A 72,089-nucleotide genomic window follows, 5' to 3' on the forward strand; every position below is an offset into this window, starting at 1 on the left:
CATATGATAATAAAAGACCTGTTTGGTAATAGATTTTTTATCACAAACTTATAGCTTATTTTTCAAACACTACTTTAAATAGTGTTTTAGCTTATAGTTTGTCATTTTTTCTTCTATTAATATCTTCATAAATTTTAATTATTTTAACTGTGCATTTAATTATTAATTAAGAAATATCTTTTTTATAATATTTTACATTTATCAGCTAATTAAATCGCTAATTTTATCAAACACTTTAATTAGCTTATCAGCTATCAATCATTAACCATCAACTACAAGATATAAGCTATCAGTCATCAGTCATAAACTATAAGTTAACTTATAACACAACCGTTAATTTTACCAAACACAACAATAATTTTTTAAATAATGGTCGGTGAAAAAATAATTTTAAACATAAATTCATTTTAAAAATTGAAAAATTAACTCTAGCAATATTCAACTTTGAAAAAAATGTTACTAACATTCAACTTTGAGAAAAATACAATGTTTTTGGCCTATTAAAAAAATAAAGGCTAAATTACAGTTTTTGTCCCCCTATTTTGGTCAATTCACGAAATCAGTCCCCCTATTTATTTTTTAAACAATTTTGGTCCCTCAAGTCCATTTTTCGTCCAAAAAATATTGATTTTTCAGTTTTTTGTATTCGTGGGATACTTTCTGAACGAGAGAGAACGTAGAGAGCATTTTTTTGGAGAATGAAAGAGATGAACGAACAAGTTGGAAGAAAAAGACGACGATCAGGGAAGACGATTAAACATAGAAAACGTCGCCAATAATTAATATTTCTTATTCCAAGTCAATAAAAGTATGCTGCATATCCAAAACATAGTACACAACAGTGTTTTTTTGAATGAAAAATGGATATGGGGGACCAAAACTGTTTAAAAAATAAATAGGGGGACTGATTTCATGAGTTCGCCAAAATAGGGGGATCAAAACTGTAATTTAGCCAAAAATAAAATATAATCTACATTTATTATTAAAAAAAAGAAATTTAATTTTTATAATATTTTAATTAATAAATAAAAGTGTATTTATTAGACTTGACTGAATACACTTTTATTTATTAGACTTTTATAAAAAAAAAATACACTTTTATAAAACTGTTAAAAAAATACTTAAAAGTCTAATAAATAAAAGTGTATTCAGTCAAGTCAGACTTTCTTCATTCTTTTTAAATGGTCTATTTATTTTTAAGAAATGTGAAATTATTATTTATTATAAATTAAAAATGATAAAATAAGAAGGAAAAAAGAATAACATGTAGCTACCATTCAAAAAAGGTAAACAAAACATAAAAATAAACTAAAGTAGTAATATATTATATGTTAAAAAAATTAATAAATATAAAAAATGAAAAGAATTAATCTCTCTTGTTTCTTTCCATTCTCTTTAGTATTATAATAATAATAATAATAATAATAATAATAATAATAATAATAATAATTATTATTATTATTATTATTATTATTATTATTATTATTATTATTATTTAATAAAGATAATTTATTAAATAAAAAATAAAAAAACAAAAATGATGAAGGGACGTAAAATCTAACCTATAAAAAAGTTAGAAAAAAAAATAGTTGGACATGTCCAATTTATGTCTAAAAAACTTTCAAAAACCCAAATGAAAAATAAAGAGCATCAAATGTCATAATTAACAAAGAAAAAAAATCAATATTGGATAATTTATCTCCACATGCATTTCGCTATATAAAAATGTGAAATATTTTAAATCTAAAGAAGTGAATAATGTATAAAACATTCTTCTATTTAATTAAAAGATATTATTATTATTATTATTATTATTATTATTATTATTATTATTATTATTATTAAGGTAATGCTAACATGTGTCCTAAGGGCACATGTTAAAGAACTAAATGTAGAAACTTTTTATTGAAAATTGTGTAATATTTTTATTAAAAGTTTATAATTAATGTTTTCATTGTTTTGTTTCAATACAAACTTTCTATTAATGTGTTTCTTAACATGTGCTCTTAGGGCACATGTTAGTTTTACCCTTATTATTATTATTATTATTATTATTATTATTATTATTATTATTATTATTATTATTATTATTATTATTATTATTATTATTATTTATCACCACCTGTATAGTCTGGTTCGAGAGATCACCTCTAGCATTAAATGGGTCAAACCCCCTTCTGATCACAGTTGTGGAGATCGAATTGTGGTCATCCCTATCAAATCCAGCGCCAATCAAAATTGGACTAATTAATAATTGGGTACTATTTCTTTATTTTATTTTATTTTATTTTTCTCAAGGATGTCACTAAGATTAATCATTCAATAATTTTCATATCTCATTCAATAATTCCAATTTAACTCCTCGTAATTAGAATTGGTCAAAATACTATTATTATTATATTATTATTATTATTATTATTATTATTATTATTATTATTATTATTATATTTATCAAATTTTTATTAAAAGGACTAAAGGTAAATCAATATATATAAATTATAAATAGTTATAGATTTTAAAAAGTCAATCATTTGACTGGATTGAGAAATTGAAAATATAAATTGAAAATTTTATTAAAAAATTAAAATTTAAAAGAAAAAAAAAACTACAGCAAAAAATGGTATTGGCCTTATATAATCGTATAAAATAAGTAATGGAATTGATTATGAAAAAATATAAATATATATTGTGTAATTAAAATTTGTCATAATAATATACTTAATTGATAAAATACTATTAATATTAACTATTAAAATATATTTTTGTCTTTTACTATTTCTTTATTTTATCTTTTTGTTTTTTTTTTCTTGAGGATGGCACTAAGATTAATCATTCAATAACTTTTATATTTAATTCTAAACTTTATGAGAAGTGCCGATGATCACACTCTCTTTTTAATACACTCTCAAATATTCATTCTCTTATTAGATAAAACACACATGGGATCCCTTCTTTTAGAAATAGATCTTATATAAAATAGTATGACTTACATGTATTCTACCTAATAAAATAGTGAATGTTACAAAAATGATAAAAAGAAAATATTTCTAGCATTCCTCCTTATAACAATTAGTCAAAATACTATTATTATTATTATTTGGTAATCAAAATATATTAAAAAGGACTAAAGGTAAATCAATATATATATAGAAATAGATAGAGAAATAGTCAATATATATATATAGTTATAGATTTAAAAATGTCAATTATTTGACTAGATAGAGAAATTGAAAATTATAAATAGAAAATTTTAATAAAAAATAAAATTTAAAAGAAAAAAAATGCAACAAAAAATAGTATTGACCTTGTATAATCGTATAAAATAAGTAATTAAAATTTGTCATAATAATATATTTAATTGATAAAATACTATTAATATTAACAATTAAAATATATTTTGAGTCAAATAAAATTCATTTTTCTAGAACATAGTTATATTATTATTTTTTACTTAAGCTTACAGCCCTTAAAAAGTTAATATATAACATCAATGGCTAGTTAAGTTCTTTGAGAAAAAAAAAAAAGATAAACTAGAATGACAGAAGAATGGAAAAATTAAAACTAAGAAAAATGAGATCTATAAAAGAAGAGGAAGATCTTATCAGCAAGCTTCCTGATGTAATTTTATCTTCTATCATTTCTTTGCTTCCCGTCATGGAAGGAGTGAGAACTGGTGTGCTTTCAAAACGGTGGGAAACAATGTGGAAATACTCATCTCACCTTAACTTTGACCAAAGAAAAATGTTGAAGCCTTTGATCGAAGAATATATTCAAACTTCTGAACCAACTACACGCCTTAAAATGGCTATGTGTCGTAAGGTACAATTTTAGAGATGCTATGTAGAAGTACTCATGTGATATTGCTTATAATTGTTAAGTTTTGTTGTTGTTGGTTCATGTAATGTCTTCTAACTTTTTACGATGAAAAAAAACATTATAATTTTAAATTATTTTTAATTTTTAATTTTGTTGATTTTTCCATCCCCTCTAAAAGTAGTTAGATTAGTTAACTGATAGAGTATTGACATCTTAAGTTAGATTAATCAAACTATCTAGATTTTGTTAAAGATTTAACTCAAAGGAATTTTAAGGAATCAATTATATATTTTTTGCTAACTTTATTATAAAACAAGTGAAATTCAATCAAAAAGAATATTGGTATGATATCATCAATCTTTGGCTAATATTTCAAGTTTATCAATTTTTTGTATGACAGATATCTCCCGAAGATGAGCAATATTTTGATACAATTGCTCAAACAGCCATGTTGATTACATCAATTATGGACAATCACATTGGTCCTTTGAAAAGTTGTAGTATTCGACATTTAGTTGGATGGACCCTTTGATTATTATCACCAAATATATGATAGAGTCTTAATTGAAGTTGGATGGACCCTCAATATTCCTTTTGAAATTTTATCTAGTTTTAAAGTTCTCAAGTTGAAGAACTATAAATTTACAACTACACATTTCTCAAACTCTTCTCAAGTTTTACAGACTTTTACTCTTAACAATCTGGATATTAAATCAAACAATTTTCAAGAAATCCTCTCTCATTGCTCTTGTCTTGAAAACCTGGTCATTGATCATTGTGATTCATTAGGAGTCAATGTTAAGATTGATAGTTCGAGTCTTAAATATTTCAAAATCCATGATATGATCGTGCAAAATCTTTTGGTTTCTGCCGTTAACGTTGAAATTGTAGAGATTGACTCCATTATTTGTAATATTGGAGAAATAATTTTTGAGACCCCAAAACTTCAGGTTCTCCGTGCATATAGTGATTTGAAAAAGCCTGGACATTTTTTGTCTCTTTACGAAAAATAAGCTTTTAGGAACAAGGGATATCAATAAAAGATATCGTTCATTGGCGAGTCTTTCTTTTCTACTTTACTTAATTTTCTGGGTCAATTGGTTAATATGAATCATATATAGTGAATGCATGAATACATTGCATTTCTTTAGTATTTACAAAGGTATAGTCCAATATTTTTAATTTTAGTTGCATTAGTATTAACAAAGGTATAGTTTTTTTAAATATTTAATGTGAGTATCTATTATTTATAATGACAAGTCACTCTAATAAATAGCCAGCTACAGTAACAACCAAAGAATCTATCTAAATTATTTATGTTTTATCTATGATTCATAAAATTAACATTATTACATATCTTAATATATGTTTATATTATTTTTTATAACTATTAATTATTGTACTAGGGTTCTCAAGGTTCAAGCATGGAAAGTATATTTCACAATTTGGTTACCCTTTCCCTCGATTTAGATTTGGAAAATAGTATTAATTTAATAGCTCTTTATTCTGCCCTGAAGTCCTGCCACAAGTTGATGAATCTTCAAATTAATAACAAGGTGAGTTGAGAATTGATTCACTCATAAGTTCATAACTACTTTTATTTAATGATACATGCTTAATCATATTGTTTTTGAAAAAACAACAATGTTGATTGTAGTCATGTTGCTAAGATTTTAGACATTACTGTGATCACAATTGCATTGAATGTCACATGACCATAATGTCATTTTGATTTAAAGTCGGCTCAATTATGTTCCATGACATGAATTATCTCTTCTCTTTTAGGTAATTTTGGGCAAAGAAAATGGGATATATGATCAGAATACCAATGATTGTATGTCGTATGGAGAATATATGTTTTGGCAAAAAGTGGAGTCATGTAAGTGTATTAATCATCAACTGAAGTCTGTTTGTATAAAGGGATACAGAGGTGGAAAAATTGAACATGAATTTGTTAAGTACTTAATAACAAATAGCCAAGTTATAGAGAATATTATCATTTGGTTTGTGGATGACTCTTCATGGGTTGAAGTCGTTGCAACTATATGTTTATTATCATATCCAAGAATTTCTTCTAAATTATCCATTGATCTCAAGCCTAGAGTGGAGTATAAGAAAAAATATGGGGATAACTTTGAAAAGTGGGTTACAACTCTAAAATAAATTTGAAGATATAGAATAAAAGAGAATTTTTTAGTTTGGAAATAAAATCTTGGTAGGTCAATCAACTCTTGTAACTTCTTGAGTTGAATAAAGAACTATATCCCATGTCTGAATCAATAATGGTTTAAGAGTTTGTAGTCTTGTTCATGTGGTGGAGTGTATTTGGTGCTTCTTTTGGAGGACTATGTTTTATTTTATGGTGATTCAATAATTTTGAGGTCTAGCATTTGCCTTTTTATAACTGATGTATTGTTATTGTTGGTTTTTCAAATAGTTTTTTGGGAATTTTTCTTTATGTTTATTTTACTATTTTGTTCCTTTGGTTGCTTGGATGTTGTTATCTTTCTTGTCTAAGTCTCATTAACACATTACTTCTTGTGCTATGTAATAACAATGTTCTTTGTATTTTGTGGACTGTTATTGCTCCTTTCTTTTTTATATACTATATTTGCTATTAAAAAAATATGTGTTAGTAAAATCAAAATTTTCTAATATAATAGACGGGGATTAGTTTTTTGAGTTTTTATTTGATTTATTTTTATCAAATTACAAATTAATGGTGTTTTTTATTTACAAAATTTAAATTACATTTTTGTTAAACGTTATACTTATTTTATATAAATTTATCGTGTGTTCAAAATGGACACTAATTGATACACTAAGATGACAAGTCTATCATTAATAATAATAATAATAATAATCACTACTGTGTGTGTCAGACATCATTCTGCGTCTTTCCTCTGCCTCTGGCCCCGCCTCCGCCTCTACGTCCACCACGCCGTCTGCTGGCTACTCTGTCTCTATCGTCAAGTGTCCACCAATTCTGGAACGATGTCGATGGTACAGAAATGCCTCCTTTGCCAACCTAATCATACCATCCACTACATGCCTGACATCGAACCCCTTAGGGAATAAACCATATGCACTGCTTGTCCATCCCATGTCAGCTATTTGACAACACCGAGGAAGAACATCCTGAGTGTGGTCCAACTGAGCCTGATGAGTCCGCAAAATATCCTCGTGGGCTGGTCTGGTCAGTGATCCGGGTCCGATGGGAATCATGTATGGGTGTGACACTCTGTAGTACCAAGTGATGTACTCGTCGACGCAACTCCAGTATACCTCTAATCTGGTCTCCCGAGCCTCGTCAGGAACTATGTCATGCTCCAAATCTGCGAAGACATCATCTAGTTGTCGAGGGGTCATGGAGATAAGAGCGGAGTCAGAAGGGTGGCGGGGGTATCGTCAGTTGGTTGCCAAACTGACGCAAGACGCGTTCCAGAAAGATAACGAACAATGATGGTCAAACTGACAGCCAACCATCCAGAATATAGAGCGATCTCATCAAATGAAACCGTCTCACGGTGATCATCATAGCAGTCATAACAGATATCTTTAGCAGCTATGCGGTCAAGACAGCGCCTGTAAGGATCCGACACATGGTTCCCTCTGAGGGGGTCGAAGGCTCTAGCATGCGGGATGGCCTCAATGTAACCCGACACCTCTCCCCAGCCAATAATATCAGGGAAGTGATGTAGTATCCAACCCTAAGAAAAAACGGTGATCAAACATACTATCACAAATATATAATAGACTTTGAGAAAATGTAGAAGGATATAAGATTGTTATCACTAAGAGGGTAAACTGCCAGCCACAGTCCTTGTCTTCCACAGGCATCCCTCTCCGAGTCTGTGGTAGGTGTACACTAGTGTAGCCGCTCCCTAGTTATACTCATGGACACGTGCGCTATCAGATAAGTACGTCAGATAAACGACATCTGTGTACGTCGAGCTCGTGTCCACAAAGAGCTGAGTGCCTATCAAATATAGGAAGTAACATCTCAACACTCTTTCTGTGTGTATATATCCGCCTTTGCCTCGTCACCAACAATCTCATGTGCCGCAAGAAGCTCGACATCATATATTCGCTACAAGGAATGAAATCTCACGTGCGCCCCGTGGGTCCTCTCCACCTCCTCAAGCGCGTCAGCAGGATTAGCCCACAGCTCCTCAATCAGCATCTTCACCGCTTCCTTCTTTGTCAGCCTACTATGAACAAGGAGGATACCCCTAATAGGTAGATGCAGGAGGCATGCAATGTTGTCAAGAGTGATAGTAATCTCACCATGAGAAAGATGATATGACGAAGTCTCTGGATGTCACCTCTCTACAAATGCCATCAGCATCCTATTATGGATCATCTAAAAGCCGATATGACAGAGGTCCCTCAGCATAAAAGCTGTGAGTGCATCTTGGAACCACGGCCCGTTAGACTACGCGAGAGCGAAAATCTTCCAGTCGTGGTTGTAGAACCTCTAGGGATCCATATCCTGAAATTTTCCAAAAAAAAAACATTATTATTAATAAGCAAATTCATAAACTGAAGAAAAAATGTAATAAGTAATAACCAAAGAAAATTTACATCCCTCTCTCATATATGCCTGGCTGAATGGTTTGCATACCCTGTCAACAGGGATGTATATATAGGACCCCCCGGGTACCAGGCAAGCTCCGGCACCGGATTATCCTCGTGGAGCTCAAAAGGTGGCACCGAAGATCCTGCATCCGCTGTCACTGGCACATGCACAAAAGTAGAAGAACTTCCCCGTCAACGTCTGCAGGCGGAGGACATTTGTGAGGAACCCTCAGCATCATCCCGAGGCCTCTGTGATGATGTAGTAGATGGAGAAGGCCTATCAGCTGAAATGAGTGGAGAAAGCCCCTCATCTGGAACAAATGGAGAAGGCCCGACTGGAACGGGTTTAGCAGGTACATCAGCTGGAATGACAGCTCCCTCAGTCACCTTTGATACTACATGCATCCGTTCACGCCGCACGGATGCATACTGTGTAATCCTCCCATTTATAATACAGTCTGAATGGTCGGCCATAATGACTGCATTGTGATACAAATAAAATCGAGTTATGTACTATGTAGTTATAGCAAGAAAAGAAAAAAAATATTTGCTCTTTCGTAGATGCATCTACGAAAGTACCTAACATTTCAAAAAACTGGGTTTCTTCCATAGGTGCATCTAAGGAATGACCCAACGTTCCATTCTTCCGTAGATGCCTTTACGGAAGGTTTTAAAACCTTCAAATTGCAACAATGACGTCTGGTCACTGTTGCATAGGGTTAAAAACCTCATTTTTGTGGCTTGATCGTCCATTTTACACATCAAACACTACATACATTGTCTCTAAATTATATTTATAAAACTACCCAATCATTTCTACACCTAAAAATCGAATTCAAACTCTATTACTAAAAACTCTAAAATAACTCGAAAAGTCGAATACTTACCGATTAAATTAAGTTTTGAAGTTGTTGAATGTGATGATAGTTGATGTTGACGTTATCGACCGAACTCGAGAGAAAGAAAACAAGTTTTGTGAAAGTTTGATATTTGAGATTTGGAGAGTTTGAGTGTTTGAAAATGTGAAAACTGAAGAATGGGGAGAGGAAGAGTCTGACGCGAATATAAAATCAAATGTTTCTGTAGATGCATCTATGAAAGCTTTCGTATGTACATCTACGGAACAAAACAACATTAAACAAAAAAAACGTGATTCTGGAGATACATCTACGAAAGCATGAGACATTTTAGGCAACTCGCATGATATGTGAGAGAACAAAAAATAGGGTAAATATTTTTTTTATGGTAAGGGCATTTGTAACTCAGTGGGAGAACTGACTTTTTTGAAATGTCGCGGTTAAGCAAGAGTCGCCACCGACTTTTATTTTATCCAATATATAGAAAGGCTAAAAGAACAGAAAAGACCTTTTAAAAAGACTTTGAGTTCGGGGGGTAGGTTATACAAAGGGAAGGTGTAAGCACCCTTTGTATCCATGGTTATCCATGGGCTCTTAATTGCTTAGCTCACTTTGTTTTCAAAAATGTTTGAAGTGTAGTGTGTGATTAGAAAAAGACAAGGACTTTACCTTGTAAATAAGCGTAGCCTCGTTTTGAAAATATTTGAAAATAAGTGGGAAAAAGAGATTGGAATTTTGAATTTGAATTTGAATAGAGCAAGCAATCAGGAGCACCTACCCTAAGTTAAAAAAATTGTTCTTTTAGCTTTTCAGTTTTGAAAGGGGCTATCCATACCATGGAAGGGTAGGAAGTCCTTTCATTGGATGTAAAGGGTCATCGAGAAATTATCGTTCGCCATAAAACTGTCCCTACCATATAGAGGGTAGGTAGTCTTTAGGGAAGGGTAGAATAGTCATTATTCTTTAGGCAACCAGCGAGGATACCTAGGCAATAGGGACAATCATCATATTACCGAGGCAACATCGAGGGACTAGATCATTTTTCTGTTAGGCAACTTCGAATGGACTATGATCTTATGATGATTTATGAATTGAGAGCGACATCTTCTTTAGGTATCCTCGTATTTGAGGGACTTGACTATTTTAGAATCGTAATTAAAAGGCAACAGGCATCATAAGAAGGGTTACCCTAAAGGTGTGTGTGTGGCACAATCATGTGATTGAATTCAGATATTTATCTTGTAGATAAGTGGGCTAATTCATTTTAACAAGGCTTGCACTCCTTAAGATTACTAACCACACAATTAAAATAAAGGCAGAATTAAAAGTTCCTACGCTATTACAATAAACACCTGTAGGGCAGAAAAATAAAGACAGGAAATAAAACCTACAACTATTACAAGAAAACTTATTGCGACCTATACATATTTTCTAATATTTAAAAGACAAAAAATTAAATAATTAAAATAAAGGCAGATAATAAAATAAAAAGGCAGAAATAAAAGGCAAAATTAAAAGGGCAAAATATTTAACAGAAGGCATTCGACAATCACAGAGTATGGGGTGAGGAAAGAATTCGCGCATAAAAAACCTCAACAACTCAACAATTATAAGGTAACAGATCAAAAATTAAAAGGGTTAGGGAAAACAGTGATTAATAGTCATGATGAAAAATAGTTAGCCAAAAAATAAAATCAGGGTTAGAAAACCTAAAAATAAGTTAGCCTAAAAATCATAATTTGATTAACCTATGTCTAAAAATGTTATTCTTGAATTAACCTAAATTTAAAAAATTAATTATTTAAACCTAAAAATAAATATTACTCTAAATTATTAATTTAAATTAAAAAAACAAATTAATTTTGTAAAAAAAAATTTTAGATTTATGAAAATAACATGAATTTTATGGTTTGAGAAAAAAGATTAAGGTTTTAGTGAAAATTTAAATAATAAAACAATAAACTAATAATTAAAAAAATGAATTAAAGAAAAATCAGGATTTGATGTGATATGGTGTGGCTGGAGGTCCATGGGATGCCAATGGGATTTCAAAGAGGCAAAAGCTTTATGCCCTAACAATAGTAAACTCATATTCCCGCACCACTTCTCTTTAGTAAAAGGAAGTTACTTTTAACCTCAAATCCTTACCAACTGTGATATGTCAATTATTCGAAATAAAATAACATTTACAAATATATGAGGACAAATTTTGGGATATGACAGCATTCGAAATTAAAAGATTGAAATGTATTTGTACAAAAGTTACAGTAAAAATAATAGTTTTCTCTTCAATAACAAATGAAAAACAATAAAAATCATTTTTAGTATGTATCTTTTGAGTTTTTTTAATTAATCTTTTAATTTGATTTGAGAAAACTAAATTTATTCAGAAAGCAAAATTTGAACTTTGTGAAATTTAACCATTAAAATTCTGATATTGATGATACAATTTTTTTTTAAACGATGGAGGGGATAGTTGCATAGACAAGCACAACGATGAAACAAGATTGTCTATGTAAATATATAATCGTTTTCATTTCTATTTCTATTAAATCTAGACTATTAAATAAAATTATTAGTATAATTTTTGTGCTTAATTTATTCTCGACTATAATACTTTCCTACTGTAAAATGAAAATTTTAATTCTAATTTTAAGTACTTGAGTTGAAGGTGAAGAAAAATCTTAACGAGTTAAGTTACATGTTGTCACCGACCGTATCACTAACCGTACAATAACATTATGCAATTCCCCCATTCGGTTTCACCAATTTATAAGAAAAAATACCAAAAAATAAATTTTAATTAAAACAAAACACCTAAAACGACGCCGTTTGCTAAGCGGAATCCACTATCCCCTCTCCAGGATTTTACTAGTGGTTAATTTAAATGACGCGTCAGATCCAACGGTCATAAACAAAACTCACTATAGCCGAGTCACAAATGCCTCACTAATAACTCGTGTCACTCGCTTTCACGACTCAGTACTAGACTCACTCACCTTCTATCTCTCGTCTTCCAACCCTTTTTTTCTCACTTTTTTGTTACTTCTCTCTCTCTGCATTGCGTTCAATTCATCCCTGTTATTTGCGGTGGCCTTTTTCGTCTTTTCACTCTCCCCCTTTCTCAAATCCAATCACACGGTCCATCTCTTCCCACGTCACCTTCGTCTTCTTCATACCCTCCCCACCTTCTTTTTCTGTTTCTCACCCCCTTTTCTTTTCTCTTTCACTATATAATCAATTTTTCACCCATTTAGGGTTTCAGTTTTTCATTCTTCATTCTTCATCGCTCTCCGCCGCGTTACGAAATCGTTTCATGGTTCTCGCTACTTCCTGATTCCTCCTCCGATTTCATCGTCGTTACTTCGATTGAGGTATTTTTCGTTCGAATTCATTCCTTTTCGTTTTTTTTATATATTTTTATAAAAAATTCGTGTGTTTAATTGTTACTATTATTGTTGTTTTTCTTAGATTGAGCATGTTTAGATTTGTTAGGGTTTTTTTTAATTGTGTTTTGATTTTGGTATTGTTTTTGTTAGGGTTTGGATTGAGATTGAGATTGAGATCTGTTTGATTGGGGTTTGAATTTTTTGAATTGGGTTTCCAAACGCGCTTTTTGGCGGCAGTTTGGTGTTGTTATGTTTGATGGCAATTGAGAAGAACAGTTTCAAGGTGTCGAGGGTTGATTCTGAGTGTTCGCCTTTGAGTAAAGAGACTATGTCTAGTGGTGATGAAGAGGATGTTCAGCGGCGGAACTCGGTGAATGAATCTGATGAAGATGATGATGAGTTTGATGATGCTGATTCTGGGGCGGGGTCGGATGATTTTGATTTGCTTGAATTGGGTGAGACTGGAGGTGAGTTTTGTCAGATTGGAAATCAGACGTGCAGTATTCCGTTGGAACTTTACGATCTTTCGGGGCTCGAGGATATACTTTCGGTGGATGTGTGGAATGATTGTTTGAGTGAGGAGGAGAGGTTTGAACTTGCGAAGTATCTTCCTGATATGGACCAAGAGAATTTTGTTCAGACTTTGAAAGAGCTTTTTACTGGTTGTAACTTTCAATTTGGGAGTCCAGTTAAGAAGTTGTTTGATATGCTGAAAGGTGGTCTGTGTGAGCCGAGAGTTGCTCTATACAGGGAGGGTTTGAATTTCGTTCAGAAGCGGCAGCATTATCATTTGTTGAGGAAGCATCATAACAACATGATTAGCAATCTTTGTCAGATAAGAGATGCTTGGCTCAACTGCAGAGGATACAGTATTGAAGAAAGGCTCCGTGTCCTGAATATTATGACCAGTCAAAAGAGTTTGATGTGTGAGAAGATGGAAGATTTGGAGGCTGATTCTTCAGATGAACAATCTGGTGAAGGTATGTGGAGTAGGAAGAACAAGGAAAAGAAAAATGCCCAGAAATTAGGTCAATTTCCTTTCCATGGCGTGGGTTCGGGTTTAGAATTCCATCCACGAGAGCAATCAATGGTTATGGAACAGGAGAAGTCTAGCAAGCAAAACCCTAGAGGTATACTCAAGTTGGCTGCATCAAAGTCTCATTCAGCAAAGGACCCAACAGGTCACTCGTCTTCTGTCTACCATGGTTTGGATATGAACCCCAGACTTAATGGTTCAGCTTTTGCTCGTTCTCAACATATGAAGTCAACTGGATATGACGTGGGGTCAATCCACAGAACGAGGGATCCGTTGCGGAATGAATACAATGAGGATATGTCATTTGGAGTAAATGTCCATCGAGATCGCAATGCATTCCGTGGCAGCCTGATGGACAAGTCTGGTGCCCTGAGAGGGGGAAAGAGGCACGACTTTCTTAGAGGTGATGAAATAGAGGGTGGCAATTTGATGGGTCTGTCTATGTCTTCAAAGACTGATCTGGATGGATACCCAAGAAATCCAAACCAATTCTCTGATATGCAGTTGTCCACGGCAACCCCCCCTTCTAAGAGAGGTTCACATGATTTTCCTAGCAAGGGCAAGTATGCTGAAAATGTTCAAGAATTTGTAGGCAGTGTTCAGGCAAAGTCAAGATCAAGGGGTTCAAAGACATCACATAAAGTTGATATGATTGACTCACCATACCATGATGATCTTTTTGGCAACAAAACACCAGGACAGGAATTTGGTACAGATTCAGTACATAAATATGATGATTGGAATCTAAAAAGCAACAAACGAAAAGCAGATAGAGATTCTCCTGATCTCAGTTATACAGCTTATAGGTCTTCCTCACCACAGGTCAGCGATAGACTTCTATCCTCCGACTTTAGAACAAAATCATTGCAAGAGAAGATTAGAGGGAATTTTGTACAGAATGGAGTAAAAGATATGAAGTCTTTGAGGGCTAGCCATATTCTCCTAAGAAGTGAAGAAACTGAATCAGATTCATCAGAACAGTTGGATGATGACGATGATAACAATCCTTTATTGCAGAGAAAATTTACTTACCCTGTTGGTACAGTTGCTGGTTCTCTGCCAAAATCATTGAAGTCTCATCTAGATCCTAAGAAGGCCAAATTTGGTAAGACAGATATGAAGGCACATGTTATAACACAATCTAAAAAGAAAGGCAGCTTTGCAGAGCAGGGGAGCATGCATGGAGCAGAGAATTACCTTTCAAAAAATTCAAAGCAGAAGAGTAAAATACTCAATGGTGGTCCTTTGCGTAACCCTGCTGGTAAATTCATTGAAGAGAACTATCCCTCAGGATCAGATATGCTAAATGGTGGTCATGATGACTGGAGACAATTATATAAAAGCAAGAATGAACGAATGCGAGGGGAACCTGTTGAAAGGTTTGATGTGCCATCATCAATTGCATATGCTGCTGAGTATAGGATGAAAGGGAGAACTGGCCTTGATCATTCCATTTTGAGGTCAAAATATTTGCATGATTATGGCAATGATGAGGATGAATCACTTGAGAATCGATTGCTAGGGGATGAAAATGGAGTTGGACATGGCAGGTCTTGGAGAAAAGGGCAGAAAAATGTTGCATATAAGGACGAGCAGAATGAAAGATCTGACACACCATTACTTGGTTGTAACTCAACAATGAAGAAGCGAAAAATGAAGCATGGTGCAGCAGATTCTGTTGGAAGAGATGAAGATGCCAATCTTCTGTCAAGCAATCCTCCCAAAACTGATGACTTGCCTTCTTTTTCTATGAAAAAAAAGTCAAAGAAAAAAACAGGGGCTGATATGGTTATTTCTGAAATGGAAAATCCTGAACTGCTTGTTACTGATACGGGGACAGCAGACATGGAACTGGAAATCAAGCCACAGAAAAAGCCATTTATTTTGATCACACCTACTGTCCATACTGGATTTTCATTTTCTATAATGCATCTTCTTTCTGCAGTCCGCATGGCAATGCTTAGTCCACCTGCAGAAGAAAGTTTGGAGGCAGGGAAACCTATAGAACAGCAGAATAAAGTGCAGGAAGACAGTCTCAATGGTGTTATTTCTAGCGATAAGGTGGCTGCCAATGGTGAAGCTTCTGACCAAGTAAATATGCCGTCTCTTACTGTTCAGGTGATTGTCAATCGTGTGAGATCGAACCCTGGCGATCCCTGTATTCTTGAGACACAAGAGCCATTGCAGGATTTGGTCCGAGGCGTTCTAAAGATATTTTCTTCCAAAACGGCACCTTTAGGAGCAAAGGGTTGGAAGGTACTAGCAATTTATGAAAAATCTACCAGAAGTTGGTCATGGACTGGCCCAGTTTTACAAAATTCATCTGACCGTGGTACCATTGAGGAGGTGGCATCTCCTGAAGCTTGGGGCCTTCCTCATAAGATGCTCGTCAAGTTGGTCGATTCCTTTGCCAATTGGTTGAAATGTGGTCAGGATACTCTTCAGCAAATAGGAAGTCTCCCTGCACCACCCTTGGAATTGATGCAAATCAATCTGGATGAGAAGGAAAGGTTTAGAGACCTGAGGGCTCAAAAGAGTCTCCACACCATAAAGCCAAGTTCAGAGGAAGTGAGGGCTTATTTTCGCAAGGAGGAACTTCTCAGGTACTCAATTCCCGACAGAGCTTTCTCATATACTGCAGCTGATGGTAAAAAGTCTATTGTGGCTCCTTTGAGAAGATGCGGTGGGAAGCCAACATCCAAAGCCAGAGACCATTTTATGTTGAAACGTGATCGCCCACCACATGTTACAATTCTCTGTCTTGTGAGAGATGCAGCTGCTAGGTTGCCTGGAAGTACTGGTACTAGAGCAGATGTTTGTACATTAATTCGAGATTCTCAATACGTTGTTGAAGATGTCACTGATTCACAAATTAACCAAGTAGTTAGTGGAGCTTTGGATAGATTGCATTATGAACGGGATCCTTGTGTGCAATTTGATGGGGAGAAGAAACTGTGGGTTTATTTACATAGAGAAAGAGAAGAAGAAGATTTCGAGGATGATGGCACGTCATCCACAAAGAAATGGAAGAGGCAGAAAAAAGATGCTGCCGATCAATCTGACCAGGCACCAGTAACTGTTGCTTGTAATGGGACTGAAGAGCAAAATGGATATGATTTGTGCTCTGATCTCAATGTGGATCCGCCATGCATTGAAGATGATAAGGGATCAGTCCAACTTATGTCTAATGATACAAGGCTGAATGCAGAGGATCATGTTGATGTCAATCCTGCTGCTCTAGAAGGCAATGTTTGTGAGGACAATTCAATGGCTTGGGAGACTCTTGACTTGAACCCTACTCGAGAGTTATGCCAAGAAAATTCAACAAATGAAGAATTTGGAGATGATTCCTTTGGGAGAGAAAGGGCTGTTGGACTACTCAGTGCAAGCTTATTATGAAGAAAACTGCAGGTATTGTAGCATTGCTATTTCTCTTAATATCACTTTCAGCAACATACAATAGATACTAAGCTTTACTCTGGCATTTAAATAAATCTCTTGCTATCTTTTATTCAAATTGGAGTATCTTTTAATACTTGTGATGTCAGTGTACTTACACAAAAACCTACATGTTTCTGCAGGATTCAGTTCTTTTGCATTCAAGAATTCAATCACACTGGTTATGGCTGTGATTGTATATATTGTGGGCGCAGTATCTTTGTATATTGATTTGGTCGGAAAGAATAGGATTAGACTGTGTGTGATCTTGTTGAAGATCATAGAAAGCTGGGTTAGGTTAGCTGAATGTTTTTGTGCCTTTACTTTTCATAAATCACAAATAATAATACCTTTTGGGTCTCAATATAAAATGATCTTATTTTGCTTCTTGTGTGAGGGATCAAGAAGCTCAAGTCTTGCCATTGTATTGCATTGCTAAATTGTTATATTATTGTGTATATATACAGTTCCATAAAGACAATGATGTCAGTAGTTCATCCAATAAATCTGTTCATCCAAATGAACAGAACAAAAATATTTATTAGGACTTGTAGTAAAGAGATGGCATTTTATGCTCTTTACATGATTTTATCTTTTTATGCTTTGGTGAACAGTAATTAACTTCGTTTTATTAAGTGAATGTGAAATAAATTTTCAAAATTGTACGCATCAATCCGAAGTCTTTGAGTCTTATAAGTTGGTAAATATGTCATAATCAGTATTGTAACAAATTGGTTGATTTATCAGACTACTTAAAATCTATTTAATTTGAACCTATATTTTTTTTAAGAGTGGGAAAGGAAAAAAAATGATTTAGTGGGAGAGCGATGATTTCAACTTGACTAATTTTATTCCAGCCACGAGAAGGATAAGGGTGTGTTTGTTTCAAGAGTTACAAGTGTTATTCCTGATTATGAGAATGCAAAATTTTTATGGTGTCTTTGTTTGACGGATTTAAATCACAATTTCAGGAATGTTATTCTGAATGCTAATTCCAGGAGTTTTATTCCATCAATTTGTTTGGTAAATAATTAAGATTTCAAGGAATAATTTTGAATTTTATTATATTTATAATTTAAAATTTTTAAAAATACACAATAATGTATTGAAATGATATGAAAGTGGGTAGTTTGAGTTGATTATTTTTTATTTTCATGGGAATATATAATTCTCACTCTTAGACATGAGAATAAATAGCTAAAATTTTGTGACTAACTTATATTTTTGGGTATTATTTATTCCAAGATATTTTTTTTCTTTCACATCTATCAAACACACCCTTATGTTTAATTCAAGTATTAAAAAAATATTCCAAGAATTTTTTATTTTCAGGATTTTTATTTGTACATTTTTTTTTATTCTTATTCCAAGGTTTAAAGGGTGAGAATATAACATTTCTACGGGAATAAGTTCAACCGACTCTAACTTTCCACTATCACTCACATTTACTATTTTTTTTATAATTTTAAATTAAACAAATTTTATAATTATTCCTGGGAAACTAAATTCTTACCAAATACAAGTTTGGATAATAATTTTGGGAATACCATTCCAAGGAATAATTTTTGTAATCTTGAAACAAATACACCCTAGAGTTTGAATTACCATTTCACAAAAAATTCATTGTCATCCTATCAATAAAATCATAAGTTGGCTGAAGTAATCAAACCACTTGCATATAATAATTGGGTTTAGGACATACCTAACTAGAGTTCAATGATCAATCTTGTTTAACAATTTAAGTTGTCAATATTCTAACCTCTTACTGATTTTGTTCTCTAGAAACTCAAAGTCCTTGTATTGAAGACGACCATGCAACATAGAAAAGTACAAGTACTTCTCTATAGTAAGAGTTCACTAGATACCTGTGTTGGAGATAATTAAATCCATTTTATTCCTCTTAGTAGTAGCGAAAAAGAACACCTTTAATTTAACAACATTCACTTTAAGGTCATAAAACATGGCAAAACGATTCAAGATATCATAAATAATCCTTTCAAGGAGCCAAAATATTCACAAAAAGAAGAAAATCATCAGCAAAAAATAAATGTGATAGAGGGGTCCATTACAAGATAATCTAACGGGTTTCTAATGGCCTTCATCGACTTCTCGGATGACTGTCTGCGACAAGAATTCCATGCACATAACGAAGAGATAGGTGAAAGAGGGTCAACTTTGTTGGGCAAGAATATGGAGTATTCAAAGGTTTATAGGGGTGAATAGACCTTAGAATTAAAACCTTTAGTTGAAATTAGTTTTGAATAACTTTTATTAGAGTTTGAAAAACATAATGATTTGAGCGAAGAAAACAAATTTTTGTGTATAAAGGGGTTATGCTAATTAATTGAAATTTCCATAGAACGACTTAGACGACACAACATGTAACCTTTTTTTTTTATAGATTTATGCATAGAATGAATTGCTTCTTGGAGGATAATGACATTATCAATTGTCCCTTTACTAGGAAAAAATTACTTTGAAAGGGTTTGTAACGCCCCGAATTTAATTAATTATTTAATTAAATTGATCAAGGATTTATTCATTGGAATTAGTTGAAGTCGGGATTTATCGGTATTATTCTAAAGGCGTAATTGGATTAATGTGTTGATTTGAGCAGTTAAGTTATGGATCAATTGTAGATGTAGAATATTATTGGAAATAATATTCGTTTATGATTATGTGGTTATTTATTTAATGATGTGTGTGTTATTTGGCTTAATCGAGTAATTAGAGGAATATTATGAATTGGGCCCAAGTGGAAGAATATGACACAATGAGATTGGATTGTGGGTTAAGCCCAATTGAGAAAAGAAGGATAGTAAGAGAGTTAGGGTTTTAGAGACATAACTCATTTTGTGGAAAAGAAGAGAAAGAAGAGAAAGAAGAGGAAAAAAGGAAAGTTATGGCATGAAGAGAGGAATGACTCCATTGAAGAAAGTGAAACTTTTGCTAAGGTAAGGGTGGGGTTCTTACTCTCTAATGGTTGGCATGATGATGGGTATGGTAGAGGCTAGGTCTCATAATTGAAATCCAATTAATTGGACTGTAAGTGGGAAAATATCTCAACTTTGAGTAGATTGGACACAGACATACCTATCAAATTTTAAGTGAATTAGGATAAATATCACGAGTCTTACTGAATCAAACCAATAACGTTTGATGGATAAATACTTTACTATTGAAAGGTGAAATTTTGTTCAATCAGTGACAAGATGTCGCTCACAATATAGAAACAATGTGTGAGACAATAAGATTTAAAAGGTCCGCCAATAAATAAAAAAGAACACAAATAATTGTTAACCAAGTTCGATGCAATGTCACCTATGTTTGAAAGACATTGGCCCAATAAAAAAAGGCAAAACACCCCCTTTGGTTCCTTAACTATACCCTCTAGTTCACTTTGGTCCCTTAATTTCTTTTAGTGTCACTTTAGTCCTTTAACTTTTTAATAGATACATATAAGTTCTTTCGGTCTATTTTCCTCAAACGTTCGTTAACAATGTCTACGTGGCAGTTTAGTAGTTAATGTGACTGATCATTTGAACCAAGACCAATTAAAAGCTAACATGTAGCATCAATTTAACTTAAATAAAAAATAAAAATAATATGAAAATAAGGAATAGAAAGAAAAGGAGGGTAGTTTGCATTGTGAAACAGAGATTGGAAATTTTCCAGCTTCAAAGAAAAATTACTTTTCAAAACGCAAATTTTCAGCTTCCTTGACAAAAGCGTTCAATTTTTCAGCTTCTCCAAAGAATCACTTTTCAAAACGCAAATTTTCTCACCATCTCAATTTTTTTGACAACGCCTATGAGTAAAACATTTGTGTGCCTCACACCGGATCTGCACATTAAATTCAGGAACACAGCAGGATTTAGAGCTACATCCCCTATTCCCCAGAACATATCGGGTAAATAAAAGTGAAGCAGCAAATTAACTAATTAAATGTTCCATTTTTTTTAACCTCGTCTTTGTAACATAATCCATCTTAAAGAAGAACACCGTAACAATAATCAACAATGTGATACAACCCGACAGTGAGTTAAACATTCCTTAATCCTTATACTGAATACTTCAAAACAGTAGTCACGTCACATAGTGTTGCACCCTGATTTTTACCCTAATATTCCATCTCATTTACATTTTTTCGTTCATTTGAAAAAAAATTAAAAATATATACATACACATACATTTATCACATGCATTTTTTTTGTTCAATTAATAATATTGTTTCCTATTAACCTTTTTTATGACTTTAGTATTTTAATCTTAATTCAATTTATTTTTAGATTGAATTTTTATAAAAATGTTAAATCATTTTTTGTTTGGCTGGCATTTGTTTTTTATTTTTATTAGGTGCAAGTTTAGAGATAATTGATGGTCCAAGTTGATTCAAATTGTTCTAAGGGCCCATTATCACCAAAGCATGTCACGGTTTATACATACAATAGCACATTTCACATTTCATTGTACTCAAAATGCCAAAAATCCAAACCAAATTCAAATTTAAAATCAAAATACATCACACATTTCACATTTAGTTTCAATCTCATAACAGAATCACTCCTAACTCATCTCAGCATTCCAGTTCACATGCTTTCAAAGGTCAAAGTTTCTCATCACAAATTCACACCGATCACCCTTCAACTCTCTTGTGCTATAAATACACATGTTCACTCAGAAAAAGGAGAGGAGAAATTGATACTGTTATGCTGCGAAAATCTCATTAGAAAGTTCTCCTCCAAATCTCTCTAACCTTCACTTCAAATCTGCATCATCAATACACAAACTCATACACCACAATTGATAACCAATTCAGAATCATAACATTCACCAAACTTCACAACTAATCTGCATATACAAACCACATCCATCCAGGGCCGGTCCTGAGTTCTTAGAGGCCCGAGGCAAAAAAAAAATTGACCCCTAACAAAAAAAAACTTTTTTACACGCCTCTAAAATAAAGAAAAATCTCTAAGACAATATAAAAAAATTTGAAGTCTGAATTATTTTAAGAATAAAAGAATTTTAATGTAAATAAGAATTCATATGCAAATCATTAAAGAATTTAAAATCCAAGTATGATGAATTAAATTATAAGAATCTTTTAAGTGACTTAATTGATCCAATTTCTAAGTCTAATTGGTAAAAAGTTTATTTCTATGATCAAATAAATAATAAATCAAAACACATCTGATAATGAATTTGATTTGATCATAAATGAGTTAATTGTATAATTAATTTTTAAATATTAAATTATAAAATATAAATAATTTCTAAAATTTATCTAAAAATAAATAAATATAATTGAAATTTACACGACTGATATTGATGTATTGATAATATAAAAAAGTTTCTACTAAAGATGCATAACAATTTTATTTCAAAATAAATTAAAATAAAATTTGATTTCAAATCTTATTATAAATTTTAATGGATTATATACAAAATATTTTATAATTAAAATTTAATAGATGCTAATGGTCACAAAAATTATATCAAGAATTTTATGTCCACCCCAGTGCAGGCCCTGCATCCATCAATATTTCACGAGATCTAATTAACATCACATTGCATCATCTTGCATCTGTTTGAAACCGAAACTCCATCACCTTCCTGCCCTCATCTCCATATTCAGCTTCATATCTTCGTATAAAACTCCACTCTAGAAATCACTTCAACCGATCATCATCTTCAACGAACATTCAAGGACAGGCCTCAACATCAGAACCGGATTCGTATCTCCATCAGCTTTTATCCTTCAGCAAATTACAGAGCCATACACCGCATCGAATCGGGACCTTGCTCCGATCTTGTAAGTGTCCGTATTCTTGAGATTAGGATAGGTTTTTGTGTTGTTTGTTGTTAGCTGGGCCCTTCTTTCTTTAGACTTAGGGTTTCTTCTATTTCATTTTGCTGATTGACTTAAGTGACAATTGGAGGCTCAATTCGGTTTATGTTCGGCACACCCTAGTCCCTACTTTAGCTGTTGTTTTTTTACTTTCTTGGGCCCAGCGATTTTCTTTGTGTTTGCTCCTTTGAGCCCCTTCTATTGAGATTCCACGATTTCTTATTATATTTAGTTGTATTTCAAAGATTCCTTTTATTATTATCAACAGAAAGTGGCGGAATAACCACTAGTGTCCAACACCATATAGGAACCATACACAATAGAATCTTTGAAAACCACTAGTGTCCAACACCACATAGGAACCATACACAATAGAATCTTTGAAAACCACTACTACTAGTGTCCAACACCATAGGAACCATACACAATAGAATCTTTGAAAAGCAACTAGCCAGGACCCCATTCGATTCCATTAGTTTAGGATTCTTTTTTCAGTAAAGTCACCTAACAATTTATATAAATAAATCAAATAATTCTCTTCTAATAATCATATTACTTATTTTATTTTTTTAAACAAAAAAAAGATATTTTGATATTTTAAACAAAAAAATAATTGTCTTCTAATAATCATATTTCATTATATAAACATTATATAACAACTAACAGCCCATCAACTAATATTTCATTTACAAACATTATATAAATATTTCTCAATGATTATACAATTTTCATTTACAAACATTATATACATTATACAATTTTCTTCAACATAAAAGATAAGTATTTAATACCATATAAACATTATATTCTGACATATAAACATTAAAAGATTAACATTTCATACCAAATAAACTTTAGATTCTACCATAAAAACATTATATTATACCATATAGATAATATAGATAATATATTATATTTTGATAATTGAGTCTAGAACGGGTTTAAATGGTCTAATTCAGCGGCAGCTTGAGTTAAATATTAGAAAAATGAACCCAAAAAAATATTCTCACTCCTCTCTTTGCTCGGTGAAGAGTTCGAAGTGACCACGCATCCACCTTCTCTAATGTAAGTCATGCATATTACATGTTTGATTAAATTATATCATCTTAATTTTTTTTCCATCAAAAATCGATTCTGAAGAACAGAGCAAAAACTACATAACCGAGAATAATATTGCATGATGCATCTCGAAGATACACCTTCTTCTCTCGGATTTCACATGCCTGCGGAATGGGAACCCCATACGCAGTGTTGGATGGGTTGGCCTGTAAGTATTATATTATAACCTCATGCATTTTTTCTCTTGTTGTGTTTTGTGTGTTAAATAATCTTTGTGTTGTTGCGTGATAGGAACGCGCTGATAATTGGCGTGACAATGCCGTTCATGCTCAACGTGTGTTTGTTAGGGTGGCGTCCGCGATCTCCAAATTCGAGAGAGTAACCGTTTGCGCTTGTTCCGCTCAAGTAGGTAAATGGTTTTAATATTTACTGTACTATTGCTATTGATTTATAGCGCTCTGGAAATTTATTTATGTTTATGATTATGTGATATGGTTTGTTTTGGTTTGGTTTTTAGTGGGAGAATGCACGGAGTCAGCTATCGGAGCATATAAGAGTCGTTGAGATTAGCTCAAATGATTCTTGGTTTCGTGACATTGGACCTACTGTGAGTTTCGTGTGGATCAATTTTTGGTTATGTGTTTGGTATTTTAAATATGCGTTACGGATTGTGGTTTTTGTAGATGAATGAGTTTTTCTTTGTTTTGTGTAACAGTTTGTTGTGAAAAGAGGAACGTCGAAATCTGGTGATGCAGAACATAGGATTGCGGGGATTGATTGGAGTTTTAATAGTTGGGGAGGTGAGTACATATTGTTTTGATATTTAGATCTTTTAGGATTTGTGATTTGAGGAGCTTGGTTAAAGGAAAAAAAAAACAGATGTGATTCATTGAATTGTAGTGTATTAGTTGTTGGTTCTTAAACTAATTGAACTTTATAAAATGTTTAGGTGCAGAAGATGGATGTTACAGTGATTGGAGTCTTGACGCCTATGTTGCTAGGAAGGTAACAGTGGTTGAATATTTTTTTTGTTTTCTAGCTGTGGTAACTTTGTAATCACTTGCTGATTTTGGTACTATCACCATATTTGTTGTAGATTTTGGATGTTGAGAGGATTCCTAGGTTTTCGCATTCTATGGTGCTTGAAGGCGGAAGCATCCATGTGGATGGAGAAGGTAAGAGTAAATGCAGTGATTTGTTGGCATGCTAGTTATCCAGCTCTAAGATTAGTTTTTGTACTGATTCATTCTTGAACTAGGATAAGGGTAATTAGGTACTTGGACAGCAGAATTACTTTGTATATGTTATGTTCATGAATATGGTATAATCTGTTACCTTCATGTTTTTTTGGTAATGCCTGTTATCTTCATTTCAATCTGTTCTGAGACCAGATTATATTTACTTAGATTTACTGCTCTAAACTTGGATCTTTGTACTGAATTGCTTTTGTAATTTTTATGTTTTGCTGTTTATGCAGTAATTTTTTCTTCTCTCAGGAACATGTCTTACCACAGAAGATTGTCTATTGAACAAGAACAGGAATCCTCATTTGAGTAAGAGCCAAATAGAGGATGAACTTAAGGCATATCTTGGAATCAGGAAGGTTATATGGTTGCCTCGTGGATTATATGGTAAATAAACTTGATACTGATTTTATAGATTGAGAATCTTCCTATGAATTGATAGTATTTTGCACGGTATATTTAATATGGTATTCATCTAAACATTTTATATGGACATTTATCATAATTTTATAGATTTGTTTTGGATAAGAAGAATTTTATATATGAGAAAATACCGTTATTCAACGTAAAACCAACCGAATAATGGAATAATGCAAGATGCAGCTTATAAAAAGTTTTACAACCATTTCATGGTACTTATCACCAAGTATGATAAGTGAAATCCGGCTGTTTTCTTGTGTAGAATCCACTTTCTGTCAAGAGATTAATTTCTGTATTTTTTTACTATGCTATCACCGTGTACATATAAGGTTTTAGATCTCACTCAATTAGTTCATATTGATTACCACGTAAGTATTTTTCTGCTTTGTAGAAATTAAACAAAGTAAGATAAAATTGACTCATTTCTCTCCATCTTTCTAAATACGAAATATGAGAAGTCTCTGGGAGTTAATAACATCGAATTTTGCCTCAATCGTTTTTATTAGCAAATTTTCTACAAAAAGAAACAGGAGGCTGGTGGTGGTTTTATTTTGTTATGATGTTCTTACAATTTTTTTAGGATCCTTATTTATTTTTTACAAAAGGATATTTATGTTGATGATACTTAATTACAATACTACTTTATTCACACACGACTCCAACATGGTAACATATTATCGAAAAACTGTGTAATTCCACACATTTAAAGAATCTCCCAAACTGGAATATTAGACACTTTCATTTCCATAGAGACGGGCTAGAATACTGGCGATACATGTTTTAAGTTCAAAGTGGCATTTAGTTTCTTCATATTCCCTATGTTATTAAGTATGCTGTTTTTATACAGGAGATGACGATACAAACGGTCATATTGATAACATCTGCTGTTTTGCGAGGCCCGGTGTGGTTCTGCTATCTTGGACTGATGATAAAACTGATCCTCAGTATGAAATATCTGAAGAAGCATATGTTTTCCTTTCAAGTGTAACAGATGCTAATGGTAGAAAATTGGAAATCATTAAACTCCATGTCCCGGATCCACTATACATGACAGAGAAAGAGGCTGCGGGGGTTTTCCAGGTAAACATTCAAATTTTGTTTCTTTCTTTTTCCATTTAAATTTATTTCCTAAATGATTGAAAATATAAGAAAAAAGTAATTTTCAAAATACAAACACAATTCTATTGGAGTGTACCTTTATTGTTGTATGATCAGCAGTTGTAGAAGTTTGAGATGTCATATTTGAGGCCTGCTCTTTTCTCTTTGGCCAGGTGATTTTACATTTTTCAAATCCCAGGCCTTATATATTGGTTAATACATAGTTCAGTTGTTGGTTGTGAGGATGATGTGAAACATATATCATTGGATTGGGTACCATTTGAAAAACTACATAGGCAGACCTAAGAATTTTTCTCTGTTTTGGTTGGCTTGCATTGCATTTTGCATAGTTGTTTTTCTAAAGGATTGGGTGTGGTGTTTCTTTAATGGAGTCTCTAGTGTATGGTTATATGGAAAGCTCAAAGGCCTAGGGTAACCATATGATTACATCTCTAACATAATTTGATACTTAGGTTATTGAAGTTCATTTGCAGTCAAGTCAATTTTGTTTTCAATAGTATGTATTATTGGGAAGAGCTAATTACTAGAAAGCAATGTTGTCAAATAGCGGTTTGCTATAGTGTAACGGAATTTGAACAAACTGCTATTGTTGTGATACGCTATTTAATACAAAATGTTGTCAAATAATAGTGTTATAGCACTGTAGTATAACAAACCTCTTTTTTCTGCATCTGCGATTGGCGACACTTTTAGAAAGTGATCCACTGCATGCAATACTCAGAATAGTGCATCCTCTCATTGTTTTCCTTTCAAGTAATTTAAATTTCAACTCTGTAAAAGGAATCAGAAATTAAAAATTAGATTCTATTTATCTTGAACCTACATACTTTTGAATAATTTATGCTAGGCACTGCAATCTTCGGAATACAGTTAGTTAGCAGTCGGCGTATTAAGACATGGGTTTTGGATGAAGATTTCAAGCTTTAATATGTGTTTCCAAAACACAAAAAAACGAACGGCTCAAATATTGCCAATAGTTCTGTAGTTGTTATCAAGTAGATTTTAAATTATGATACTCTAATGGCTATCCTACAACTTCTGATATGAAAAATAATATACTGAACTTGTGTTAAGATTGTTACCTTATATGGTTAAGAATGAATGTTACTGTTTACTATACTTCTGATTGCTAACTTATTCATGCAACTACACACAATAAACTTCTATTGGATGTTATGGTCTAATTCTATATTTTTCAGAATGACTGCGCCAAGCCAAGACTTCCCGGTACTAGGCTTGCTGCTTCATATGTAAACTTTTACATTGCTAATGGTGCTATCATTGTTCCAAAATTTGGAGATAAAAAGTGGGATGATGAAGCTATTAGAGTTCTGTCTAAGACGTTCCCTCATCATGAAGTAAGTAGTAATTGTTTTTTATAAATCATTAATTGTTGAAATACTCTTCTTTTCAGTTGAAGAGTTGTTATGCCATAATAACCATATGGTAATATTTTAAAGAGTGTGTTGTTGCACTAACATTTAAGTATTATTTGAGTAGTTTTGGATACTGATGACATTTTATAATTTTTGTTGGTTCCTAGGTTGTGGGAATTGAAGGTTCCAGGGAGATTGTATTGTCAGGTGGAAATATACATTGCATCACTCAGCAACAACCAGCCATTTAGCTATACTCTCCCAGCAACGTTGATATGAATTGTTAATTTTATTAGGATGATTGATTAATTGCTTGATTTTCATATGCAATAGCTTGCATTGAAGTGTCTGCAGATAAATGGAAAGCCATTGAAAATAAAACATAATTGATATTTAAATTGTGAAAACATGATTTATTTCTCATGAATGATTGAATATACTGAAAAGATGTCAATATAAAAGTTGATATCTACACCGTAGTTTGATACAGTTTTCAATTATCAATGTATTTTATATGTTGTATCAGTAGTCAGTATCTAATGTTAGATTTTTATGTTCAAATAACAATGCTCAGATTATTAAGATTTTGGCCTAAAGTTTGGACCGAAAAAGGAAGAACTTTGAGAGTAATGGAATACGTTTAGGGAAAGGGAAAGGTGCATGAAGTTTTAGCTTTAGGCTAACTCCATTGGAAGAAACATAACCTCTAAAACAAAAAGGAAAAAAACTCCAAGCACAACAATTTCAAGTAGGCCAGTATATCTTTGAAAGAAACATAAACCCTAAAACAAAAAGAAATGAAACTCCAAGAAAAAGCCTAAGCTAATCTTTACTCTAAACACAAAGATTGCTAGTTGTTGGAGACATCACAGGGACATCAAACACCAAGACATTTGGCCACCAATCTGAAATGTTTTTCTGTCACATCTCGATCCTAGTTGCAATCTCCGTGTAACTCGATCCATTAAAATCTTGAGCATTTAGCCCAATCCACAACAAGAGCAAAGAGTTATGATCTAAATGCGAATAAATATCTAGGAAATTCAAAGCCAAAACATAAACATCTAACATGTTCTCAACACACCACAATATCATAATGCAACACATTCCTAATGCAATGTCTCATACTTTCTAGTAGTGTGCGTTACTCATTTTAATATCAGGTCAAAATTAGTTGTTCAACACCATCACTGACTCCATTTTTGTAGCGGATTGTGTGCATTACTCTTGCTCAGAACCACACAGACTTTATTCTTGTTCAACACCACAACTATATGTAAGCATGAACATATATTTGCTCCAACATGTATGAACAAGAACTTCATTGTTAATATCAAAGTGATATGATAGTTCACGCATACTTGTTCTTATGTAAAAACATAATGAAATAATAAATTATACCCCCCAATTCAAGCAATTTTTTCCACATGACATCAAGTATACAAAATTAGGTACACATACTATAATCATCTACAAAAAACACATTACAATAATACATACAATAAGTCATGTATAGACAACGCATTACAACAATATGTATGATAACCAATGACCTCTAATTTTAGTTTTCATGATAACATGATACAAGTGAATAATTTTATGCTCTATTAATTATTTCTTGTATAAAAATTTATTTGAAACTATAGATGAAAATTATGATATAGTAAAAAACCTACAAACATGTTCTCACGTGATTATCTAGACTTTTGATGTGTCCGGCAAAACACCGTATGATAATCTACTCTATAATAAACATGGAAACACGTCTTACAAAGCACCGTTAGGCGCACTGCCTATAAACTATCATTTGATATATCCCTTTGGTTAATGCTTCACCAAGTAAACTCTTCATTTTTCACTGGTAAGCGATCTTTCTTGTAGTTTATCCTTTGATGACTAATAAGCTTATCATATGTAAGTTTATAAGTTTCTTATTTAAAGATTGAATTTTATTTATCATCTAAAGGTGATGATGATGAGTATATTAGTGAAGATTTATTGAGCTCTGATCCTGATAACTCAGAGGATGAAAAAGGGCCTAGGTTTGAGAAGTTTAAGAAGGAGAAGTTTAATAAGGATTTTAAGTTTAAGTGGGGTATGGAGTTCAACACCTTAGATGACTTTAGAGAGGCCATCCGGGAGTGGACAATATTAAATTGGAGAGAAATTACTTTTGTAAAAAATGAGGGGTATAGAGTGAGGGTTGAATGTAAGGCCAAATGTGGGTTTTTAATGATTTGTTCTAAGGTGGGCCATAAGCACACTTTTGCCATCAAGACTATAAAAGACACCCACACATGTGCTAGGATTTTGGACAACAAAAGTGCAAGTTCAAAGTGGGTGGCTAAGGCTGTGGTTAAAAAGATGCAAACCTCTGACAAGGTAGGGATCTATGACATAATCCAAGACATGAGGCAAAATTATTCTGTTGGGATAACTGTGTGTAGGGCATGGAAAGCTAAGTTGATTGCAAAGAAAATTATTGAAGGAGATGCAGACAAGGAATATGTAAACTTGTGGAGGTATGCACTTGAGTTGCTTAGGGTTAATCTTGGAAATACTGTGAAGATCAACATAGTAGGCCTTTACCTTCAATCCAACCAAAGTTTGGATCATTTTATTGAAGGATAGAAAAACACTTAGAAAGGGGGGGTTTGAATAAGTTTAGTCTTAAAAACTTGAGCGATAAAAATAAATTGCACAGTTATTTTTATCCTGGTTCGTTGTTAACTAAACTACTCCAGTCCACCCCCACGGAGTGATTTACCTCACCTGAGGATTTAATCCACTAATCGCAACAGATTACAATGGTTTTCCACTTAGTCCGCGACTAAGTCTTCCAGAGTATCCTGATCACAACCTGATCACTCCAGGAACAATTGCTTAGACACAGGCTAACACTTTCTTAGAGTATCCTGACCACCACGTGATCACTCTAATTACAACTGCTTAGACACAAGCTAAGACTTCCTAGAGTATCCTGACCACCACGTGATCACTCTAATTACAACTGCTTAGACACAAGCTAAGACTTCCTAGAGTATCCTGATCAACACTTGATCACTCTAGTTCCTTACAACTTAATGTAATCAAATAAGAGTTTTACAATGCTTCTTAAAAGCTATAATCACAACAGTGATATTTCTCTTAACGTTTAAGCTTAATCTCACTAATATATTACAACAGCAATGTAGTGAGCTTTGATGAAGATGAAGTTTCTGAGCTTTGGATTTGATCAGCGTTTCAGCAAGTTAATTGTTAGCAAATCGTCAACCTTGCTTCTCATCAGAACTTCATATTTATAGGCGTTTGACAAGATGACCGTTGAACGCATTTAATGCTTTGCGTGTTCCGTACAGCTTTGCATTTAATGTTTCACGCTTTTGTCAACTACCTCGAGCCTTGTTCACGCTGTGTCTACTGACGTTGCCTTTAATAGCTTCCAACGTTCCTTTTGTCAGTCAGCGTAGCCTGCCACCTGTACTTTCTTCTGATCTGATGTTTGTGAATATAATATTTGAATATCATCAGAGTCAAACAGCTTGGTGCATAGCATCTTCTTGTCTTCTGACCTTGAAGTGCTTCTGAGCGTGATACCATGAGAACTTCAGTGCTTCTGCTTCTGATCCCAAGTTCTTCTGATGCTTTCATAGACCCATGTTCTGATTCTGCCTTGACCATCTTCTGATGTCTTGCCAGACCATGTTCTGATGTTGCATGCTGAACCTTCTGAGACAAAGCTTCTGAGCGCTGATTTGTGCATACTCTATATATATTTCCTGAAAGGGAAATTGCAATGTATTAGAGTACCACATTATCTCACACAAAATTCATATCCTTGTTATCATCAAAACTAAGAATATTGATCAGAACAAATCTTGTTCTAACATTTATTTCTGTTTTGATGGGTGTAAAAAATGGTTTATAAATGGTTGTAGACCCTTCATGGGGTAGATGGTTTCCATTTGAAAACCAAGTATGGAGGTCAACTTTTGATTGCTGTTGGAAGAGACCCAAATAACCAATACTTCCCCTTGGCATTTGGAGTGGTGGAAACAGAAACAAAGGAATCATGGAGGTGGTTTATACAATTGTTAATGGAAGATATTGGACAAGATAAAATATATGTGTTTATTTCAGATCAACAAAAGGTAGTAGGTTATTTCAATTATCCATATTTGTATGTCATTTTATTTCAATTCTTATTTCTAATGTCAAATTTTATCATTTGTTTTAGGGTCTGGTTGAAGTGTTTGAAGAAATGTTTGAAAGAATTGAACATAGGTTATGCTTGATGCACTTGTATGCAAATTTTAAGAAAAAGTTTGATGGTGGGGCATTGATAAGAGACTTAATGATGGGAGCAGCCAAGTCAACATACCAACAAGCATGGACATTGAAGATGAATGAGTTGAAGGTTGTAGATCCAAAGGCTTGGACATGGCTAATGGCAGTTCCTACTAAATCTTGGTGTAAGCATGCCTTTAGTTTCTATCCTTGGTGTGATGTACTTATGAATAACATAGCTGAGTCTTTCAATGCCACTCTTTTAATTGCTAGAGATAAACCTATTTTGACTATGTGTGAATGGATTAGAAAATATCTGATGAATAAGTGGAGTTCTTCTACATTGAAGCTAGACAAGTGGCCACACAAAGTGATGCATATTCTTAGGAAAAGACTAGATAATAAGGTAGCTATGAGTGGTCATTGGTTGCCAACTTGGGCTATTGAAGAAAAGTTTCAGGTCACCCATGCTTATAACAGACAAGAATTCATTGTTGACATTGCTAAAAAGTCATGTACTTGTATTCTTTGGAAACTAGTAGGTATTCCATGTAGACATGTTGCCATTGCATTAGGGTTTAGACAACAGAACCCAAAGGATTTTGTTTATGAATATAACACAAGATATAAGTATGCCATGTGCATGATGTGCTATGGATTTGCTGTTAGTCCCATAAATGGCAATGACATGTGGCCTGAGGTTGAAGGTGAAGAGCTCCTACCTCCTAATTACAAAAAGGGGTCTGGTAGGCCAAGGAAGTTAAGAATTAGAGAAAGTGGTGAAGAAGGAGCCAAAAGAAGGTTACCTGGTGTATCTTATAGATGCACTAAGTGTGACAAGGTGGGACATAATGTGAAGTCATGTAAGAGCAAAAGACAAAATCCAAATGCATTGAAAAGAAAGGTAATGACACTAGTATGTATATGTAACTGGTTTTTATATAATGTTAAAGTTTGAGGGATATGTAACTGGTTTATTTTTTTGTAGAAGAGAATAAGACCAAATGCATGTGAAGAAGGTGATGCAAGTTAAGAAGCTGGTACAAACAATGCAGAAACTCAGACTGGGACAATCAATGCAGAAAGTCAGACTGGGACAATCAATGCAGAAAGCCAGACTGGGATATTATTTGGGGATGTCATTGATGATATGATTAGTAGCCTATCAGACATAAATTCTCATGTTCAAAGTCAAGCCTCAACAAGTAACTTAAACAAGGGTAAGGCAAAGATAGCTGTCAAACCAATTAGAAGGAGATCGAGTGAGAGGATAAAGGAGAACTGGTTCAAAAAACCTAAACCATTCACAGGTCCTAGTTCTGACCCTGAGCAACCAATATGCATAGACACTGAGGAAGAGGAGCCATCAAAGACTACTCCTAAAAAGGCAAGGAAGGGTACTAAAGGTACTCCTAAGAAGGCAGAGAATAGTACTCCTAAGAAGGCAGGGAAGGGTACTCCTAAGAGGGCAGGGAAGGGTACTCATAAGAAGGCTACTCCAAAAAAGAAGTGATTTTAGCATGTGTTGTTTCTACTTTTGTTTGTATGCACACTTTTGGTGCAGTGTTGTTTTGTAATCAGCACTTTTGGTGCAGTGTTGTTTTGTGCATACTTTTGTTATGACTGAATTATGTAACACTTTTGGTGCAGTGTTGTTATGCACAGTTATGAAGGATAGAAAAACACTTAGAAATGGTGGGATTGAATAAGTGTATCTCAAAAACTTAGAAGATAAAAACAATCAACACAATGATTTTTATCCTGGTTCGTTGTTAACCAAACTACTCCAGTCCACCCCCTTAGAGTGATTTACCTCAACTGAGGATTTAATCCACTAATCCAACTGATTACAATGGTTTTCCACTTAGATAACCTCTAAGTCTTCTAGAGTCTACAGATCACAACTTGATCACTCTAGGAATCCTTTTAGAATCAATGTAAAAATAACGTTTACAAGAGTATAGATTTGCTTCTAATAAAGCTGTAATCACAACTATGATATTTCTCTTAAGTTCTAAACTTAACACTCACTAAATATTACAAGAGTTTGTGAGGTTGAAGATGAAGTTCGTAAGCTTTTGAATTTGACAGCAATTCTGTATATTCGCGTAAGTGTTGTGTATTCAGCTTCTGATGAGAACTTCTATTTATAGGCGTTGAGAGGAAATGATCGTTGGGAGCATTTAATGCTTTGCGTGAATAGTACAACGCTGCATTTAATGTTTCACACTTTTGTCAACTACCTCGAGCCTTGCTTTTACTGCTTTTACTACTTTTACTGACTTTGCCTTTTGTAGCTTCTAACGTTCCTTTTATTAGTCAGAGATTAGACATTTCAGCCTTTCATCTTGTACTTTCTTCTGGACTCAGATTTTGTAGATAACAACGTTTGAATATCAGAGTCATCAGCTTTGGTGCAGAGCATCTTCTGTCTTCAGACTTTGAAGATCTTTGAGCGTGATACCATCAGAACTTCAGAGCTTGTTCTTCTGACTTCTATTCTTCTGATGCTTTCCAGTTCATGTTCTGATTCTGCGTGACCATCTTCTGATGTCTTGCCAGAGCATATTCTGATGAAGCCATCCAGAACTTTCTGAGTCAGTTGCTTCTGAGCACTGATTTGTGCATACTCTTTATATATTTCCTGAAATGGAAAATGCAAAGGATTAGAGTACCACATTGTCTTATACAAAATTCATATATAATGTTATCATAAAAACACAGAATATTGATCAGAACATTTCTTGTTCTAACAACTTATACTGTGCTATTAAGAACTTAATATAATATGCTATTGAACCAACTCTTATAGTGTTAACAGAAATTACATGTTTCAAAACTGACATTGTACTGATATTGAACCAACTAAATGTGTTGCTATTGAACACATTCATTCAAAATCAGAATCATAATTACACAGTCATAATTTTGTAATGGTATTGAACCAACTTAATGTAATTGACATAATCAGAATTAGAATTACAGAATCAGAATTACTTTCATTTAATAACATATTTCAAAATTACATTCTACTGAACAATTACATGAATCAAACCTAAACAAATAGACTATTGACCCAACTACATGATTCATCATTCAAAATTACATGCCTCAAGCCTAAACAATGGCAATATTGACCCAACTACAAATTACATGAAATTGTAAAACAAACCAATAATCAAACAACATAACACAATTGCTATCTTAAGCTGCATATTATTCCTTTTATGAGCTTCAAACTTCAACTTCAATTTCTTCAACTTGCCTGTTACTGATTCCAATTGCAGTTCTAGTACATCACATTTCTTACAAAATGGATGAATAACAATTTCCCCTTTGTTGAAGTCTCCAATTTCATCATCCCATAGGAATAATTCACAGCTATTCTTGGTCTATAAAAAACGAGTTACACATGTGTTAGCATTAAGAAAAATCAAAACTTGCTCTAAAATTTCTACAGAAACAAACTCACCCCAGCACCTCGACATTTCCAGAACTTTCGGTTGGGGTTTGGCACTGTGTTGGCGACCCACATCTTCATTGCTCTACCACAATCATATCTGGGCAAACCATAAGACGATGCTGAATCAAGAGTGCTCCCACGAGAACTGCATCCAACCATGCTTCTGATTGATGGACGGTGACACGCGATGAAGAAAGTGGGTGAAGCCAATTTAGGGGACAACAAACCCTAGAATCATATATTGAAGAAAATGGGTGAGTCAGCAAAGGAATGCCACCGTGGCCAATGCTTCAAAGCCCAATAAGCAAATAGGATAAAAGGGTGTGGTAAATCCAGAATTTATGTTTTTATAAGGGGCCTTTAATAAATAAAAAAAACTTCAGGGGACCTAAATCAAAACACGCTATACACATACTTTATTCATGTTCTTGGTTAGTAGTTTTAGCCTATGTTTGGGTTTTTAGTGAAACCACGGTAGTAACGCACGTTTTTTAAAAGCTACACATACTTGCTTCCATAAATCACGGTAGAAATGATTAGGAACGTGCGGTAGCGGCAATCCAACTAGTTTCCAAACATAGGCTTAAGCTCTCTAAGCTTTAGTTGCAGTTAGGGGTGGGAATAGGCTGAACCGAGCTAGACTTTGTCAAGCCTGTCCAAAATTTCAAAGCCTTAGCCTGGCCTATCAAAGGCATATTTTTAGGCTTAAGCCCGACCTTTTCGAATGCCTGTTTGGCCTAAGAGCCTACATAAAAGCCTATATTATTTGAGCATTTGTAAATAAGAAATTTAACTAATGTTTAAATAGACTAACAAATTAAAAGATTAACAAGACTAAATGTTTATTTGCGTTTACTTATTCAAGTTTACCTATTAACATATTTTTTTATACTATTTAATTGAGAGAACTTAAGAAAATAACTTATGGCATTGTTCATAAAGTTATAGCGATTAATTTTCATCCGCTCATTAAAATGACTAAGCTTAATTTTTGTATTTTGATTCAAAGTATGAATACAATATTATAACAATAATTATATATATATATATATATATATATATATATATATATATATATATATATATATATATATATATATATATATATATATATATATATATATATATATATATAGGGGACGACTCAAGTGAGAACACTTGGTTATTATGAGAAATGAGAACAATGAATCACGACCATTAAATTTTGATTTTGTTGATTTTAATGGACTAGATTGATTTCTCTTTCTATGTTGATTTAAAATAAATACTAAGGATCATAGAAAGAGAAACCAATCCAGTCCATTAAAATCAACAAAATCAAAATTTAATGGTCGAGATTCATTGTTCTCATTTCTCATAATAACCAAGTGTTCTCACCTGAGTCATCCCCATAGGGGACGACTCAAGTGAGAACACTTGGTTATTATGAGAAATGAGAACAATGAATCACGACCATTAAATTTTGATTTTGTTGATTTTAATGGACTAGATTGATTTCTCTTTTTATGTTGATTTAAAATAAATACTAAGGATCATAGAAAGAGAAACCAATCCAGTCCATTAAAATCAACAAAAGTCTTTTTAGCTAAGGCTTAAAAAGCTTTCTGTATGGCTTGTGGTCTAGTCTTTTTAGCTAAATAGGTTTTTATAAAAGTCTAAGTCTTTTCTATTTAAAAAAAAAAATCTGGCCTGGTCTGGGCCTGTGTAGGTTAGACCGTATGCCCCTGTTAGTCGGTCTGGCCTATTTCCACCAATAATTACAGTATTAACCGGCAAGTCTACAAATTTGTGGTCCTGGTCAAGTCCAATTCCAAGTGGTACTGATGCCATCATCACATATCACCCATCCTTATCAGATGAGAGATTCCATTTGTTTTCCACATGATTCAATGGTAATGTTACAAGCAATTACTGAAACACAGAAAAATAAGTTTTTGAATGTAACAAGTACTTCCAATTCCAAGCTGCAGCTTTTTATCACAGACAGCCTTGACCTGGGACCTATTAATCTGTCCCTATCCACTTCCAAAACTTGTCTCTTTACCCTACATCTAAGAGAAGTATCTCTTCACATGTGACCAGGCTGTTGTACCAACAGTTTTTCCCATGTATGGGATTCTCCCCTTGTCTCTTACTTATGGTAAAGTATCACCCACATCATCAGCACACGTATTTAGGAGGATGAACAAAGCAAAATACTTTATTTGATCAAACACGATGAGAACATGGCTCCATATGTCGAGTTATGCACATTTTTCTTTTTTCAGTTAGTTCCTTATCTGTTTTCCTGGTGTGTTTGTCCATGTACCAAAACATATCTCATTAGTACATTGTACAATTCTTACAATTTGCTTTTAAAAAAAAAAGCTCTACTATTTAATTTTAACTTATTTGCAGACTTCAATGTGATAGGAATGCTTAATTATAACAGAATCTTGCTTATGAAAAACCATTATGCAAACTCCCAAAATTATATTTCTTACCTCTACGGACAATTGCAGAAGCGATACTAACTATAAAAAAGGTAACATTTTTCCTCTATTTCCCAAAAATAATAACAAATAAATATATATAATTTTATAGAATTACATCTGAACAAATATGCTATTTACAGAATATCGAGGGTCTTGATTAATAAGGTCTTAATTAATAGCAGTAAGAGGAACTCTGGAATCTCTTACTGATTGAGTAGGAGTAGTAGCTTCATATGAACCAATGTGTTTAACATCTCCATTTGGTTGTTTCTGAGATTTCGCATCCCAGAATGCCTTCAAAAGTTCCTCAAAAGATGGTGTTCTTAGCTCTTCTATGGATGAAACACTTGGTAAATTGAAGAGTCTTCTTGTCGGTGTTGAACAAGATGGTTCGTCAACCTAGGCATTCAAACAACATTCAAAATTAGAATTTAGTAAACAACAAATATTGTAATGGATGAACAGGTGAGGAATTGTGCATGGTTGCATGGAGTCTCTTTCTTACCATGTATTCATTGAGAAGACATTTCCCCGCATTCTCAGTTATCTCCACAATTCTGTGGTAATGACCACCCTTCAATTCTCTCAAGTCACCACAGCATGGGGTAATCATGGAATTTAAATTCCCACAAGCTTCATGATCAAGTTGCAATGAATCTGCAAATATTTAAACTTTTGTAAGTTGAAATTTATATTTAAAACTGCTAATGCACTAATCACGCATATATATAACTTCAGATACTGACGATCAATAGATGAGTTAATATCCTTGTTGGCTATTCCTGCATCTTCAACAGTAGTTGACACAGCACTTGAGAATCGGGCCCGTAGAGCTTGATTAGCTTCCATTCCTCCCCTAGAAATAAAGCAATAGGGAAAAGGGTTAACAAAAAATGAATTGTATTTTGACTTTTTCTTACGTAATAGGCATTACAAAACTTACCGAACAATAGTATCCACGGATGCAGCATTTTTCTTCTCTAAACTTAGCAATGACTCTTGAGCATTTCTCCATTGTTGTGAACCTACTTCTGCCTTGTTGAGGCTGTGGTTGTTTGTTCAACAGGATTCAGTAAACAGAAGAGACATTTCCTGGAGACAAAATACAATGCCCTAGAATGTACATACCAGATTTGAAGAACCTCTGCAAGATCTTGCTTTCCAGATTCCACAGCAGAAGTATCCTCAAGATAGTTGGATTCTGTTTTTTCCATGTGAATCATCCATTCTGCCTTGACAGAAGAAGTGGAATCCTGCATGGTTAATGCTTCTTGCTGCAATTTACTGGTTCTACAGTTTGCACTTTCTCGAAGATCATTAACGGCCATTTGAACCTAACAAGTACAAAAACACATTAACTTTATTTGAATGCAGTGTGGCTAAAATTGTCATGTTTTAGACAGAACTTACCAGTTTTTTCTTTCTAGCATTTGAACTTGCTAGCATTTCTGCTACTTTCTCCAGCAGTTGCTTTTCTTCATAAGCAGTGCACTCCTACACCAAGTAAAGAATGAGAAACATTAAAGTTTAAAGAAGAAAACAAGTAAAAACATTTTTAAATATGAGTACACTCCTACACCGAGTAAAGAATGAGAAACATTACGATTAAAAGAAGAAAACAAGTAAAAGCTTTTTTTTATGATTTGTCTATCAGAAAAGAGACATTGTTGTCACCTCAAATTTCTTTTCAAGCTCGCTCAATTTCTGATCATTAACAATTTGTGTTTCTTCCACAATTTGGGTCAAACTTGATGCATGCCTGTCTATTGTCTCAAAAAAGTTCATCGTTATTTTAGATACTGCACGTGTAGTCTCGACTGCTCTGGCATGTGCCTGCATGCAATAGCAAAGAATTCAGAAACTCTATCTCATAAGTTCAATCAGCCAAAAATATATCACAGATGTTCGGTCAACCAACAAAAAATACAGACCTCTCGCTGTTGATGAGCATAAGATGTTAAATTGGCCTCTTGCTTGTGGAGACTATTTTGAAGATCATTCAGTAATGAATCAGCTTCTAAGGCGATTCCTTTAAAAAGCTGAAGCACATAATTTAAGTTAAACAAGACAAAAAAGTTTAAGTAAAAACGACTTTTAAGGAGGATAATAGACCACTTACATCCTCCAAGGCAGATGAATGCTTAGCGACTTCAGATTTCAAGTCTTCATACGTTAATTGGTTATTTCCTTTAAGCTCCTCGGCTAGATTATCCAAAGCTTTAATTCCAGAACCATACATGTTTTTCAACTCTCCCACCCTTACTTTAAGATCTTCAGTAGACTTCAGAAGCATAAATCAAATCGAAGTCAGTAAATCTGAAAATTGAAGTTTAAATAGCAATCGTGTAACTGTGTCATCCGGAATAGCCACCTCTGATTTTGTTGATACAAAAGACTGCATATCTTCTTCCATATCCTTCAGTTGCTGCTCTTGATGCATTACAGATGCTGAAACTGTCTTATGCAAAGCTTCAAGTTGCTGAGCTAACTGGGACTGGAATTGCTGGATAAGCACCCTGTTTCCTTCTTCAATTTTATCCTTGCGCTCTAAGGTTGAAAAAGGAAATTTATGACTGATGTAATAGGTAGGAAATTCTCCAACTGGGGAATGGGGACCCCATAAAAAATCACTAGAGCATTATACTAACCAATTTTGGAAAACAGATTTGACACATCCGATGCAGCATTCTCAAGCTCTGCTCGTAGTTCAATTGCACGTTCTACCAGTTCTTTCTCTAGAAAAGGCATGACAAATGGTAAAGAGTAAATAAAATGAAGTATATAGTATTGCCTGTGCAGTAACATAAAGCTGAACTATAACTATTCCGACATGAGACAAATGATATTCAACTAATCTGAGAAAGGGAATAAACAAATTGACTAACCAGATTTTAGGAGATTTGATATCAAAAACTCCTTTTCCTTAATTGTTGCATTTGCTTGTTTGTGCCTTTCCTCGAGATCAAATAATGTCTGTTCAGTTTCCTCTAGACTTCTCTGAGAATACAAATACAAGAATTTAAGTCTTATTCTAGACCAGATCAGAAGTCCAGACAAAAGAATGAAGTGACTTCGCACGGCAACTCTTACCTCAGTTTTTTCAAGTTTCTCGCTTAATTCAGCAGTCAAAAGTTGCTGAGAATTGTAGAGCTCTTGAAGTTCCACCAGGTTCTGCACACATCCATATTCTTGTTTCAATAGCTAAACAATCATTATCGACACCCAGAATAATTAAGAAAGGAATATACCTTATCCTTTGAGTCTGCATCTAGTTCCATTCGTTCTATCTTTTCAGTCATGGCCTAGATTGACATTGTAAAAATTTAGGATTAGCAATGATTCCAAAATTATAACAGTATTTAAAATTCATATAAAACAGTTAAAACACTTTGAAGGAACCTTCTTCTCAGCTTCTTCGTGAAGGTAACGATCGCGTGGAATATAGATTCCATTTTTCTCTCTTGCAGCATACACCTCTGCATAAATGAAAATAACAGATTTCAGCACTGAACGGTAAAAGGAGGGAGGGAAGCAAGTTGACCAACATACGTTTTTTTTCTTTTCTATTTAGAGAAAAAAAAACAGAAGGAAAAAACATAGTTACAGAAATTAATTAATAACGGAACAGTTAGCAACCTTGCTTTAGTCTGTCAATTTCAGAATACAAATCTTTAATCATTGCAGACTTCATCATTTTCTGATTAACCTGAAAAAAAAAAGCTTGATATTAGATGTACTTTTCTGATTGATAAAAAGAGTAAAAGATTGACCAAAGTGGAGCAAACGTGAAAGTGACCTCTGGTTTGTTCTTGATATTTTTAGCTCGGTGTGCATAATCCAAGGTACTGAGTGTTTCTTCAAGACAGTGAATGGAAGGTGATACTGTGGCAATAATGCATGTCTTGGTCTTACCACCCAAAGAATCCCTCAACAGCCTGGTTAACTTGCTATCTCTGGTAGAACAAGACATATCTTTAATATAAAAATCATCCTCCAAATTTAAAAACAACAGGAAAATGTCAATGAGAATTAACTAGATACTAATTTGCAACAGTTTATACCTATATGGAACATGACCTGAGTGCTCAACCAGAGCATTGATCACTCGACCAAGTGTAAGCAAGCTTTTATTTATCTCCCCAGCCTCTCTTGCTCGACCCTGCAAGTATATTTTGGTGAAACTCTAAAGCTATGGAGACATTCTCTTGTATTCAGATAATGCCAGCCGAGAAAAGAAATGAATGGACAGCTTCAGGGTAATTCAATTTTTTATGAGTGTATACTTCTAAAACAGTCAATAATATCTGCATCACACTAAATCAGTAATCTGCCATAACATATGCGCATCACAATCGGGTTTTTATATTATTGCGAATAATCTCTTCGAAAAGCGTGTGTTAACTCAAATTTAGCTAATCATCTGTACCTCTCTTGCACCAGAACGTGAAATGTTCTCAGAGCCTGCGAGGTCCACAAGATTTAACTTCCCACATTTAATCATTTCTTCCCCTTCCGGAGTACATTCCTTAATATGAATTGTAATAGAAAATATGGAGTGAGAACGGCTACTTTGCTTGTTCAGAAGAGTCTCGGCAGTACGCCTTTTCGCAGAACCTTTTTCCAATATCTTGTAAATTTCATTTGCAGTGCAAACGATCTCTTCTTCTAATCCTCTGACAAGCACACCCCCTTTCCCATCTTCCATTAAAGCAATGGGTTTCTTAGACTTGTCATCTACAAATCTTGTAGTCTCCTCAGGGGCCAAAAGATCACTTATTTCCTCATTGTAAAGCTCCAAAAATGTTACTTTCATGCTGTATTCAGCACTCTGAGCTTCTAATATATCAAAAATCTGCTTCACAGATCTTGGAATGACACCAGCATCACTTGGAAATTCACCATTCTACGAAATCAAGTACATACAAATGCATTTTAATTTTTTAGCAGAGAGCCATGAGAAAATATCAAGAATTATAAACTATAATCACAGAGAGAGAAGCCGGCATTGCATGAATTACCTTCTTTATTGCACCTCCTTCCATTGTGTATGTCTTCCCTGTTCCTGTCTGACCATATGCAAAAATTGTACAGTTATAGCCTTCAAGCACTTCATACACAATAGGAGACACTGCCTGATCATACAGTTCTTTCTGTTGAGAGGTAGGGCCAAACACCTAGACCAATAAAAACTAAATACATAAGAGAGTTACTACAAAATATTTGCCATAATAATTAATGAAATTCATACACAAAATTCAATGTTGAATGCTGCTATATCATAGCCGGAAATCTGAATGCAGAATTAGTAAAATTCTCTTCCTTAAATATCCTTTTCAAGAGCTAAAAAATGACTCAATTAAGAAACATATTTTTCCTTTTGCAAAATGCAGATAGCAAAATGAAAACAACATCAAATAAACTATCTATCATTTTAAATATACAATTCAATCATGTAGTCAAAACGCATAAAAACCTTGTCAAATGCAAAGGTTCTATCGATCTGCTTATTAGCAATACTCTGTACAGCCGCAACTTCTCTTCTTCCCTCATTACACGAAATCACAACAGGTGTATGAAGTCGAATTTCATCTTCATTCAACGGCCTGCAAAAAAAAAACCGATCACCTTAGTTCAAAACCAGTAACAAACTCAATCATCAACTCAGTACCAAGTCAGAACGAGTCAAACTCACCTGCACCGAACCAGAACCTGAACATTGACTCCTTTCTCTTTATCATACTTATTATAACCACTCGAATTTGAATCAGCAGATCGCAGATCTCGCGCCGGCTTATCAGTAGAACGCGGCGTCTGCGACGGCGATAGCGGCACCAATCCACCACCTCTTTTCTGTTGAACCTCCATTACACTTCCAACTTCCAATCTCAACCAAATCAAATCCTAATCGATGAAAACGAAAACGAAACCTAAACAAATTAAACTAATCTCAGTAAAAATTTTCAATAACGATAATCAAAACAACAACAACAATAACGATATCAATAACGATTTCGGTGTACGATCTGCGATTACAGAGTGAATGCGAAGATTGAAGAATTTCACGGATCGAAAAACGAAGAAACGGTTAAAGAGAACAATGTGGAATTGAAAATTGATGATTGATAATTGAAAATCGAAATCGGAACTTACAGTGATAGTGCCGGCTTTTCAATTAATCGATTCTAGAGTGTTCTATTCAAAACAGAATTTCACGTGAGAAAGAAAGCTTCAAGTCAAAGACTTAAAAACACTATAAATTGCACTTCACTGCAAAAGCACTAGAGAAGCACTTTTTTTTTTTTAATTTGTTAAGTTTTTTAAATTGTTTACTATAGAGAAAGCTTGTGTGTGTGGTGAAGAAAGAGCGTCTTTTTGTGAGCTGAAAAAAGGAAAAAAAATGATTTGTGTAGATGGAAATGATTTTAAAAAAGGTTAAAAAATTGAATTTAAAGTCCGTTACAGTTCCGTTACGGGGCGTTTGAAAATTAAAGTGACGGTAATTGACTATGATTGGGAGTTTAACGGCGTGAATATAGGCCGTTTTTCGGATCATCCGACCGTTATAAAGAAGACAAGGTGCGTCAGTATGAAATTAAACCTATTTTTTTACGAAAAATAAAAAATTTGAAATTGAAAACGAAAGAGGCAGCACTGTGCTCCGGCTTTCTCTTGCTTCAACTTCAATAATTTGAAATTGTTGTTGCATTGGGTAAAGAGAATTTTTACTTTTATTTGTTTATAATAAGAAAAGGAATAATAAAGATTAGAAGAAAGAGAATGATTATTTTGATTTTATTTTATATAAAAACAAAAACTCAATGTGACGTTTTATGTCACTGATTAGGAAAGCTGGCCTTCAATATCACGTTGAAGGTCCCACCGCAAAGCCTGTTTCATGAAACAGAATTATGTTGGTGACATATGTAAAAAATTTAGTTTCTTAAATTTAAATTGGTGATACTTTAATTTTTCGGTGAGTTTTATATTCAAGCATAATTCACCCAAATAAAAGATAAGGCTGAAACTTTTATAAACAATATAGTATTTATTGAGAGGTCAACAATATTTTAATATACCGAATTCAAGAAAATCATTTTCAACTATAACATCATCTTAGTTATTATTTGAAGAATTAATTTTAAATTATATCATTATCATCAAAAAAACTCTTACATTATTATATTTGACTCAAATGGTACAAAATTATGCAACCGGTAAAAAGTTATACGGGCAAATCTGAAGTTGTTTGAATTGATGTCGGGCCTTAGTGTTAACTTCCATAAAAGTCTTCTGGTAGGAATTAACATTGCACATGCTTGGATCAAAGAAGCGGCAGACATTCTAAATTGTAAAGTGGGAAACAATACATTTAAATACCTAGGACTTCCAATTGGAGCAAACCCGAGGAGATAAGCTTCATGGCAGCCGGTAATTGACGTAGTGCGAGCCAGGCTATCGAGTTGGAAGCACAAGAATCTGTCCATCGGAGGAAGGGTGATAATATTAAAGTCAGTGTTGTCTGCTATCCCAGTCTATTTTTTTCTTTCTTCAAAGCTCCGGCAGGTATTATATCTAATCAAGAATCTCTTTTTAAACAATTTCTTTGGGGAGGGAGTGAGGATGAGAGGAAAATATGTTGGGTGAAATGGGAAAAGGTGTGCAGACCTATAGAAGAGGGGGGGTCTAGGGATAAAAAATTTGAAGGCATTCAACAATGCCCTGTTAAGCAAATGGGATTGGAAAACCAGAACTGAAAATGAAGGTCTGTGGTATAGAGCATTGGTTAACCGATATGGTGTGAGTGACGCAGTAATTAGTCGTGAGAATAATAACAGCTCGATATGGTGGAGAGACATAAATTCGTTAGATTCAGGAATAACAACATCAGTTGATTCATTTTCAGTTAAAGAAGCGTACAAGAAAATCATGTCGGGAAGGGAGGGGATGGCTGAACCGAAACTGGCAAAGGCTTGGCATATTTCAATATCGATGAAAGTTTCATGCTTTGTATGGCAATTATTTCAGAATAGGATAGCGTCAAAAGTGAACCTATATAGGAGAGGGGCTATTGATCAAGGTGATATCCACTGTGTAGGTGAATGCGGAGCGGAAGAGACAATATCTCATCTATTTTTTTAGTGTCCTGTGTTTGCAGGTATTTGGTGCAGGATTAGTAGATGGGTTGGGATTCATACCGCGTTCCAGAATGAAGGATTTTCGCATTTGGAACAGTTTGAAGGTCTGCTTGGTGGGGGGAGAATATTCGCTAATAGGCTCAAAACAATTTGGTCAGCGGGAATTTGGAGTATTTGGAAGGCACGAAATGAGAAGCTATTCAACAACAAGGAATTCAATGTTGAACAAGTAGTCGAGACAGTGAAAAGAATGTCTTGGAATTGGCTGAGATTTAAAGCACACAGTCTGGAATTCAATATAGGACAATGGTTTTTAAATCCCAGGCCTTGCCTTGGGTGCGTGGACCGGTGTTGATCGAGGTTTGGGTGTAGCTGTTGCTTTTCCATCAAGTCGGGATTGTTTGTGTGTGGAGCGAGTATCAGAGGCTTCGGTATCAGTAGCATTGGAGATCTGCGGCATGTCGGGTTTTTGTTGGGTGACAAGATCTAGAGGCTGGAATTTTCATTGTTGCAAGGTACAATGGCCTCTGTGTCTTTACTTGCATGATATGAGTGGTTATGACATGCTAATATTGAAACTGGTGGAATTATGCCTACTGCTATTTGCCTTATAAATTTTTCTTTTAATCATCTCTTGGAGCACGTCGATATCCTCGTGGGCAGCGGTAGTTTGAGAACTCTGAAAATGGTATATTCATATGGAGTTAGAATATGGAAGCTTGTCTAGGAGTTCAGAGTGTTTATAGTGTCAGAAGGATCCTGTGATGCTGTCTACGGTTCGATTATAACGGGCCAGGTCTGGTTTTGGTTGATCGATGAATTTGATGTCTCGTCTAAGGAACCAAGTGGGATTAAATTGGTGCAATTCTGCAACTGTGGAGGATATTCATAGTCTCAAACTTTTTGATTTAGATAGCATGATATACCTTTGGCTGAGAATTTTGTTTATTGAAGTTGTGGTGTTAATATTATTAATCTCTTCATTCAGCATTTTCAATTGGTGTCCAAGGCAGGAGGAGAGAATTGATTTCAATATAATAGGTGGAAATGGGAATTTACTGTAAATCTCAATTATAATTTTGGCAAAGTATCTTTGCAGGGAGGCTATAACAGAGCTGGATCTTAAGTTTGGTAGTATTCTATTTTGGAGTTCAAGTTAGGAGCACATATATTGATTTGTTTAATAGTGTAGGTGCTGTTTTGAATTATTGTATCAGGAAAAACTATGTATTATTATTGGTTTTGGCATTCCTTATGCCTTAACTAATTTTTAATATATCTTTATTTGGCCTTTCAAAAAAAAAAACAAAATTATGCAACTTTCATTATTATGTTCTCAAATGTTTTTCCCCCCTCTTTTTTATGCATCTGAACGCGACTTTGCGTGTCTATTAGTCGGGATAACTGCAAGTGCACAGTCGTGTCGTGTAGTTTTAAAAGATATCGAATCCACAGGGACTATAAATCGATCTACCGTTATCTAAAGTTACTATGTAAAGCTAAGGCTAATGATAATAGGTTTTGTTTAAGGGGAAACTAAAATCCTAAATCTAAATAAAATATAAATGCGCGGATATCGGTATGTAGTTCGTCTAACTAAGGTGATCCGAAGTTCCATTGGCCAGATTCTAATTAAATCAAAGATCTTTACTAACTATGTTATTTAAAAGTCCTCCTCTCAAACTCTCGCTCTATTGATTCAGACTACGATCCTAACTCATAATGTACGCTCTCGCCATCCCACCAGATTTAGAAACGCTTTTTGGAAACAACGTAGTTAATAAAATGCTTGTTTTATGAAGTCGTTATCTACTTAAATCTCCTAATCTCAAACTCTCGCTCTGTTGACTCGGAACATGCTAATATCCCTAACGTACGCTTTCGCCATCCCGTGTGGGTTTAAAAACACTTTTTGAAAATAAATAAGTTCTAATTAGTTTTAATACGCTTTCGCCATCCTTAAAACTAATGCCCTATGTCTACTATCCAGTTAAAGATCTCAAACTTTTGCTCTATTGATTTTAACCTTTGACCGTCTTAAAACCTCAAACTTTCGCTCTATTGATTTTAAGACTTACTAATTAAATTAGACATATAAACCAAAAACAAGTGATATTTAATAAAGCATAATTAAGCCAATTTATTTCGGATCCCACGGTTAACTTACTTTACATACCGACATCTAAATAAATTAGCCAGACATATTAATATGGTTAAACATGCATAAATAGATTCGGTTCATAATAATAGGCATATTAATTGGCATATAATATATCATGCAAATAAATAATATAAAAGCAGTAAATAATAAACCTGAATGAAATAAATATGAATCTTGCAGTACTCGAACCTCCGCCACAGGTTGGCTAGATTGTTCTTCAAATATTATTGGGCGTAAAATTAAAGGCAAGGAAAATAAAAACCAAATCTAACGTAAGGTTAGATCAGTTAAAGATTCACAACAATTTCCGGTGTAGAAATTGTTGTGAGAAAATATGAACGAAAGTAGAAATAAAAGCTGGAATTAAAATTGCTGGAATGAAAGGAAAATAATACTGATAAAATAGTGGCTGGGACTAAGCATGGTCCAACCTCTTTTACGTGAATATTTGGTTCTTTATATAGTGCTCTTTGTGGTAACTGCTTATTCTAGCTGATCCCCTTTTTTCTCCTAAAATGTAGCACATTAATTGACTCTGCAGAAGTACGTTGCGGCGTGTAATTCTCCACTTTCAAAACAGACTTGAGACGTGCGTCTCAAGTGGACCTAGTGGGAGAAGACGGGCGTCTCCTGAGGAGACGTGGCCCCCTAATATGTAGGAGACGGACGTCTCCATGTTTAACCAATATATATATATATATATATATATATATATATATATATATATATATATATATATATATATATATAAAAGTGACCTCACGTCACTATATATGTGTCACATTATATATATATATATATATATATATATATATATATATATATATATATATATATATATATATATAATATATATATTAATGTGACATGGGGCCCACGTTCTTATATATAATATATATTATATTTTTATATATATATATATTATATATATATATATATATATATATATATATATATATATATATATATATATATATATATATATATTATTTTCATTTCTTCATTCTTTGTGGTATGGGCTTGCATCTTTGCAAAATTGGGTCTTCTTTGCACCTTCTTTTCACTTCAGCACTCATTTTTCATCTTTTAGGCACAATTAGTAGTCATTTTAGCTCCATTTCTTCTCCTTTTCACAAATAGTCCTCAAAACGAACATAAAACCTAAAACAATGAAAATACCAGCATAATACCAACATAAAACAACAAAATAATATATGTAAATCAAGCCAAATATGTGATACATTTTCGCGTTATCAAATACCCCCACACTTAAACCATTGCTTGTCCTCAAGCAATCAACCACACGGTAAAAGAAAATGATTAAGCAAGATTCGAAACAAGGGCATGACACAACTCCTAATCATATTTGTGATAGGCAAATGTTACATCGATAGGTAGTATATATCAACACCAAGGATACCGTGACGACACAATGTTCCAAAACTCCCTCCTTATGCAAACCAATTCGAATTATGCTATTATAACTCAACCTATATCTCTCGTTTTTTCTTTCACTCTTTTCATTCAAGCACAATCACATTAAGCCCGTTATCCGTACACTCACATGGTAGGGGAAATCGGTTAGCGACTATGATCCTTTTCTTTTCTTTAGCACGGGGTTCTGGTTTTTTAAATGGCGAAGCCCCATATTTCCCAACTGCGGTTGCGGGGGATCAGACCGTAGTCCACCCTACCAAGCCCAGTACCAGTGACCTCTAGGCCAACCAACAGTGGGTGCTAATTATTAAATCCTTATATGCGTAACAACCGTTAGGCTAAATGACCGGGTGAGGGTCACCTAACTTAGAGGGTTATTTTTTTTCAATCAAATCATTTATCTATTAAAAACAGGATCATTCACTTATATTCATCGAATCCCTACGTAGTTTGTGCTTAAGATGGTGCCGACTGCTAATATAAACTACTTAAGAGCTACTTTGAAAACTTGAGCCTAAGGTCTCGACATAATGGGCATCCAAATTGATATCACATAAAGAGGGGGTTTAGGGTGTCAGGACGGTATCGATGTTGTTGAAACATCTCCAAGTCTTTCTAACAATGCCTAAAGTGTGACAACCTTTATACTTTCAGAGTGTGTATGCCATGCGTCAAAATTCAAATTTTTAGTTGGAGGTTAAAATTTTCAAATTTTGGGGAAATTCGATAACAACAGAAAATCATATATAAAGACTTGACAACATAGCTAAAAAAAATAAAGTAACAAATGAAAGCGGTAAAGCTTCTCCCCCACACTTAAACCAAACATTGTCCTCAATGTTTCGAGCCAAGATGGAGAAGAAAAGACAGAACCTATATGGATGCTACCGGTGAGCTATTACGACCAAATCCGCTCCGCGTCCGGAGGAAATATCTTCTCCTATCATGCTCATCAACGGTGTCACCACCAGCAGCAACACTCGTAGGAATGTGCGTGGAGACCCATTCATCTTTGAGATGATCGTCTATAGATTTTTCGCCTAGATATGGTCGAGACGTGACAAGTGATCCATATCTTTATTATCTGCAAGTTCAAACAATAAAAGGAAAACATTAAACTGAAAACTCGTGGGTTGCCTCCCACGCAGCGCTTTGTTTAACGTCGATAGCTCGACGGTTTAAGAGTGCAAGCACTCAAGGTGGTTCTCTCGATAATGCCTCCTTGGTTGAAATTTTAACAAACCTCGTTTTCCATGGCCACTTATCAAGCCATCTCACATATCCCTCACCTTTTCTTTTCTTTCTTCTGTGGGGTGGTTCATTCTTTTGAAATCATGGTGGCGGTTCTGGATTGATCCTAAGTACCAGCTTTTTGAGTTCGGGCTTAGTGATATTATCCACCACCTCAAAGGTTAACCTTACCCTCCTATCACTAATGATATCCTTAGTTTCATGGTCGTCTAAATTTCTCTTTTTATGCAAGACTTCAAATAAGGGTGCATTAGTGTGGATATTTTCCAATATCTTCACATACATTATGGATTTGGAGTCTACCTTAGCTTCCACAAAACTTTGCGGGAAAGAAATCGGTGGGGTATAGGGAAGAGGAATAACAATAGGTGTTTCCCTCTCTACCTCTTCTACAACCTCCCTTTCAGATGGTGTTGGTGGATTTTTCTCAATCTCCACTCTTTTCTCACTAGATATCTCTTCAACCACATTATCACTCTCCTCAATCTCATAATCACTCTCCTCAATCTCATTATCACTCTCCTCAATCGCATTATCACTCTCCTCAGGAATTTCAATTTGTTCTTCACTAATGGTTATGTCAATATACTCCTCAAGTAAGTCTCCTAGTGGCTTTTGTTCAAGTTGGGCGATTTGAGTCTCTAATGCCATGTTGTGAGTCGCGAGGGACTCAACCATAGTGGTCAGTTGCCTAAGGGTTTCATTGTTTTGAAGACTTTGTTTGATAAACTCTTGGTTTTGGACGGTTTGTGTCTCTACAAAGTGCTCCATCATGGCTTCTAATCTAGAGTGAGTTAGCGTCTCGTCGGCATCCTCCATTGATGTTTTGAAGTTAAAATTATGGGATTCTTGAGGTTCTTCAAAGGGAGTTAGCGTTGCGTTTTGCGTTTCCTCAAAGTGCTTCGTCATCATAGATTCTAGCCTAGAGAGAGTTTGTGCTTCAATGAATTCCTCCATTAAGATTTCGAGGTTGGATTTATGATAATCTTGCGACTCCTTGAAATGTTGGGCGTGGTGATCGTAGAGAGAATTCGGTTGATGATAAGTTTGTGTTGCACTGAAATCCTCTATTAATGCTTCGGGGTTAGAATTATAGGATTCTTGTGGTTCCTCGAAATATTGGGCGTGGTGATCGTAGAGGAAATTCAGTTGAGGATAAGTTTGGTTGGAATTATAAAATTCTTGCGACTCCTCAAAATGTTGGGATTGATAGTTGGAGAGGGAATTTGGTTGAGGATAAGCTAGTGTCGAACTGTAATCCCCAATTAATGTTTCGAGGTTTGGATTATAGGTTTCTTGTGGTTCCTCGAAATGTTGAGATTGGGAGTTGCAGAGGTGATTTGGGCAAGAATGAATTGGTGGCGCACCATTGAAATTCTCCAATAGTATTTCGAGATCGGATTTATAGGATCCAGGTGATTCCTCGAAATACTGGGAGTGGGGGTTATAGAAAAAGTTTGGGTGATACATAGTAGTAAATGAAAAGAAAGAAAAAAAATGCCTTAGTCTCTACGGTGTAACTAAAAGAGTTACGATATCGACTTGAATAGTCCCCGGCAACGGCGCCAAAAACTTGATCGCGACTTTGCGTGTCTATTAGTCGGGATAACTGCAAGTGCACAGTCGTGTCGTGTAGTTTTAAAAGATATCGAATCCAAAGGGACTATAAATCGATCTACCGTTATCTAAAGTTACTATGTAAATCTAAGGCTAATGATAATAGGTTTTGTTTAAGGGGAAACTAAAATCCTAAATCTAAATAAAATATAAATGTGCGGATATCGGTATGTAGTTCGTCTAACTAAGGTGATCCGAAGTTCCATTGGCCAGATTCTAATTAAATCAAAGATCTTTACTAACTATGTTATTTAAAAGTCCTCCTCTCAAACTCTCGCTCTATTGATTCAGACTACGATCCTAACTCATAATGTACGCTCTCGCCATCCCACCAGATTTAGAAACGCTTTTTGGAAACAACGTAGTTAATAAAATGCTTGTTTTATGAAGTCGTTATCTACTTAAATCTCCTAATCTCAAACTCTCGCTCTGTTGACTCGGAACATGCTAATATCCCTAACGTACGCTTTCGCCATCCCGTGTGGGTTTAAAAACACTTTTTGAAAATAAATAAGTTCTAATTAGTTTTAATACGCTTTCGCCATCCTTAAAACTAATGCCCTATGTCTACTATCCAGTTAAAGATCTCAAACTTTCGCTCTATTGATTTTAACCTTTGACCGTCTTAAAACCTCAAACTTTCGCTCTATTGATTTTAAGACTTACTAATTAAATTAGACATATAAACCAAAAACAAGTGATATTTAATAAAGCATAATTAAGCCAATTTATTTCGGATCCCACGGTTAACTTACTTTACATACCGACATCTAAATAAATTAGCCAGACATATTAATATGGTTAAACATGCATAAATAGATTCGGTTCATAATAATAGGCATATTAATTGGCATATAATATATCATGCAAATAAATAATATAAAGGTAGTAAATAATAAACCTGAATGAAATAAATATGAATCTTGCAGTACTCGAACCTCTGCCACAGGTTGGCTAGATTGTTCTTCAAATATTATTGGGCGTAAAATTAAAGGCAAGGAAAATAAAAACCAAATCTAACGTAAGGTTAGATCAGTTAAAGATTCACAACAATTTCCGGTGTAGAAATTGTTGTGAGAAAATATGAACGAAAGTAGAAATAAAAGCTGGAATTAAAATTGCTGGAATGAAAGGAAAATAATACTGATAAAATAGTGGCTGGGACTAAGCATGGTCCAACCCCTTTTACGTGAATATTTGGTTCTTTATATAGTGCTCTTTGTGGTAACTGCTTATTCTAGCTGGTCCCCTTTTTTCTCCTAAAATGTAGCACATTAATTGACTCTGCAGAACTACGTTGCGGCGTGTAATTCTCCACTTTCAAAACAGACTTGAGACGTGCGTCTCAAGTGGACCTAGTGGGAGAAGACGGGCGTCTCCTGAGGAGACGTGGCCCCCTAATATATAGGAGACGGACGTCTCCATGTTTAACCAATATATATATATATATATATATATATATATATATATATATATATATATATATATATATATATATATATATAAAAGTGACCTCACGTCACTATATATGTGTCACATTATATATATATATATATATATATATATATATATATATATATATATATATATATATATATATATATATATATATATATATATATATTTAATATATATATTAATGTGACATGGGGCCCACGTTCTTATATATAATATATATATTATATATTTATATATATATATATATATATATATATATATATATATATTATATATATATATATATATATATATATATATATATATATATATTATTTTCATTTCTTCATTCTTTGTGGTATGGGCTTGCATCTTTGCAAAATTGGGTCTTCTTTGCACCTTCTTTTCACTTCAGCACCCATTTTTCATCTTTTAGGCACAATTAGTAGTCATTTTAGCTCCATTTCTTCTCCTTTTCACAAATAGTCCTCAAAACGAACATTAAACCTAAAACAATGAAAATACCAGCATAATACCAACATAAAACAACATAATTAAGATAAAATAGGGAAATAATATATGTAAATCAAGCCAAATATGTGATACATTTTCGCGTTATCAGCATCAATAGTTGTGGTTTATAAAATAATAATAATTGTTTTATTCTTGGTTAAATAAAATTCCTTAACAAATTCTATAAAATTTGTCTTGCAACATAAGTTGAATCTCTAACTCATGTGATTTGGATTGTAGTTCATAAGTCATTGGTGAAAAAATATTACATGAATTTTATTAGATTATCTTGTATGAGATTATCTTTCTTAATTTACTAACAAGAACACTGTCTCTTCTAAAATTCAGTATATTTTGTCGAGTGCTCTTTTTAACAAAATAAAAATTGATTATAACATAGAAATACATTTTGACATGATCACAAGACATAAAACAACGTATGGTTGTTTAGTGTGTGGATACATTTGCCTCATTGAATAGAGCTTCCAAGCTTTAAATACCAACATGATTTTGTAAGGGATGCCATATTTGATATATTTCAGCGGACGAGAGTATACGTGGAGAAAGAGGTGCTTGTGAATTTTTTGAAAGAACCACGAGAGAAAAGATATACACTTAAGGTAATAGATATTCTAATGTACATATGGTAGGATGAAAACATTCATGTGTGGACTTAACTGGATTTTTCCCACTTGTAGGACCAATGATTTGAAGTTTTAATGTGGGACAAATAGTCTTGAAAGCCGCTTCAAGTAAAATGATCAAACATGTTCCAAAAATCATTATGCTTTCATACAATCTGTATTCGACACTTCTGACTTCCTAACACTAGTGGGTCTTTTTTCAAAGAATCCAAAGACTCGTGCATAATAATGTTATACCTCATAGAACCATAAACGTAATTTTTAGAAGGATTGATTTTACAATCTAAAAAGGGGTTGTGGCGTAATTTGTTAGTTTGCCTTCATTTTTTTCTTTTGTAATTTGTTGTTCATTAAAAAGTAATCTGGTAGGAGTCATGTTTAAGTTTAGATACATTTTTCTTTGTTTTTTCACAGTTAAAATTGGTCTTCCATAATTGTGTCATGTGCCAAGCACATGGAGAGACACATAAGGCGTGTTGTTTTGATGTTTTGATATTTTTTTGTTCCTCCTAAATACACAAGGTACATTGAATGGTGTGTGAGGGTATAAGAGATATATTATCCATAAGCAGATAAAAATATATAATCATCTCATTGAAAAGTAAATAACTAACTCATACAATTAGTTGTGGAGTAAACGAAAACTACAAGTAGCTGGTAGCTACAACCTATTATATCAGGTCATTCATCAAGCACTTGGGGTGGAAAAAGCAATAAATTCGGCCCAATCCAAGTGTTATTTTAATCAAATGGCCGGTTCGGATCATCAAGCTCACGTCTTGATTCAAATTGGTTCATCGGGTTTTCGGGTCAGTTCTGATTGGTTCATCAGGCTTGATTTGCATTATTGGACCTGTCAGTGAGCGAACCTTATAATACATTTATTATATCATACCGGCCCTCTCTCAATCCAACAAGACATAACCCTAGTCCATTCCACTGAAACAAACCCTCATTCTTTGTTCTTATAGTGCTATTTGTAAACATGTGGGAAAACATTCAAAACATTTTCAAGTTGACTCTCCATGATAAGAAAGTAATATTGCTTTCAGTCACACTCAACACAAAAATTGGTGTAGTTTGCTAAATGTTTATGTAAGATGTAATGATCGAGCATCAATCAAGTTTTGTGGCTTGATGCATATATTAATTTCAAAGCCAACGCCTATGGTGAAGATATAAAGTAGTTTTTTTAGCATTTATTGTTGTGACTAATCTTATTTAAAACATAAATTTAAGTTCTAATTGTAACATTAACATTGATTTTATTGTGGTGTATATGAGTAATCTCTGAATGCCTTGGGCAAAGTCACAACCAATGAACGTTTGATCGAACATATAATACCTATGTCAAGACCATGTATGTCATATGTCTAGAAATCATAAACAACCTCCAAAAAATATTTAATTCCGAGAAAAAAAATCCACAATTAGTTCTCAATTTCTATCTTGATTGATTCCCCCAATTCCGTAGATGGGAAAAACAATAAGCATAAAATAATATTGAATAACTATAAGAAGTTTCTCATTACGGAGAGCAAATCTAAACACGCACATGGTTCAAATGCTTTGGAATTAGAATTTGACTTCTTCATGGAATTTATATCCCTATATATTGGCTTTCATTTTCCGCTATTTTACCTCAATCAAACTTAAGAAACTCTAGATATGGTTAAAATATTACACACAAGAAAAACTAAATCGCATAAACGCATCATACTATTTTAGTATGCTAATCTCTTGGAGTTAGGCACTAAATTCTTTCATCATTCAATTTCTAGATATTTTCTTTTGCAACAATCAACATTTTTAAGGGATGATACTAAGCTATTAGTAACTTTCTCAAATTTTATATAGAGATGCCTATTTCACTCATAACTAGGAGTGGAAAAACGGACCCGTCCCGTTGGTATGTCCGTACCATCTAATGTGTCCCCCGCCCCCTTTTTTACGGGCTCTTGAGAGTACATGAATTTCCATAAATTTTTGTATTTTGAGGCCTAAAAGGAGCGGTTCTAACGGGCCCGCCCCACTCTCATTTTTATTACAGGGCAACACAAGGTTTTAATTCCACCTTCTCAAGTATGCCCACCACGTCCTGCCCCATTTTTAGCAGACTTTTGCGGGACGGACCCAAATGGAGCAGACATGCTCGTTTGTCACCCCTACTCATAACTCATTTCCATGTTAATAATTTTTTTCCAATTTTTTTCTTCTACCATAGTGACACATGCACGGTACTTCATCTCAACCAACTTCTTCTCGAATTCAGCAACTTTTTCAACAATGGTTGAGTGTCAAAATTATCAAAGGTAACTTTATTAGATCTCAAAATTTTACTCAAAGTATTTTCTTACTCCATGTCAAAAAAATTGCTCTTTTTCCCTATATCAGGCACCTCACAATATTCAATAATAATGATTTCTTCTAGAAAATCTCATCTCACTTTTAAACTAAATAAGCTATATGTCAAAGATTTAATATTTTGTTTTACTTCTGCAAGTCATTCATTCATTCACTCATATATATATATATATATATATATATATATATATATATATATATATATATATATAATAATAATAATAATAATAATAATAATAATAATGATTAATGGAGAGAAATTTGTTAGTAGTAAAATATAATTGAAAATGCATATAGGACATGATAGTATAATTTATTTATTTATTTTAATATAAAAATCTAATCTAATTTTTTTTTTTTTTAAAATCTAAATAAAATCATATGAAAAAATCCATAAATAAATAATTTATTCAAGGAAAATCAAAATTCTTAATTAAAAGATCAAATTAAAGGAGAATAAAATCCTTTAAAAAGTTTAAATTAAATTTTAAATAAAATAAGAAATTTATTTGTGGTATATTTTTAAAAAAATTAAAGTTAAGTACAATGGCCTAGTATGGCCTTGTTAAAATAATCAATAATTTTCGATAACGACGTCATTTTGTTATACTTTAAATAGAAGTGTAATATATTTCGTGTCAATTAAAAATTACAAGTGGGGAGTAAATTTATACAGTCTCCATTGAGATTGATTTTATTCGACAAGTTTGCAGAAATTATACTTGTTATCAGAAACATAAATAACATAATATAAACACTGGTGCACATAGCACAAATGAATTTGTTGTGAGAATAATTGTAAAATTAGCTAAATTAAACTAACATGTGAACCTTACGATAAGAGCAACAATTAAGCACCCTTCAAATCCTTTTCCTTTTCACGTGTTTAATACTTGATTGAACCTATAATGAGTCTTATTATATCATGATTATTTTACAAAATAGTTACACATGATTTTTCGTTATATAACTCACTTCGTTTGATTTTAATACCTTAATATCCTGAGCATAGTTACAACAAAAGAAGGAAAGTTAAAACTTTGTCATGGTTGGAAAGTTAGTCATTGAAAAAAAATTCAATCCTTATAAAAGGAGGTTCGTGGGCAAAACCTGTAAAAAGCTCACATCATATTGAAAACTCTTAATAAGGAATTCTTGGAGAGAGGAGTAAGCCACTTCATTAAGACCGAACCTCTATAGTTCTATGGTGCATTTCTCACATCCCTTAACTTTTTACTTTTCCATTTTATTATTTTTGCTGCTTTTACTCTGTTTGTTTTATAAAACCTTTTCCAACTTAGTTTATGTAAAAGATTTTGTTTTAAAAATGAATTTTTAATCCCATATAATCCACCCATCCCCTTTAGTGTTTGGAGTCTCATGTCTAACAAAATAAGTTCTCTCATACTCCTAATGAAAGACTGTTATGCAAGCTGAAAATGATGTCCCGCAACATAATACTATTTGAGTATGGCTACTCTCCTAACATATAGAAAACCATTGTTTCTAAGTGGGTTTTTAGGATAAAATAAAACCTAAATGGAAGTGTAAAAAAATGCCATGTTAGTGGCCAACAGATTTCATCAAGTACAAGGTTATGAATTTGACGAAGCTTTATTTCTTGTGGTGAAATTATAATTTATTCAGTAAGGGATCCTTTGAAGGGTCATCCCAAATTTCCAAGGAGTCAAATCCATTAGAACATGTAAACTGGTTACTTGGTCCTCCTTCCATAATTCGCTTTCCTGTGTCTCTCAACCCTTATTAACTGCAGTCCATTTGCTTGCATCATCTGGAGTTTCATTGTCTATGCTTTTTTGTTTGTTCTCAGCTGCTTCAGGTTGTTGTGTGTTCACCTATTTCTGTTTCCATTCCTTGATAGATTGCTTCTTCTCTTTATGACACTTATGACATACCTTTTGAAATTTATCACAATATTGAGGCCTCCATTCATACTCCACCTTTTGCTGAATTTTCCTTCCCTTAATATCCTTGATGGTGATCATTTCACGCAACTCATGTGTCACATCCACTTCCACCGAGATTCGAACATGGGTTACTCTTAGTTTACCTGTTGTGCACTCATCTGTGAATATAAGGTTACCAATAGCACTATCTATCTTTTCCAAGCTCCTAGCTCCATATAAGGGCCCTTCATCATCACTGCACCTATATGTTGCATCATTTTGAATTTGAGGATGAAATATCCTTCTTCGTTGTAGTATATAGCAGACATTTGGACGAAACTCCACTATTTTAGCATATAATTCTTCACAACACTCATGGTCATGGAAGCCCCAATGACGTACATAATCAACGAGGTTTCCTAGAATCACATCTCTGATTCAACATTAGCTTCTTCAATCTCCACTTCAATCCTAGAAGAAGTCGGTTTCTCCCCAAACCCTAATTGTCGTTGCTTTGTGTTACTTCCTTGCTTTGAATCATTCTCCCTTTGTGTTACGCTGTTAACTGGTGTACCTTGATCGTCTTTCACCGTTCATGTTAAGCATGTCACCGGCGATCAGGTCGCCTTCTTTTTCGGCCGTCCCCTTCCCCCTTGACATTAGAATCCTTAAATGATAAAATTCAAATAGATAAAAATGAAGATTTCATGCCATTTAGTCAACTGAGGGGCTAAAGACATGAAATCTTAACATTACAATGGGAAATCCAATTCTTTTTACATATTTTAAAATCAAAATTCACTAACGTTATATATATATATATATATATATATATATATATATATATATATATATATATATATATATATATATATATATATATATATATATATATATATATATATATATATATATATATATATATATATATATATATATATATATATATATATATTATTCATTATATTGTATAATATTTATCTATACAATGTCATATCAACTTTTAACTTAATTTATTTTAGAATAAATTTAAATTTTCAATAATTTCTACTACAAATTACCAATACCTAACCAAACTTTAAAGTTTCGTTTATCATTGGTTAAAGTAATATAAAGGTATAAGAGAAAATTCTTCAAAGTAACTAACCCCTAGATTGATAGACAGCTAGAAGATAATAATAAACAAATAATAATATCGTTTTCATTTTCTTTGTTCATGTTCTTTTACGGGAAGCATAGTAAAAGTAAGCAAGGTTGGTAATTGAGACAAACAAATTTATATAAAAAGTGATTTTCTTTTGAGCTAAATATGATGCAAAGTTGGTAATTGAGAGGAGATACAAAGGGAGTAGAGGTTTGGTTGTTGAGGAAAGAAAAACAAAGTGGGGTTTAACATCGTGGTATAGGGGCATAACTTACCCTACTTGATAAAGAGTGAGGCACATGCTCTATGCTCTTTTATGTGTTCCCCTATTCTTGCTTTTTCATTTCTTACTTAGATTCTAATTTTTCATGCTTGAAAGCATCCTATGACCCATCAATATGTTTTGAAGTATCTACACAATTTTAGTTCTTTGATTATACTATAAGATTAATTTTCCAATCCACAACAAAATATCTATTTTTAAGCTTATTATTTTAATTTATATATATTATAATCTGTTATTGCAAGGCTTCTTCAATTCTCTCCTTATGTCATTCGGACCTTTCTCTATAATTTTATTGAATAGAAGTTAATTTAATAATAATATATAAAGATAATGAAAATACTAAGTTATTAAATTAGACATATTTACAATTTTACATTGGTTTGACCTTAAAGTATAAAGTTTTGGTCGATATTTTTAGATATTTAATTTAATTATTTATGTGTTTTAATGTATGCTGGTTTTAAAATGTAAATTTACTAGTTTATTTTTATGTCTTGATGTATGTTTTCTTTTTGGAATTTTATTTATTTATGTTTTAATTTTATTAGTTTGTTTGATTCTTTTTAGAAACTATTTTTTTAATGATTTAGTGGGATAAATTATACCTCCGATACAAATTTATGATTATGATATATTATTATGGTCATTAGTTCTTTTTGTTTATTATTAAGTTAGATTTTGAGTTATTGAAACATTTATCATATTATATAAATATAATGTCTTGTATATATTAATTTTAATATCGTTAAAAAATATGATTTCAAGATATGTTTATTTGTAGGGAAACTCACCACTTTACAGACCAATATTGTAATAAAAAGCTAAATTCAAAATAAATTTTAAGATAATATTATAATTTATTTAAAATTGTCTGATTAAAATAATTCAACTAATAATTATACAGTTAAATCATATACAAAGGCGTATGTTGAATATGCGACATTCAATTTGTTCACTTTTAAAGTTGATGTAGCATATAATTTCTATTCGAAAATAAAATTCCTAGCCTAGATAAAGTTGATGTAGCATATAATTTCTATTCGAAAATAAAATTGGAAGAAGAGAGAAAAAAAGTTAAAACTCTTGTTACTCTTGATCAATGTAATTTGTGTACAACAATAGAACTTTTTTTTGGTTAATCTAACTACTCTAACTTTTAGTTCAACCATAAAAAAATTAGAACTTTTAGTAGGTAGTTTCAAACTTAAGCTAACCAAACCAACGTTTGTCTCAAATTCATATATTCCAAAAAAAAAAATATATTCACCACCTAATGTAAAATGACAAAGTTTTATACATTAATAATTTATGTCAATTTTTCTCAAAGACCCGTGCAAAAATAGTTAGTAACAATTAATTACTTTTAATTGTACATTCTTCTATTATTGATTTTTCACGAGGAAGAACAACTACGATTGAAGGGGCTCTACAAAGTCTTCAATGTCGGAATGAATACTAATGGCCAAATAATTGAAGAAGAAATTGGTTGGAAATTTAATGAACATAAGGGATTAAATTCGAAAATTTCTTCACCCACCTCCTAACTTTTCAGCCCATCTCTGGTGAATTTACAACACTACCCTTTGTTTCGGAAATTCATTTCCGAAAGCAACTTTTTTTTGAAAAAAAATGTGTTTTCGAAAATGTATCTCCGAAAACGTGTTTTTTTTAATATAAAATATTGATTTCGGAGATGCATCTCCGAAATAAAGTTACATTTTTAGAAAATGTGGTGTTTCGGAAGTTCATCTCCGAACGCACCCCCCCTGGAGGAATTCGGAAATGAACTTCCGAATTTATGTCTGGACAGAAGAAAAATGGAAAACAACAACGATTCGCTTTATTTAATCGGGTGAAGATTACAACGATAATATTACTGAAAATTAAAGTTACATATTGTTGAACACAGGTAGGTGGGGATGAGTCAACATTTTGATTACGTCGTCCGCCGATCTTTGAAGTTTCGCGTCCAACTCGATCGGGCCTTTCGAAGAAAATCGGTCGAACGTTGTCCACAAAACCGCTAAATCTTCGTCGTTCTTGATCTCAAAAGGTGTGAACTTAATGCCTCCCTCGTCGTTAAGCGATGGCGAGCGGTACTCGAGCTTGACAACCTTTCGATTCTCGGGATAGCGCAAAAACGTGTTGAGTGACGATATCAACTCCGCAAACGGCGTGTCGCGCGAGAAGCGAAATTGGAACGACATCGGGTAGCCGGTTTCAAAGTAGACGAATGCTAGGTGGGGGTTGTTGAAAGAGTATTGTGGTGTACTTTTCGTTTATATCGTATCCACAGGGATTATTGCGATATCACCGCCGTTCTATAGCCTATTTTGTCTTGAGTTAATGTTACTTTAGTTTTAGGTTTGCAAAAGATCATTCAATTCTTTTGGTAGCAAAGAGTAAATTAATGAAAGTTCTAAGTTAAAGAAAATGTATCAAGATTCGATTTCATCGACCTAAATTTGTATGTTTCCTTATAAATAGATGCTTATGAACTTGCTAACGATCAATATAATTACGTATCGACACCTATATCGTCCGTGTCCGCAACGATATAGCTAGATTTACCGTATTGTTTAACCGACGATTTCTCCACCGTTTAAACAATACAAATAACGTTTTAAGAACCGATACTTAGTAAACATCAAACTCTAAATCCATGTCTGCAACTTATAGTTTGAAAGATGATGAGTTAGGTCTAGATACAAACATTGATGTCTCAAACATTTATACCAAAGAAAAAGCTTTAATAAACAAACTAAACCATCTATATTGATCATCACTTGTTCATACACATATATTCACAAGAAAAACATACAAAAGGCTAGGAAGATTACATCTTATCTTGATACAAAAGGGATTTAGCTATCCATGAGAATGGTAGCTTGCACAAGAAGGAAAGGATGAAGATCAACAAGCATCAAAGGCGATTAATCGATGATCAAGGCTTCCAATCTTCAACTCTATATTTGCTACAGTGTATTATGCTCTTGTTTCTCTCTAAAATATCTCTATTTTTCAAAAGTGATCTGGCCCATAAACAAATAAACAAAGTTTCGCAGACCGCGCTTAGCGCGGTGCAGCCCGCTAAGCGCGCTATCAATAATTGCTTAAACCGCCCAACCGCGCTAAGCGGGCTCCAGACCTCGCTTAGCGCGGAACTCTCTGCCAGAACTTCCTTCTTTTCTTCAAAAGCGCGCTTAGCGGGCTCAACCTCGCTTAGCGCGCTACCTCTTTTCAGCAATCCTTGGCTTTGGTCTTGGAACATCTTCAAAGTGCTTTTTCCATGGTCCAAGCTTCCAATTATCTATAAAAACTACAAAATCCAACATAGATTGCAAAGATAAGAACTATTCAACAATAATATAAATATAAGAATAAATATATACCAAATGACAATAAAATACTACTATTAACCACAAAAAGACTTGAGAGTTACCAAAAATTACCTAAGATATTTACACAAATTGGTAACTAACAACTCTCCCCAACTAAACCTTTGTTTGTCCTCAAACGAAAACAAACACAAAAACAATCAACAAGCAAAACCAAGAGAGCACAAGCTAAGACAAGAACAAATGGGTGGTTCAAATTCCATAAGCACACAAGCAACATCTCACCCTTGCTCAAATAATACCATGCTTGAGATACTAATACTAAATACACAATTGATGTAAACAGCTCCTAAAACAAAATAAGTTCAAAATTGAATCACAACCTACACACTTCTCTAGTAAGAGACAAAATTGAGGACCTAACACTCACACAACAATGTCGCCAACATCCAGAATTAATTATGCAATCATCTACACAACATTTATATAAAAAGCGTAAAAGCAAGAATCACAAAGACTTAAGGGTTGAAACTTGGGTTTGTTAACAAGGAAGTGTCATTTCTCAAGGCCATTGAAACAAAAGGGGTCAATTCCTAAGAGAGCATTCAAATCATGATTATATCCACACATCCTTATCAACCGATCACACAATTTTATTGCTCAAGAGTTCATCTTTTTATTTTAAAGGAACTAGCTATATACAAAGCTCTTCTCTTTTCCTTTTTCTTTTTCTTTTCATTCATTTTCTTTTTTTTCTTTTTTTTCTTTTTCTCTCTTGAGCAATTATTTATTATTTTCTACACACCAATACAACCAAGATCAAAATTTTATTCTCCCCAACTTGAATATTACCACCACATAATCACGAATGCTCCCTATTCTAAGGCGAAAAGGAATCAATCCTAACCACATTTCATGGTACTTTTCAAGGTTCAAAGAAAGTCATCAAGATTCAAATCAAAAATCGGCAATTATAAGGCATGACATGATACCGATTGAATCTTGGCAAAATGGCTCAAAGTGGTTAGCAAATACTCACACACTCACCGGGTAGGTTATATTTGGAAGAGAAGTTATACTCGTAATGCGAAACAAAATGCTTTGATCACTTTCATGCTTTACACAATTAAAATAAAAAACGCAAGATTAAACATAATAAACACGAGTTAAACGCACATTGTTGGTAACCACAAAATAATATATATATGTACAATGGAAAGGCTCCTCACACTAGTTTTAGAACTAAAATGATTCATTATTGAACTATATTTGTTAAAGAAAATATGACATCTCATTTTGTACAATTACAAGCATCTCATTCATGGTATATTAAAGGAACGGTAGAAACGTACCTTGCACGTACTAATTTCACACTATATCATCACCGCCCCAATTGGTTGTAAAAGCTTGCTTCATCAAAGGAAGCACTTTCACAAGAACAACAACAAAAATTTAAAAACACAATTGCATATGTATATAGAAATAAAAGCAATTAAACTAAAAACTTAATAAATTAAAAACAAACACCAACAGGTGTCAAAATATCCAAAAAGACATAGCAATGCCTAAGGTTCAAAATACCTCATCCTATAAAAGGACGGAACAAAAAACTACAAAGCTTAAGTCAAAAATAAAAAAAAAAACTAGCACTAAACATACTAACTAAACATACTAAGTATCAACTAAAAAGAACTACTCATCCTCATCATCTTCCACATTCTCATTCTCGCCACCATCTCCCTCCTCCTCAGGAAATGGACTGACCTCAGGCCAATTAGCATAATCCACCAAATCTTGGCGAGAACTCCACGGATGAGCCACATGGGGCTCCATCATCTGCAACCTCAGCTGAGACATAGCGTCATGCATAAACATGAATGCTCTCTGATGTGCCATATGAAATGCCAAGTTCTCCTCTCTATCAGGATCACTACGGCGGCGAGCAGGGCGAGCAGCAGCAACAGGAACAGCAGTTAACCTGGATAAACAATAACGCTCAATAAAAGTATCATCAATAAAAGTGTCAATGGACATAAGCCCCTCAGAAGGAATCTGCACTCTCGCTTTCCTGCACAGATTCATGATCAAACCCGGGAATATCAACTTGCAGGGAGCACGATCACCATGGCGAGTTCCACTCAAAGCAACCCTCTTCAGCTCATTCGCAATAATGCGAGTAATATCAATCGGCTCATGCTCAATCATACGAGCAACCAAAGCAGCAGACTCAGCAGGTAAAGAAGAAGTGTGACTCCTAGGCCTCAAATTATGAAGGACCACAGACATGAGAATCTGAGCATTAGTAGACAACGACTTCCTAGAGAATTTCTGGGGCTGTTGTGAAGGATTAAGATCATAAGACTGCCCAACCGAACACAAGACCTCCCTCAGATGCTCCCAATCGAAATTACCCCTTGCTAATTACACATGATACCCACACAGCTCACCATCCTCAAAAGGTAATTGAGTTCCAAGAAACTCACGGATAGCCTGACGAGAAAAATCAATTTCCTTACCACGCACCCAAGTTTTGAACTCAAAGGGAACACCTTCAACCGGAAATTCTTCATTTGGAACGGCATTAGCATAGAACTCTCTTACAATCTCCAAATGAAACTTAGGTGCAGGCTCACAAAGTCTAAGCCAACCATACTCCTCAATGGTGCGATGACACCACCCATAGGTTCCCTCAGGATTGATCCTCACAATTCGCTCTGGCCACCATGTCCTAACCTCTAACTTCTTGTACCTCGCCTCCTGGACATGACTCTTAAAACGGTTTTGATTAAACGGAATAGCCCTAGGTGCTTGAGAAGAACTGCCACCTTCGGTTCCGGTCTTTCTTTTCTTAGAGCCCAGGAATTTCGGTCCCATCTGAAATAATTAGGAACAAGGCACCACAACACCAACATGTTAACACAATACATAACAAAAATTAAACAGCCACAGCAAGAATTAAAACAAAAGATCACTCCCCCTGCATCAAACAAAAACAGGGAGAAGAGGGGATTTTTCTGAAATCCCCAGACCGCGCTAAGCGCGCCTACCGCGCTAAGCGGGCTCTGCGATTTGCAGAAAAAATCCCCTGCGAACCAGGGTTTCATCCATGCATTTCCAGCACCCAAATATGATTCTAAACAAGCACAAAGCACTGGAAACCAGATTGAATCACTAAGTTTTCAAAACAACAACCCTAACCACAAAATTTCTATTCCTAAACTAAAATTAAACCCTAATATATAAAACAAGCATAAAGAAATAGCAAAGGAAATAGAGAAATACCTTGGTGATGATGAAGGAGAAGAAAAAGCAAGGAGTTAGATTGCTAAACAACACAAAAATGGAGAAGCAAAGAGAGGAAATTCTTTTAGGAGAGCAAAATGAGGGAAATGAGGCCACAAAACCTCAAAACCCTATTTCTCCATTCAGAACGCACTGGGCCGGGTCTAACAAACAAAGGCCCAAAATTCAAAAATTATTTTTTTTCTGAAAACTGACCCGCGCTAAGCGGGCTTAGGAGCGCGCTAAGCGCGCAACTCTCTGGAACTAAGGGTTCAAAAATCTTCAAAGCGCGCTAAGCGGGCTAGAGCGCGCTAAGCGGGCTTAACAGAACACAGAAAAATTTTTCTTCTACCAGCAAGTGTAACTTTACCGGTAGACTGATTTTGGCTCGACCAGAACGCAAAAAACATAAACGGTAAAAAACACATAAAACAAGCTGAATATTTACAAATTGGGGTGCCTCCCAATAAGCGCTTTGTTTAACATCGGTCAGCTCGACGGTCAAAGGCAATCAAGGATCACCAAACGATAAAACACAAGTTTCACGATTAAAATCGCATCCTCGATAAACCTTCAACCTCTGACCATTAACTACCCATTCTTGCTTTGATTTTTGGTCCTCTATCACAATAGCCCCATGGCTTCTAACCTCTTTGACCAAAAACGGTCCGGACCATTTAGACTTCAACTTTCCCGGAAAAAGTCTTAACCGGGAATTGAAAAGTAAAACTAATTGCCCTACCTTAAAGTCCTTCATTCTAACCTTACTATCATGATAGAATTTAGTCTTTTCCTTGTAAATCGAATTAGACTTATAGGCATGCAATCTCATCTCTTCCAACTCATTAAGTTGGATTTTTCTTCTCTCTCCACACAACTTGAGGTCAAAATTCAAAAGCTTCAAGGCCCAATATGCCTTATGTTCTAGTTCTACGGGAAGGTGGCAACTTTTACCATACACCATTTGGAATGGTGTAAGACCGATCGGTGCTTTGAAAGCGGTCCGATACGCCCACAAGGTTTCATCAAGCTTCATCGACCAATCCTTCCTAGAGCTAGACACAGTTTTCTCAAGAATTCTCTTAATTTCTCTATTGGTCCTCTCAACTTGCCCATTAGTTTGAGGATGATATGGAGTAGCCACCTTGTGCTTTACTCCATATTGCTCCAACACTTTCTCAAGCGGGGCATTACAAAAATGAGATCCACCATCACTAATTAATACTCTTGGCGAGCCAAACCGCGAAAATATATTTTTCTTCAAAAACTTTATCACGGTCTTACCATCCGCTTTGGGTGAAGCAATCGCTTCCACCCACTTAGACACGTAATCCACAGCTACCAAGATGTATTCATTTGACATAGAGGAAGGGAAGGGTCCAACAAAATCAATGCCCCAACAATCAAATACTTCTACTTCTACAATACTTTGGAGGGGCATTTCCTCTCTTTTCCCTATTCCACCAGTTCGTTGACAACTGTCGCATGAGGCAACATGGTGGTAAGCATCTTTGAACAAAGTAGGCCACCAAAATCCCGATTGAAGGACTTTTGTGGCCGTACGCAAACCATTAAAATGACCACCATACGGCGAATTGTGGCAATGCCACAAAATGCTTTTTGTCTCCTCATCCGTGACACATCTTCTCAAAAGATTGTCACTACTCAACTTAAACAAGTGAGGATCATCCCAAACATAAAAATTAGCATCGTTTAAAAACTTTTTTCTTTGATTCCAAGTTAGATCCTCCGGTATCCAGCCAGATGCTTTATGATTAGCCATATCTGCGAACCAGGGTCTAACTTCTTGTACCATGTACAGTTTTTCATCGGGGAATTCTTCCCTCACTTCTTTTTCATTGTTTGTCACCTCGGTATTCACTAACCGAGACAAATGATCCGCAATCAAATTTTCTGTACCTTTCTTATCTTTCACTTCAAGATCAAATTCTTGAAGCAAAAGAATCCACCGAATAAGCCTCTGTTTTGAATCAGGCTTGGTGAGAAGATATTTGATTGCGGCATGATCAGTATAACACACCACTTTAGAACCAATGAGGTAAGAGCGAAACTTTTCCAATGCAAATACAATTGCGAGCAATTCTTTTTCGGTAGTGGCATAGTTAACCTGTGCCTCATTTAAAACTTTGCTCGCATAATGTATAGCATGGAATTGTTTGTTCTTCCTTTGGCCTAAGACCGCACCAACCGCATAGTCACTCGCATCGCACATGAGTTCAAACTCAAGCGACCAATTAGGAGCGACAATTATGGGTGTGGTGGTCAAATTTGCTTTAAGTTCTAGGAAAGCTTTTAGACATGATTCATCAAAATTAAATTCCATACCTTTGTTGAGCAAGTTACTCAAAGGCTTTGCAACCTTGGAAAAATCCTTGATGAATCTTCTATAGAACCCAGCATGTCCCAAGAAGCTCCTTATGCCTTTCACATTCACCGGAGGGGGAAGCTTTTCAATAACTTCAATTTTTGCCGGATCGACCTCAAGCCCCTTTGAAGAAACCTTGTGGCCAAGAACAATCCCATTCGTCACCATGAAAGTGCATTTCTCCCAGTTGAGAACCAAATTTGTTTCAATGCATCTCTCCATCACCACATCAAGGTTCTTCAAGCACAAGTCAAATGATGACCCGTACACAGAAAAATCATCCATGAACACCTCAATGCTTTTCTCAATCAAATCAGAGAAGATAGCTTGCATGCACCTTTGAAATGTTGCAGGAGCATTACATAGTCCAAATGGCATTCGTCAGTATGCAAAAACGCCAAAAGGACATGTAAAAGCAGTTTTCTCGTGGTCCGCCGGATTCACTGATATTTGATTGTATCCCGAATAACCATCCAAGAAACAATAGAAATTTCTTCCGGCTAACCTCTCTAACATTTGATCCATAAAAGGTAATGGAAAGTGATCTTTTCTTGTTGCTTGGTTCAACCTCCTATAATCAATACACATACGCCACCCGGTCACCGCTCTCGAAGGAATCAACTCGTTCTTCTCATTTCTCACAACTGTCAATCCACCCTTCTTAGGAACCACATGCACCGGGCTCACCCATTCGCTATCGGAGATGGGATAAATCATACCCGCCTCTAATAACTTCACAACCTCTTTTCTAACAACTTCTTTCATGGTTGGATTCAATCGCCTTTGAGGTTGTGCCACGGGCCGAAAATCATCTTCTAACATAATCTTATGCATACAATAGGCCGGACTAATACCCTTCAAGTCGGATAAAACCCATCCTATTGCTTCTTAATTCTTTGTCAACACTTCCTTCAATCGATGCTCTTCCTTGTTAGACAAACCACTATTAATGATAACCGGCTTAGTAAAATTGTCACCGAGAAACACGTATTTCAAGTGAGACGGTAACACATTCAACTCCACCTTTTGCTCTTCAACTTTAGGTTCATCCTTCAACTCTTCAATTTGAGTTTCAAATGGATTCATCTCCTCACAAGCCTCTAAATTTCTCAAGCAATCTTCAATTTCCTTCTCTTGATCTTTGGTGAGAACTTCAAGAGCTTCCATTAAAGTCTTCTCAAGAGGATTTGACAAGTGCATTTGATTCTCCACTTTCATAATAGCTCTTTCGGTAGCATCGATTCTAAAACAATCATCCTCATCATTAGGATGCTTGATGGCTTCAAAGAGATCAAGACATAATTCTTCATCTTGGTACCTTAATTTCATTAAGCCATCATCAATATCTATCATCATTCGGGCCGTCTTCATAAAAGGCCTTCCTAAGATCAATGGAATCTCAGGGTCTTCTTCCATGTCTATGACAATAAAATCAACAGGATACCAAAATTTGTCAACCTTGACAAGCAAGTCTTCCGCAACTCCATGAGGATGAGCTGTGGATTTATCCGCTAATGATAACGTCATTCTTGTCGGCTTCAAATCGTTGATTCCTAATCTTCTCACCATAGACAATGGGATCAAATTAATGCTAGAACCGGTATCGACCAAACCTTTGCCTATGTGAACATTTCCAATAGACACCGGTAAGGTTACTCGCCCAGGATCATTCGATTTTATCGGAGTAGTGCGTTGAATTAACGCATTACAACAAGAGCTCACCGTTACTACCTCCGGATCCAAGAATCTTCTCTTCTTAGTGATGATGTCTTTGATGAAT

At 34.1% G+C, this 72,089-nt stretch overlaps 5 protein-coding genes across 9 annotated transcripts; 4 read left to right on the forward strand and 1 right to left on the reverse strand.

The window, feature by feature from the left end:
- Positions 1-3,570: 3,570 nt before the first annotated feature.
- Positions 3,571-4,348, forward strand: LOC131651312 (F-box protein At1g80960-like). The gene is made up of 2 exons (XM_058920978.1): positions 3,571-3,819; positions 4,217-4,348. The coding sequence occupies exons 1-2, from the start codon at positions 3,571-3,573 to the stop codon at positions 4,346-4,348; spliced, it is 381 nt and encodes a 126-aa protein (XP_058776961.1).
- A 7,870-nt stretch (positions 4,349-12,218) lies between these two features.
- LOC131653869 (uncharacterized) lies at positions 12,219-17,501 on the forward strand. Its single transcript, XM_058924187.1, has 3 exons — positions 12,219-12,625; positions 12,791-17,087; positions 17,258-17,501. The coding sequence occupies exon 2, from the start codon at positions 12,897-12,899 to the stop codon at positions 17,073-17,075; it is 4,179 nt and encodes a 1,392-aa protein (XP_058780170.1). The 5' UTR covers positions 12,219-12,625; positions 12,791-12,896; the 3' UTR covers positions 17,076-17,087; positions 17,258-17,501.
- Positions 17,502-22,684: 5,183 nt separating this feature from the next.
- LOC131653870 (agmatine deiminase) lies at positions 22,685-28,655 on the forward strand. 5 transcript variants are annotated; one of them, XM_058924188.1, is made up of 11 exons: positions 22,685-22,929; positions 24,106-24,232; positions 24,316-24,429; positions 24,542-24,631; positions 24,740-24,824; positions 24,974-25,029; positions 25,121-25,199; positions 25,521-25,655; positions 26,536-26,768; positions 28,007-28,165; positions 28,351-28,655. In XM_058924188.1, exons 2-11 carry the CDS (start codon positions 24,143-24,145, stop codon positions 28,432-28,434), a joined length of 1,125 nt encoding a protein of 374 aa, XP_058780171.1. In that variant the 5' UTR covers positions 22,685-22,929; positions 24,106-24,142; the 3' UTR covers positions 28,435-28,655. The 5 variants fall into 5 exon arrangements, with proteins under 5 accessions (XP_058780171.1, XP_058780172.1, XP_058780173.1 ...); XM_058924189.1 differs by having other exon boundaries at positions 24,111-24,232; XM_058924190.1 differs by lacking the exon at positions 22,685-22,929 and adding an exon at positions 23,880-24,050 and having other exon boundaries at positions 24,111-24,232.
- A 1,355-nt stretch (positions 28,656-30,010) lies between these two features.
- Positions 30,011-33,983, forward strand: LOC131651313 (uncharacterized). The gene is made up of 6 exons (XM_058920979.1): positions 30,011-30,044; positions 30,150-30,760; positions 32,122-32,334; positions 32,421-33,374; positions 33,459-33,489; positions 33,580-33,983. The coding sequence occupies exons 1-6, from the start codon at positions 30,011-30,013 to the stop codon at positions 33,981-33,983; spliced, it is 2,247 nt and encodes a 748-aa protein (XP_058776962.1).
- Positions 33,984-38,386: 4,403 nt separating this feature from the next.
- LOC131653871 (kinesin-like protein KIN-5D) lies at positions 38,387-45,115 on the reverse strand. Its single transcript, XM_058924193.1, has 23 exons — positions 44,558-45,115; positions 44,100-44,334; positions 43,881-44,010; positions 43,426-43,581; positions 42,834-43,310; positions 42,469-42,566; positions 42,204-42,360; positions 42,044-42,113; positions 41,807-41,883; positions 41,656-41,709; positions 41,498-41,578; positions 41,293-41,404; positions 41,056-41,142; positions 40,779-40,954; positions 40,527-40,688; positions 40,339-40,446; positions 40,082-40,240; positions 39,818-39,901; positions 39,536-39,741; positions 39,351-39,452; positions 39,154-39,263; positions 38,913-39,064; positions 38,387-38,806 (listed from the first exon to the last, which is right to left on the reverse strand). Exons 2-23 carry the CDS (start codon positions 44,270-44,272, stop codon positions 38,576-38,578), a joined length of 3,162 nt encoding a protein of 1,053 aa, XP_058780176.1. The 5' UTR covers positions 44,273-44,334; positions 44,558-45,115; the 3' UTR covers positions 38,387-38,575.
- Between the last annotated feature and the right edge of the window lie 26,974 nt (positions 45,116-72,089).

The sequence above is a fragment of the Vicia villosa genome, linkage group LG2 (assembly GCF_029867415.1).
Source record: "Vicia villosa cultivar HV-30 ecotype Madison, WI linkage group LG2, Vvil1.0, whole genome shotgun sequence".
Taxonomy (NCBI): Eukaryota; Viridiplantae; Streptophyta; class Magnoliopsida; order Fabales; family Fabaceae; genus Vicia; species Vicia villosa.

Excerpts from the sequence above, each read along its gene's own strand:
- LOC131653869 (XM_058924187.1), top strand. The coding sequence starts at position 12,897 with ATGGCAATTGAGAAGAACAGTTTCAAGGTGTCGAGGGTTGATTCTGAG.
- LOC131651313 (XM_058920979.1), top strand. The coding sequence starts at position 30,011 with ATGCTTCACCAAGTAAACTCTTCATTTTTCACTG. Across the intron at positions 32,335-32,420 it reads TTATTTCAGATCAACAAAAG|GGTCTGGTTGAAGTGTTTGA; the intron begins GTAGTAGGTTAT and ends CATTTGTTTTAG. Across the intron at positions 33,490-33,579 it reads ACCAAATGCATGTGAAGAAG|AAAGCCAGACTGGGATATTA; the intron begins GTGATGCAAGTT and ends CAATCAATGCAG.
- LOC131651312 (XM_058920978.1), top strand. The coding sequence starts at position 3,571 with ATGAGATCTATAAAAGAAGAGGAAGATCTTATCAGCAAGCTTCCTGAT. Across the intron at positions 3,820-4,216 it reads AAATGGCTATGTGTCGTAAG|ATATCTCCCGAAGATGAGCA; the intron begins GTACAATTTTAG and ends TTTGTATGACAG.
- LOC131653870 (XM_058924188.1), top strand. The coding sequence starts at position 24,143 with ATGATGCATCTCGAAGATACACCTTCTTCTCTCGGATTTCACATGCCT. Across the intron at positions 24,825-24,973 it reads GAGTTTTAATAGTTGGGGAG|GTGCAGAAGATGGATGTTAC; the intron begins GTGAGTACATAT and ends TAAAATGTTTAG. Across the intron at positions 28,166-28,350 it reads AGACGTTCCCTCATCATGAA|GTTGTGGGAATTGAAGGTTC; the intron begins GTAAGTAGTAAT and ends GTTGGTTCCTAG.
- LOC131653871 (XM_058924193.1), bottom strand. The coding sequence starts at position 44,272 with ATGGAGGTTCAACAGAAAAGAGGTGGTGGATTGGTGCCGCTATCGCCG. Across the intron at positions 43,311-43,425 it reads AAGGAGGTGCAATAAAGAAG|AATGGTGAATTTCCAAGTGA; the intron begins GTAATTCATGCA and ends TTGATTTCGTAG. Across the intron at positions 40,955-41,055 it reads AAATCTGTTTTCCAAAATTG|AGCGCAAGGATAAAATTGAA; the intron begins GTTAGTATAATG and ends TTTCAACCTTAG.